At 31.8% G+C, this 72089-nt stretch overlaps 2 protein-coding genes and 1 long non-coding RNA gene across 3 annotated transcripts; all 3 read left to right on the top strand.

The window, feature by feature from the left end:
• The first annotated feature begins 18609 nt into the window (after positions 1-18609).
• Positions 18610-19554, top strand: LOC129290938 (ruBisCO-associated protein-like). Its single transcript, XM_054928000.1, has one exon. The coding sequence runs from the start codon at positions 18610-18612 to the stop codon at positions 19552-19554; it is 945 nt and encodes a 314-aa protein (XP_054783975.1).
• An 8454-nt stretch (positions 19555-28008) lies between these two features.
• On the top strand, positions 28009-31304 carry LOC129290198 (uncharacterized). The gene is made up of 4 exons (XR_008588281.1): positions 28009-28095; positions 30493-30601; positions 30801-30856; positions 31168-31304. It is a non-coding gene; the product is annotated as an uncharacterized LOC129290198 (long non-coding RNA).
• A 17599-nt stretch (positions 31305-48903) lies between these two features.
• On the top strand, positions 48904-49704 carry LOC129290937 (ruBisCO-associated protein-like). The gene has a single exon (XM_054927999.1). The coding sequence runs from the start codon at positions 48904-48906 to the stop codon at positions 49702-49704; it is 801 nt and encodes a 266-aa protein (XP_054783974.1).
• Positions 49705-72089: the final 22385 nt, after the last annotated feature.

Genomic DNA, 72089 nt, shown 5'->3' with positions numbered 1-72089 from the left:
CAAAATCATTAATAATTTTAATTTTATTGAGTTTTATTTTTAGTCATTTAGGTTCCTAAAATTTTATAAGACTGAAAACAGTCCTTATCAATGTCTGAAAATATTAAAAAATAATAATAATTAAAAGTGAAATTGATAAAACTATAAAAACTAATGACTGTTATTTTCCTAACAAAAATATGCCTTTTTTTAAGGGGGTTTAAGTTGTGAAAGATACAATCCTACTGAGATAAAAAAAAAAAAAGAAGTCATAAATCCAGTAGGATTAGCTGCGTAAATTGAGTTAGTATCGATTACATGTTTTAAAAAATTACATATTGGAAACAAACAGGCCATATTTTCCATCTAAGATTATAAATAATCAAATTACCTAACTTTTTAGTTTAATAAAAAAGGAGAGCAAAATGTTCGATAGAATACAATAACATTATGAAATTCATAAAGTCAGCCTCAAGGTAAAATTAAATAAGGCTTGTTATTGTTGGTTTACCTTAAAAAAACCAAAAGGCATGTTATTGTTGTGTAATAAAAGAAAGTAAAATATAAAATGATAAAAAAAATCTTTTAACTACTTGTAATTTACGAACATCTTTGGCTTTTGAGATAAAAACACGAGAATATATTTTCTGATTAACCCATCTCCATACAAGAGACTCACGTTATATAGGATATATGATTTTTTTTTTTTTTTTGGGTAATCAAAGGAGGCTCAAGAGGCATAAAGAAAGAAACCAAAGCAGGAAGATAAAAGTAAAAAAAAAAAAAAAATCACTTCCTCAATTCCCCCTACAAAGCAAATCCCCATCTCATCAGCAGTTTATTTTTAAAAAATAAAGAAAGAAGGGAGAAATATAATTGTTGGTCTTATTATTTTTAGGATTTGGATTCAATGATTATAGTTATTGAAATTTATTTACTATCTAAACCATTAAAATTTATATCAACAATTCAAATAAATTTACTCATTTATTAATTTAAAGTGAATTATAAATTTAGAACCATTAATCTAGATTTTGATGGTGTAAATAATACAGGCACTTAGTGCCTTATTAAGTACAATCATTCAATCCAAATCTTTATTTTTAACATGTTTTAGTACAAGTTCCTATAATTTGTCACTGTTCCAAATTCGTTAAGTTTCATTAGTTTGCAATATTAGTCCTCATCATTACTCGCAAAATTAAATATCTAATTTGTACATAACTTTATTAATCTATTGCTAATTAAGTTAGTAAAATTATGAATTTGTGTTTAATAACTGTACTTAGCACAGGTACTCAACTAAACTGTTGAATTTAAATTAATGGTTTAAATTCATACTCTATTTGAGATTAATGAATGAGTGAATTTATCTGAATTGTTGATATAAATTTCAACGACTCAAATACTATAAGCATTCAGTACCTACAGTCACTAAATTTAAATTCTAAAGTTATAATGAGTTGGATATTGTAATAGCAAAATAACCATTAATCTTTCTATTTGTTTGTACTAGCTGACATGTCTTCTTCTTTTGAAACTCCATCCACTACATGTTTAAAAATTTTGATTTTATATAATATTTTTTGTCAAGTACTTAGCATAATTTTAATAAGTTAACACAATAAGTAATAGTGTTTATTTATGTTAGCGACTATTAAATTTTGATGATCATATTTAAAAATATAGAGACTAATTAACATTATAGACATATAAAATTTAAGAGATTGGAGTAAAGAAAAAACAATAAGAACTAATATTAAAATAAGCAAAAAAAAAATCAGGGGCTATAATAATTATATTTTTTTTCATAAAGATAAAAGATACCAGGTGATACCATCACGTAAGAGTTGAGCAGCCTCATCTCCGGAGCATGTTCTAAAGTCCAGAGCTTGATTATGGGAAAGCTTAGCAAATATGTTTGCAACTCCGTCATACACTGTCCCCAGCTCTCTTTGCAACATGAGTTCACCTCACAGACAAAGTCACGATCCTCATGCAGCTTGCTGATATCTGACTTTATCAGTTATATAGCTTCAACCGACTCATAAAAGCGTTTGATTTTTTGTTTTTTTGCTTGTTTTGAGTCCGATCCCATGTTCCAAGCCCGCTGAAGACACATGAGGCAACCCCAAAGCTCAACACTAAGGTGATCCCCATGGCCTGTGTGACTCGAAATAATGATTCCATCGCATCGACTTCCTCTAAAGAAGATAGAGAAAGCACCATCAACGCAAGCAATGTCAGCATCTATCACAATGCTAGCGCCAAGTGCCAACCTATAGTTTAACACTTCATCTTACATCTTAGTCCCATTTCAAATAAAACAGGATTTTTATAAAAATATAATTCATATTATAGAATCAAATAAAACAAACATTTTGACATTTACTGTCAGTAATATATTTTACATATCAATGATAAGTCTCTTTTATTTAAATTTTTAATGATAAACTTTTTGTATATTAATATAAATCGGCCATATTTATAAATTTTTAAAAATTTAATTTATATTTTCTGGATATAAGATTTTTTTTTTGCTTAGAGAGCCAATTTATCAGATAAAATATGTCGTGAAAATATAAATAAGATAAAAAATTGATATTCTCTACTATTCTATTATCATCTTCCACTGTCCATTGGAACACTTGACATGTGGGAGGGTTGTTACTCCCAACTAGAATATTGACTGTAAAAAGTTGATATATTTTCAATACATTGTTATTTGGATGACATATTGATGATTTGAACAAATTAAAGATTTGCAAACTGTATGAAAAATCAATATATATAAGATGTAAATTTTTAAATTTAATATAATTATATATAGTTTATTCTCTAATAATTTGTAAGTTATAAAATTATCTCAAAAAATTAATTGTTATGAAAAATTGAAAAAAAAAACCCCTTAAATTTGCGCGAATGAGTTGGGAAGCCAGATACATATAAGGAAGATGACTGAGTCACCAGAGTCGCAGCAAAAGCCAAATCTAAAATCACAAAATATGGACAACCGTGTTAGCCTCTATATCGTGGTCACGCCACCAACTAAACCTCCATTGAAAATCTCCAATCTGTGAAGCTCTAAATGCTATCACTCCCACCAAGATCGATAATTTGAAGCGAATGTCGGCTTCCGCGGTCAAGTTCTTCCTCAGCATCGGAGGCCGTGACAGTCGATATGCCTTTTCCGTCAAGTCCTCTGATCTGGACGCCTGGATCTCCAATGCTATGGAATCCCTGAAAAAGATCATCCTCGACTACAAGCTTGATGGCCTTGACGTACGTTTATTACCAGCACATCGATCGTGTGGAGGAATTTAAGGAATTTAAGGATGCGATAGGGCAGGTCATAGAGAACCTCAAGAATGAAATGCCGGCCGACTCTTTGCTTTCTGTGATAATTGTTACTCGCCCTTGCACAAGGACCATGACAAGGAGTGTATTGACACTGGTTTAATTTACCAGACCCACACTTGGACTGTTTTCATTAAAACTTCTCAATCCCTCAAGGACGACGTACGTCATTAACAAAGTACCTTATCCCAAAGAAAAGCTCTTCGCGGGCACAGCACCCTGCCCCGGGATTGGACCGCCGTCCCCAAGCCCATCTTCCTTGATCGGCGCTGTTCCTCACATCCTCGGCGACATAAACTCGGCCACTTCCGGGATTTCCAACTGGACCGTGACCGGTGATGATAAGTTGATAAACCTGAGAAGTGAGAAGCCCAGGGGTTCCATGGATGCATGTGTAACCCCCTGGGGTTGCCGCCGCGCTAGCTCTTGGTGTTTTATGTTTCTGAATGCTGTGTCCGTTGGTCTGCCTAGCATGTATGCTTGCCATGTTGTACTTTTTTGCTTCCCGCTTGGTTGCTTGTGTCTGCGTGAGCCACTAGCTTGTTTAACAAATGTTGCTTTTGAATATTGTTAATCACTAGGTGGTATCCCCTATTTTTTATCGCACCTGGTATCTTAGGCCTGCTTGACTCAAGGTGGAGTGACTTAACGGGGCCAGATTAATCCAGATTGAGTGCTTGTATAACCCTTTCAGGTGGCAAGATCTCCCGGCCCATCAAATATTTAACGCAACTACATTTTCAAGACTTAAACTTAAGATTTCTAGTTAAGTTGGTGCAACTTCCTTGCCCATTGAATAAAGCATTTGGTGGTGTTATATCCCCTTTCTGGTCCTTCTTTTCGCTCTCTTGAATGCCCTGCTCCTACCATGTCTCGTTTTACTTTAACTCCTCCCTCTTTGGATTATGTTCATTGTTCACAAGAAACTTGAACTCTTAAATTACGTGCATCCCATTTTGGAAAAACAGGCATTTCATTTTCCTCAATAAATCAAATCGTTTTTAATTATCATCATTCATCAAGTAAGAGCTGGCATCCAGTTAGTTGAAGCAAACGTACAGAAGGGGGGCTGATATACGGGTAGATAGTGGCTGGCTTTTTTAGATTTTAGTCTGGTTTCAAAATCAGTTTTAAACAGTTCAGATTTAAGGTCTGTTTGGATAACCCTCAAAAGTACATCCACACCACATTTGTAATGTGCTTTTGTTAAATCTAACGAATAGTTGAATTCCTCAAATGCACTTTTATCAAATGTAAATTGAAATTTAAATGGGTACTCAGAGTTTTAAAAATATCATTATGATTAGTATCAACAATTTCAATTTTTTTTAATGATAGTTAGAAGATTACTTTATTTTTTATTCTGCTATCATATCTTGTTAAAAAGATACAAAAGTAAAAAAACTAATAATCATCGGATTGTCTAACAAAGTAATTGATTAAAATGGTAATATTATATAGGGTAAGAAATGATAATTATTTTTTGGTATTTATTTTTAATTTAAAAAATTTAATTGATATTAATTTTTTTATATGCTACTTATTTATAATTTTCTAGAACTTTTTTTGGAAAAAATACAAAAAAATCTTTAAATTATGTAAGTGACAGATTGATTTTTCAAAATGGCATAATTTCCTTGGAGTCTCATAAAATTTTTTTGTCATTAGGAAATTAAAGAAAATAACTAAATTGCCCTCAAATAAAAAAAAATCCTTAAAGTTATGAATGATTATTGAATTATTAATATAGGAATAAAAGTTGTGAATGAAAAGTTATAAATTTTTAATACCTGATACATATCAAGACTTGTATATGCAGAGTTGCAAATGACTATTGAATTATTACAAATTTAGAAATAAAAGTTTTTAATATAGGAATTAAAGTTGTAAATGGAAAATTATCAATTTTCAACACCTAATATAAATATAAGAACCTACAAATGTGGAGTTATGAATGATTATTGAATTGTTGTAAATTTAAAAATAAAAGTTATTAATATAAGAACAAAAGTTGTGAATGAAAAGTTATGAATTTTCAACGCCTGATGCATATCAAAACTTGCAGATTAAGACTTGTGAATAGCTATTAAATTGTTGTGAATTTATTAATAAAAATTATTAATATATGAACAAAAGTTGTAAATGAAAAGTTGTAAATTTTTTTAATATGAATAAAGGTCAAAAGTGTCATTTGTTATAATTCTCTAATGACAAAAACATGCCTTGAGACTCCAAGGAAATTTTTTTCCTAAGACCAATATGTCACTTATATAATTTCAATGGATTTTTCTGTCATCTTCCTTATTTTTTAAATAATTTTCTGCATCTTTTCTTGTAATTTTTTACTTCAACTTGTTCACTTGTAAATCGATAAAGTTTACTTATTTTCTTAAACAATTATTTCTCCATGTCCTGTTTTAACCTCCATCTTTTGAGGGGGGAAAAAAAATCATTTCTTAAGCTATAGAGGACCAATTACCTGGCTTCTTGATTTGCTGGTGAGAAGCTTTATTTTGTTTAGTTTCCATGCTAAAAATTTTGTGGCCATCACTACTCCTTAGGTTATATAGCATTTCCAATCAAAAGTCGCAGTGCTTTTATATATATATATATATATATATGGGATTGAACTAACTTCAATTTGAACACTTGCTTTCATGGATCTTGAGATAGAAACTTACCGCTTTCTGATTGATATTTAGAACGAGAATGACGCTGTAGGATGCGAGTATATTCAATTTGATAACACACCCCGGAACGTACACAGACACAGACACACACACACACACTCTCTTACTGAAGAGAGTAATAATTGATGAAGAGTGCTGTACTCGCCTAGACCCTCGCAATAAGCGTGCGCAAGAGAGTAAAAATCTGTGAATCCAAGAAGCACGACTCATTAAACACAAATTGAGCCAAGTCTTGCTAATACAAAGCGAACAACAGTACACAAGCATTGACTCTATCGTAGGACAAGGCTGCTTTTCGCATATATATGAAAAGATCAGATAACTAACCTCATCATTTTCTTCCATATACCAGCTAGCTGAACCTAAGCTAGCATGCAGGACCCCAAAGTATTATTTAGAACGAGACCGACAAACAACACAGAAACGACAGACACAGACCAAGGCGTGGCATGTATAATCTATCATATTCACAACACACGCGCACACATGCATATAGTGAGATGTACTACGTAGTGATATCCTTAAAGCGCCAAGCTCAAAGAAGCAGTAATGGAGCTAGTGATGATATTGGGCACTCCTCCTTTCGCCGCCGGAGAATAATCATCACCCACAGTCCAAATGGAGGTCCCCAACTCGGTGCCCCGGAGCAGCATCAGAGCCGCGGCACCAAAGTAGAGGGGCACTGAAACCGCACCCCAGTCCCGAGGAAGAGTGCTATAACAAGCTAACAGCTTCTCTGCTGGGTAGAACTTTTCCACAATAATGCGTTGGAAGACGCTGATGAGCTCTGCAATTGTGGTTATGGGGCTCACCTCGGTGTGGCACTGGTAGACGACGGAGTGGATGAGGTCGTTTCAATTCTGGTACAAAGGGTAGTAGTGAGTAATGTTGAGAGGAGCCGTCGGTGCCATGGACGCCATGGTGATTACTCCGTCCTGCTTCAACATGGTTATAAGCTGAGCTATCACGTACACAAATTCATTGCTTTGGATGTGTTCGTAGTAAATGTCGATGCCGTCGAGGTGGTATTCTCTAATGATGCCTGCGAGGCTCTGGACGGCATTGGATATCCAGGTGGCTTTGTCGATGTCGGTGATGGAGAAGGGATATTTCTGATCACGATCTCCGATGCTGACCAAGAACTTGATTTGGAAAGGTGAGCTCTGGTTCTTGAACTTGGAGATCACTTGGGGAGTGACGCTTTGATGGTCCCAGTAGGGTCTGACACATGCCATTTGTGTGTTTTCCGTCCTGGTCGTAGTCTCTAGCAATGGCTTGAGCCACCTGGATTTCCTTCACCCAAAATGGCACATTGTTGAGCCTTGTGAACGAGTAATCATCGGCGTATTGCTGGACGATGTATTTCCTGTTGCTGAGGCCGAGGGACGAGGAGGATGACATCTTTGATATGATTTGCCTTTTGGAGTTTAAAGATTTTGATTTGAGTTTGGTGTGAAGAAATGAACCCCGTCCTGGCCGTTTATATACTTGAGTTTCATGCTGATGATGTCACTGCTTCCGTCTGGAAGTCACTCGAAACCCGTTCTGCTTTCAATTCATTTCTTCTGTGCAGGCCTGCGAGGTTTGACAGGGCATGCAAACGTACGTGAAACAAGGTGACGGCTTCACGTGGTGACTGGTGGCCAAGAACTTGACGGAATAGGTTTTTTTTTTCCTTGCAGAATTATTTTTTTTTTTTGCAAAAGTTTCTGATATTTTTAAATCAACAGATGCAGGTACCTATTAAATTTATAAAATAGAACCACATAAGGGTTATTTTAAAATATCCATGTTAATTAGCACTCTTTCCTTCAAATCGTCCTTCTCCTCGACGAATCTTGCCCCAATCTTTTCTTTACAATCTTCTTCCGTTGCGTCCACCATCTCCTCTTCGAAATTGTAACGGAACCAATTGAATGCTTCTACGTCGAGCACGGCCACCACCGCCTCTATCCCCAATGTTCACTGGAGAGGGAGAAAACAGAGACGCCACCTATACGCAGAACCGAAGCTCCCACTATGGGGACAGTCGGAGCTCCCACGCCATCGTGGGGAGAGTCTTCTTTATGTGTTGTAATGGTGATTGGGTTGTGCAATAAATCAAATACTTGTTTAGTTAACAAGTGTGCAACTCATATATGAAGATATAGATTCAAGGCGGGTTTGTTTAAGTTGTTTTCATGGAAAAATTATTTTATAAATTATTTTAATATTTATTTAAACTTTAAAAAATAACTAAAAGATATAAAAGATATTTTTTCTTATTTTAAAAAGCTACTTTAAATATTTTTTAAGAATAATTTAATATGATAGATGAAAGTTAAAGGCATTAAAATACATAAAGATATAATAAAATTTTAAAATAGTTAAAATGTATGTTGTTTGTTGCTCTTGTTCATTGTTTGTTCTCAGCCCACGTTTCATTAACAACAAAACATGACATTTAATTTTTTTAATTATTTTCATATTAAGTTTAATTTTTTAAAATAACAATAACTGACACAAGATCATCATCCAAGACCAACTATATTAGGATTGAAGAATTGAAAAAACTACTTTATAAAATTAAAAGATTAAACTAAAACTTTATATAAAGTTAGGGAATCAAATGTATGCTTTCATAAGAAATTTTTTTATTACACCCTTCGCAAGAATTTTATTCATAGGTAATTTATAAATAATAGGAATGATTTGTAACTACTTTTATTAACATTAATATTTATTAAGATAGTCATAATGCCCAGCTATCTCAATCTGGATAAGCTTTTTTTCGAGAAAATAATACAGCCCTCCTAAATTTGTTTAAGAAAAAGAGGATTAGAGAGTATCTGGAGTGATGTCCAAATTGAAATTAATAACAGCATCCAACCCCATTAATGACTGATATATAGCACATCAGTAATGGGGCACTTGCATTGTTATTCTTGTCAAGAGTCCAGATCTACACGGCTCGTGACCCACCATCAATCACATGGCTAGCTATTTCACCCGTGATCTCTTTTATATTTCATGAATATGAACACCGTTACCATACCCAGCTTTTGTTCGTATAAGTGGTAACGATTATATATAACAAGAAAGACTAATTCCTCACAACACCTCTGCTATTTGTGAAAAATAAGAGAATTAAATGGATTAAAGAAACAAAGATAATAAAAAAGATGTGGATGGAAGAGAAGTCAATCATATTTATGAAATAAATAAAAAGAGTAATTTAATTCATAAAGTTAGGAGTCATGATTTATGAAAATTATGAAGAGTGATAATATTAATTTTTATCATACTTACCATGAGGGGAAAGATTAGTTCATTTTTATTCTTATTGCTTAAGAGAAAAATAACAAATAGGTCCTTATAAAAAATTTATTTAAAAATAATTCTTATGTATTTGCGAAAATACATTTAAGTCTCATTAGACTTTATTGTAATTAATTTATCATGTAAAATAATACAAACACTCTTGGACTTTCACTCCTTTAATTGGTGTGGACTGATCACTAGTGGCCATTGACTAGTCAAAAATCTTTTTCAATTATTCATATTTTAATATTTACAAACTTGCAAGAAATTATTGATATTGCAAGAAATTGGCTTGTAAATGTAAGAATTTTTACTTGTGAATTTTAAATATTTACTTGTTACAATGTGATGTTTGACTTGTAAACATTAAAGTTTAAACATTTTTAATAAAAGTATTTTTTAAAAAAACTATTTTGACAAGTTAACTATTGTCGGTAGTCGGTCAATGCTAGTCAAAGAAATGAGAGTATAAAAGCATTTGTATCATTTTGTGTAGTAAATTAACTATAACCAAGCAATTTTTTCATTATTTCTAGCAATCAAATGGTTCTCTAATACTCAATCGTGTCTAGAACAAAATTACTTCCAGTGGAATAGTAACTGTAGACAATTAAAAAATTTCTTCCCTTTTTTTCCTCTTGGGGAAGCTGATAGATGACGACCACAGCATGGCATACGTTCAAAGCTAAGTAACACGATAAAATACCGTTCAGAGTCCTTGCTTAGTAGCGTTATTTTATTATTATTATTATTATTGGTTATTGATGTTCAAACCCCACTCCCTCTTTACAGCTTGTATATATTTCTTTTCATATGTAGGCTATATATGCTCTAAAGAAATAAAAAATCTAATTAGCATGGCTATAATTTAAACTACATAAAATTTTTCAATTAGAAAACTAGCTAGTTTATTCACGTTCTGCCGTGAGTGAAAGAAAATTCCATGGTTGGAATTGGGAAAAGGGCAGTCATGTGAAGTGTTATTTTATTGGTTATTGATAATTTTATTCATATTCTTTGATTTTATTTCATTTTAGGAAATGAAAACTTTAAATTTCTGTGTTAAATTCAGGACGTATTAATTATTGGTTTTAAGGTGGTTACAATTGCATTCCTTGATTCCAGGCGTGTTTGTGACAAAAGAAATTATAGAGGAGAGGTAGTGTACGTAAGAACAATTTTTCTCATGGTGCTGGTAAGTGACGAAAAGATCATTAGAGGGTGCAATTTAGTTTTAAAATAAATAAATTAAAAATAATTGTTTAGTAATTTCAGAAAATAGTTTTATTTTTTATTTTTTGTGAGCACAATGAGGAGGCTTCGCCAATACTAGAGATTAACTCTTCGAGGTATTGAGGATAACGGATACATATCTCCCAACAAAATTGATATATACACACAATGGTTAAGATTTAAACTTTTAATCACTTATTTAAATTATGAGAGGTATCCCTACAATTTATGTCAAGTTTAGTTGGTTAAAAAAAAAACAGTTTTATATCTTGTGTTTCATGTTTTGACATAGTTGTACGATGAAACTTCACAATTTCAATGGAAGTTTTTACGACAGAAGTAGAGAACAAATTGGCTTGTCTTAATGGAAGCAGCATAACTTTTATTCAAAACAAAATGAACACAAAAATTAAATACAAGAATAAGCCGATACATGTCAATAAAAAAAGGAGAAAAAACAGTGAGAGCTGAACAGAAGGTTAATTCTAACAAGAGAAAAAATTACGCATAGGTATCGTGGAGTAAATTTATTTATCAATAAATTTTACAAAATTTAAAAATCATAATCAGGTCCCTTAGAATCTGAGTGTAATTTAAAATTTTTAATAACCCTATTAAAAATACATTACATTAATCAAGTAATTTATAATTATTTCATTAATAATTTAAAACTATCACTTTAACTTTTTAGAACTATAACTCCATATATCCAATAGTTAAACTAATTATGCATTACAAGTTAAACATTAATTGTTTACAACCATCTCATCAGTAAATTACAACTGTCACTTCACTATTTAACAATCATAACTTTACATATTTAATAGTTAAATCTAATAAATAAGGGCAGTATTGCAGTATTGTTTTTGCACTCTAATTTCAAGTTACATTTGAGTCTCAAGTAATCTAACTATGGTTTCTAAATTTTGCAGAATTTATTTATAAATAAATTTACTTTATGGAACCTATTCATGATAATTTTCCTTAAAAAAAAGCCTATATATCCGTCATCATTCACTACCTCAATTAAAACAAAAGGTGAAGTATTATCAAAGATAAATAGTTCATTTTGAAGTATATGATCTTTCCCTGCTTGCATGTTAGTAATACAACTAACTTCCCTGTAAATGAAATTTATACTCACATTCCAGTCTCTGTTAAAAAAAATTTAGTTGCATAAAGGATGATATCTTGATATTCCCCCCGGGGGGGCATTCATCCGCACTGGCAAGCCATATACATTTCGATCATTGAGGACACTAATCATGCAGAAATTATTATTATATGTTTCAATTTCCTTGGATCGTTGGATTTGATGACAAATGATCTAGATTAATTTTGCAGCTTGTTGCCATTTGAGGTTTGATTCACGAGATTTAATTTTGATCATGATGATGATGATAGTGGATCTTCATCTATTGATAATTCATCTAATGATAATTTTCATTTAAAACTATTTTTTATTATCTTGTATTCAAACTAGACTACAGAGAAATTTGCAATTACTTAATTGAATGTTGGTTTAATTTATTTGCTTTAATTTGTGTCAACTTTTTATTTGCTGGGTTAACGATATCTACAAGCATATACTCCCTCCGTTAAAAAATATAAGATATTTTTTAAGGAGTTGTATGTTAAAAAATGTAAGGTATTTTTAGTCTTTTAAGATGTAATTATTATCTTTTTTTTTTTCAAAAGTGCCCTTATTGATAGTGAATTTATATTTATTATAGGGTATTTAATAGGGATAAATATAGAAAGATAAGGTTAGTTTGAAAGTAGGTAACCATTTCATTGAGAAATGAGATTCGATTAAAAATACCTTATATTTTTTAACAAAGCGAGTAGAACTTTTAAAGTTGTTCATACACACAACTATTTATTAATCATAAATTAGAAGCAGCTAGGGGAAAATACGATAAAGGCCATGGAAATGCTCTTCAGATTCCATGTAATATATAGATCTCATGGGTTTAATAGCATAATAAATATCCCTTCTCAACTCAGAACTTTAATGCCCGATTTTATGATTCCTTCCGCTCTAGAAATGCCTCACATGACATATACAAATGAAAACACGAGATAAATAATGGAAGGATAAACAAGTACACTATAAATATGACGATAATGATTGCCACCAGCAATATTCAAGTTGAAAAATGCACGCCGCTATAGATATACAAAGGTTGCAAAATGCATGATAAGTGGCGAAAAATTTATATGGAGAGGGAAACACGACGTAATATGGAAGAAGTCGATCGAGTGACGTCAAGATTACACACACGAGAAGCAAGTGCGGTGTATATAAGGGCGAGAAGGAAGTTGAGCGAGACAGCGGAGAAGCAAAAGCCAAATCTAAAATCATAGAACATGGCCAACCCGTTGTTAGCCTATCGTGTTTATGCCAGCAGTTACACCTCAATTGAAAATCTGCAGCCTGTGAAGCTTATGAACGGAATCCAGGTCGCTCTGGCCTTTGCCAGATATTACGATCAATCTGGGAATCCAACAAGTCGGCTTCCAAAGTCAAGTCCTTCCTCAGCATCGGAGGCCGTGACAAGAAATATGCCTTTTCCATCACCTCCTTCGATCAGGACACCTGGATCTCCAATGCCACCAAATCCCTGAAAAAGATCATCGACGACTACAAGCTTGATGGCCTCCATACTACGAACATATCGAACCGGTTGGGGAAGGTCAGTTTAAGAATGCAATCGGCAAGGTGATAGAGACCCTGAAAAATGACCTCCTCGACGACTTTCTGGTTTCCATCACCGTGTCTGCTCCTCTCTCTGATAATTACTGGCCCTTGTACAGAGACTTCCAAAATTCCATTGACTTTGTGGTTTGCCAGACCCACACTTCGCCTACTGTGACTATAACTCCGTCCCTCAAGGACGTTATCGACAAATTACCTTATCCCAAGGAAAAGCTCTTCGCTGGGTACAGTAACTCCCACCAGAACTCTCGGATTGGACCAAAGTCTCGGTGGCCATCTTCCTCGGCGCTGTTCCTCACCCCCTCGACAAAAACCCTGCCGCTTCTGGGATTTCCAAATGGATTGTGACCGCTGATGATAACCCTGAGAAGCCGTGATCCTGATCCATCTCCATCATGTATCGGCTTAAATAAAGCATCAGCATCGGCCCTCTGGTGTTTATGCATGCTAGCTCTTACTGTTTTATGTTCATGAGTGCTGTGTCTATGAGCTAATTTCCTTTAAGTACCGTTGGTCTAGCCTTTTTATTTGTTTGCTTTGTACTTGGTGGGGGTGTTTAGCCTAGACCCGTCCCGATTGGCCCGGTATTGTCCCGATCATATCGGGACGGGTCTTGTCCCGGCTCGAAAATAATCGGGACGGGACTTTACGGGACGGGACAGAAAAGGGGTTCGGGACGGGACGGGACACGGGATTACCATCGGGACGTCCCGTCCCGTCCCGAATATTATATATATATATATATTTTTTTATTTTAAATATATTAATTATATTAATATAATTTATACTTATATTAATTATATCAATTATAATTTTAATACTTATAATTCTTATTTAAAACTAAAGTTTTTTATATTGATAATTTTAATGACATGGAGTAAATATGGCGATATCTTTCTTTATAATATATTAATTATATTAATATAATTTATTCTTATATCTATCTATTTAATAAATTTTATTTATAACATATTTCTTGCTTATTTTTAGAAAAGTAATTAGCTTAGTACACCTTCACTAAAATAGAAGAATAATGATTTGATATTGTATTTGACTTGCCTGTTGCTAATCTTATAGCATAAAAATCACTTGTATTTGTTATTATAATATGTAGTTACGATTAATATAATTCAATAATTGATTTTAAATTATTGTTATTTATGTGCTTGTGTTGTTTTGATTTTAAACTTAATAAATTATATGATTTAAAATTTTAATGAACGTTATTATTCAGATCTTTTTTTGATGTTATTCCATTTATCGGGACGGCGGGACGTCCTGATCTTGTCCCGGTCCCGTCCCGACTCTTAACGGGACGGGACGACTTTCGGGACGGGACGGGACACAGGACCAAAATTCAATCCCGATCTTTTTTTCGGGACGGGACATGGGACGGGAGTGTCCCAGTCCCGTCCCGTCCCGTGAACACCCCTAGTACTTGGTTAATTGGTTGCTGTATTACCTGCATGAGCCAACTTGTTTAATAAATGTTGCTTTGATTGTTAATCAATTTGGTACGTGCATGGTTTCCCCTTTCTCATCATTTTTCTCGCCCTCTTGCATGCCCTAACTCCTCACTCGCAGCTCTTGCTCTCAGACTCCCTCTTGTGCGCTGTACATGATTTCCCAGGGGATCGTCTTCCGTCGTCATGCTTGTCACTTCTGATAAAATTTAGGTGGTTTAGATTTAATCTAGATTCTCCGGATTTAAAGCTTTTACCTTGTAATTTTTAAAAACAAAAAGTATTATGTTATTAAATCATTTTTTTTAATGGAAGCTGAAATACATCACAAGCAACAGTAGTAGAGCCCAAAGACAAGATAAAACTGTCCTCTTTCATCATTCTCCACCCCTAAAATAGAAGATGGATGATAATTAAAGGGGAAACATTTATCATCCATAGCATGGGAGAATCTACCTAGCAGTAGCTTCCCTATTACAAACCCTATTAATGTGATTAAAAACAATATGGCCCTCTCTATAGAGGAAAGATCTTGGCTCACAGTGCTTGTTCACAAGAAAAAATAAGAAGAGAAAATGAAAAGAAAAAAGTAGAGAGAAGAGAAAAGTAAAGGGATGGAATTTTCTCTCCCCATGCTTGTTGGGCAAGAAAAATCTGAGGAATAAAAAATTGCTAATTTCATATGGACAATAATAATCTTATTTTGTAAAAAATATTTATACTGTTTTCATGTTAACCCCTACCACTTTATGGTAAAAATGGACAACACATTATTTCCAAAGATCCTTAATCAAAATAGAAAGATTCTTCCTGAAGCTCAACTCTTTTGGTCAAAAGATTGGTTTTCCCTCTAAATTTATAGTTCGATACATAAAAGGAAATCATAATACAATTGCAAATTATTGGAATCCTGCTTCGAGGTCAAACTTTGAGAATACTTTAGCCCATTTCAGATGGACTAAGTGTTAATCTTAGGCAAAGGAAACTTATTAACTTGAAGAAAAGCATTAAGAGGCTTATAGTCAATCACCAACCTCTTCTTTCCTTTTTGTTTTTAAGATATTTTCTCAACATAAAAGGCTTGTTGGTTGAATAAAATATAATTATAAATTATTTATCCAATGCTGGTGAAGAAATACATTTTCCATTTTTAAATTTTATTTCTTAGATTATTACATGTATAATAATATAAATTTTAAAGTGGAGGAAAAATTAAGATGAAAACGGAGTGATGCAATTGGTGGAAAATGAAAAGAATCATAGGTAAATATGAAAATTGAGTTTTCTCTCCAAAATATCCTCACATTTTGAGAAAAAACGTTGGAGAAAAAACATGGGGTCTCATATGCCATTTTTCTTTGAATTCCCTCTCCCCCTCATTTTTCTCTCGTAGCCAAGCAAGAGAAGTTGTCATTTTTCCTCTACTTTTGTCTTTCCCTACTTTTCTCTCATGCCAAGAACATCATGAAAGCATGTGATCAAATTACATAAGTAGAATTTTCAAAATATTGACAAATATCTTATTTTATATATATCTTTCATGTGAAATAAGAACCTATTATGCATATACATATATATATATATATATATTTACATTGATATAATTAAGATAGTTAAATTAGTAATTTCATGTTAATTATGCTAATCATGATTAAGGGTCACAAATGGGCTTAATTGGACCCTTAGGCAATGTTGGATTAGGTCTAGTGGGGTAATTAGGTTAATTAGATTGTGCCCAACAATGTCACACAAGCTCAATTTGAGCTTGTTCTATCACCAGTGTAGTGGATTGACCATGAGCCACAGCAAATGGTTGATTTCGTGAATTAAATTTGTCGCATGACATATTGAAAAGCAGAAGAAGAGAGGGTTCATGAGGGTGTTTGTGGCTCTGCTAGGGCTTTGTTGGGACAACATTTGGAGAAGATTGAGGGCTCAAAATCATCAAGGTAACCTCTCTCTAACTCATTCTCCTCCCTCTCTATCTAAATTTTAACTTGGTTTTTGGGTTTGAGTTAGTTTTTTTTCCTTTTAAAATGGGGGAGCTTGAACTTATTGAGTTTAATGGGACTCTTAGGATTCTGTCTAAGCTCCTAAATCCATGGTTAAGGTTTTGAAACCTTTATATAGGAGGTTGGGGTTATGGTTTTTTAGCAAACCCTAATGTTTGAAATTAATGATCCATAGACTATAAGGGTTTGTAATAAGTTTACTTAGCTTATGCTCTGGGAAGTCTAAGGAAGTTAATGAGGCTAATGAATAACTAAGTTAGCTAATGAAAGGGGTTTTGAGAATTGTGAGTGGTAATGGGTAGTTATGAGATTGAGTTCATGGCTGGTTAATTGATGTTTAATGGTAATATCAATTGAAGATTAACTATCATACTTACTTAAGCACATTTAGAAGCTCAGGTTGAGGAATGTCTAAGTCTCCTTTTGATTTGACTCAAAGGGTGGAGGTAATTAATCAAAAGCCTAAATTCCTTCATATGTTTGCTTAAGCATTTATTGTAATTGTGAAAATGAAAATATGCTTGGATGTTAGAAAAGGCTATGTTATGTTTTGGAAAATTTGTGTAAGCAGTTTATGAGAATGCATGTATAAAGGTATGCATGAGATTATGAAAGAAATGAGGGTAAAGGTGCATTTTCATCTCTAAAATATTTTTCAAGGAGCACCTATCATTCTAAACAATTGATTGGAGCAATTTTGCCCTTAAAATAATTAAAACAGAGCATTTTTGCTTTTGCCATCAAATTTTCAACGTTGACTGTTAGAAATATTAATTGGGATTCCAAAGTTGATTATTAAGGAATTTAATGAAAAGGATAAAAATGCCTTGTTTTAATTACTTTAAGGACAAAATTGCTTCAACAAATAGTTTAGGGTGTTAGGTACTTCTTAAATAATATTTCAAAAGCAAAAATATACGTTTATCCAAGAAATGATATTTTGGTAAGCATGATTTGATCATAAGCATGATTGTGAGTATGTATACTATTGTTATATGCATGTATTGAGCATCAAATGTGTAATATCATCTTACTTAAACAAAGACATAACCACAATTATTAAACTCTACCATAGTAATTAGAAGGTAATTAATTCCCCATACCAACCAAAGTAGGAAAAACTCAAATGCAATTGAAAATAGCTAACCAAAATAGAAAAGGAAAAAATTTAATTTAAAAGTTTACTATGGTTAATAAGATTTAACTTATAATATTGAAATCTATAAATAACCCTCTACAATAATAAAATAGCTTGAAATTAAACCAAAGTTAATAAACTTTACTACTTCCTCCAGATCATAATATAAAACATCTTCTAAAAACCTTACCTGGTCCAAAATATGGAGCATTGAATAATTTTTATATTTATTTTTTCAACTATACTCCTACTTCATTTATTACTTCTTGGAAAAATTATGCATTGAAATTTTAATTACTATTATTAAGGCTTTTATATGAGGTATTGAATGAGAATATAAATGAAAAGATGTGGATATTTTTAAGAATTTAAGGTTTTAACTAACATTGTTTGTAAACCATAAAATTAATTAACCATGACTTATATTATGATCTGGAAGGAGTATGTTATGTTCATGGTCTTGATAATAATTCTTCACACGAAACTAATAATTAAATGAACACGATGGTGGTGTAAGTATTAACGCATCACGTTCGTGACATTTATAGATGAAAACACGCTATATATAAATAAATGCAAGTAACGGTCATATTTTAATGAGTCCACTAAAAATATGGCGACAATTACCAATCACCAGCAATACTCAAATTGAAAAATGTATCGGGGTCTCAAAATCTCAATACTAATATTGCGAAATAAACGGTCTCATGATACGAATATGAATTCAGTGCGGTGTATATATATCTATATGAGGGCGAGAAGGAATGAAATTGAGGAACACACAGAGACACAGTCGAAGCAAAAGCCAAATCTAGAGTCAAGGAGACGTATTAGTCATAACTATATGTGTTTCAACATGTCCCCCAACCCTTTGTTAGCCTATCGGGTTTACGCCAGCAGCTACGCCTCGATCGAAAATCTAGAGTCTGTGAAGCTCAGGAACGGAATCCATGTCGCTCTGGCCTTCGCCAGAGATTACGATGAAGATGGGAATCCCACCAAAGGAGACTTCAAGTGCTATTTCAAAAAAGACGAGCTCACTCCCACCAAGGTCAAAACTTTCAAGCAAAATTCGGCTTCCAAAGTCAAGTTCTTCCTTAGCATCGGTGGCCGTGACGAGAAATATCCCTTTTCCGTCACCTCTTCCGAAAAAGAAACCTGGATCTCGAGTGCCACCCAATCCCTGAAAAGGATCATCCACCACTACAACCTTGATGGCCTCGACATTTACTACCAATACATCGATCCTGTCGGGGAGGCTCAGTTTAAGGATGCGATAGGGGAGGTTATAGAGAACCTGAAGAACGACCTGCCGGACGACTTTCTGGTTTCCATCACCGTGTCTGCTCGTCTCTGTTGTAATTTTTACTCGCCCTTGTACAACGACCACCACAGAGTTATTGACCACGTTGTTTACCAGACCCACACTTGGCCTAATGTCATTAAATCTTCTCAGTTCCTCACGAACGTCCTCGACACCTTACCTTATCCCAAAGAAAAGCTCTTCGCTGGTCACAGTTCCTCCCACCAGCACTCGGACTGGATCAAAGTTCCGGTGCCCATCTTCCTCGGCGCTGTTCCTCACCTCCTCGACAATAACGCGGCCGCTTCCGGGATTTCCAAATGGATTGTGACCAGCGATGATAACCCAGAGAAGCCGTGACACCTGCTGATCAGCACGCTGCCGTACGTGCTTGCTTGCTCTCACTGTTTGTGTTCATGAGTTAATTTTTCCTTTCAAATAAGTCTGTCACCGTTGGTATAGCCATAGTTTTGTACTTGCATGTATTGGTTGCTGTATCTGCATGAGCCGACTTGTTTAATGAATGTTGCTTTGTTGTATCTGCGTACAGTTACAACAGAAAGCTAACTTACTAACGGACATGTAACTATACTTTAACCAATCAATCATGTTTAATTCTAGCGGCTCTGACAAGTTAGCAATAATCTAGCTCCTAAATCTAATCAAATCTAACAGATAATTATAATAAAATGAGAATCCTATAATTGTCTTGGGATAAAATGAAAGTTTTTCAGCAGAGAACAACAGCAAAGGGACTTTTTGGAGGCTTTAAAAGTAAAGAGGCATTTGGGAGACTTTGCTGGGAAGATTAGTTAGATTCAATGGGAGATTGAAGCTTCAAGCCAAAGTCACACGACGACTAACTAAACTGCTCTCTTTTCTCGTTAGTTTGATGGTTTTAATGTTGTACTTAATTAGCTTTGTATTTTGTCTTTTATAGTTAGTTTCCTCTTGATTAATTAGAGCTACAATGAATCTACTGTGTGGATTGGAGCTTGTATACGCCGTTGTGTTTAATTATATGTAGTTTTAATTACTTAGCTTGATCTTGCCTATTTAATTTGCATTTTAGTTACTTCATCTGTTGTTAAAAATATTTAATATACTCCCCCTATTCTTAATATAAATCAAACTTGGAAAGTTTTTTAGTCCTTAACAGAAGGCAAAGTTAGGGTGATTTTTTTTTCTCCCAATTTTATACCCCTTATTTATTATGGTTTGAATTTCGATAAAGTAATTTACTATGGATATTAAATGCAAAGAAGGATGAAATTGGAATGTAACATATTTTTAAATAACTTTTAAGATATAACTACCATTTCTTAATAAATGCAAAATTGATTAAATTTAACTTATACATATTAAGGACCGGAGTACCTCCAATAAACAAATCTAAATGATTTAGTTAGTTGTGGAAGTTGGAATAAGCACATCTGAGAGAATTTCCCTGCAATCTAAAATCTTTTTCCCCACATTTTTACTTTCCTCCTTTTTGTGTAGTTTATGAGTAGTTATTTATATGTATTGATATCATTTAGTTACCGGTCACATATATATTAGTTTTCTTTTTACCAGAGTCACATATTAGTTTATCACTGAGTATCTATTGAAAATTTAGCACGGTCGGTATGATCTGTTTTGAGACAAAAACACAAATAGAACAAAAATATTAAGAAATACCATTGTTTTCTCTTGTTGCTTGAGAAGTCATTTTATTAATTAATAAGAAATTATAATCTTGCGCTGGCTTAAAAGTAATAAAAAAATCAGGTAACAGTATAACCTAGCAGGCTAGAACCCCAAAGTCTTATTTTAGAATGAAACACACAAACAACACACGCATAAACGATCGGCAGACCATTCATAAAGTTTAAAGTGATTGAAACCATGATGTGGACATGTATCATACTCAACATAAAAATTTTAAAAGGGAGAGTTACATTCAAGAATCTGAAAAAAAACTTATCTACATATAATGACTAATAACAAGTCTCATTTGAGAAGAATAAGTTCATGTTTCCATTTTAGTAATAGTCTATTACGTATTTGTCCTTATTTGAGAATAAGTTTCTCACCAGGTCCTTAGATAATATTCTATCATTTTAAAATAGGGCAACTTATTTTTGATATTTTTTATTTTTTTATTAATATTAGTTTTTTATTTTTCTTTGAACCAGGTCCTACCGCTTCTATAAACTGATTTCTACACGATATATACTTAACTCACTTAGTAAAAAAAATGAGTTTAACAAGTTTAATCAATCTGCATCTAGTCCAAGTTTGTGAGCAGATTGATATGATTTTGTTAATTAGAAATATAAAAATGATAAATTCAAAGAGTTAATTTGCAAGTTTAACTAATTTTATATCAAGTATAAGTTTATGAGTGAGTTAATATAATTTTATAAGTTAAAAATATAAAAATAGTATTAAGAGTCAGTTCAAGAGTTTAATAACAATGATTACATGCATACATAATGAATATTATCTTGATGAGCATAAAAAATTCTTTTCTCACCACTTGCAATTATGTTTAATGAAAACAGCAGACAATGTTGAAATTGAAAACACGATATGAATAATGCAAGTATGATGGTCTTAGTTTAATAAGTCCAATATAAAAATGACGATAATTGCAAATAATCAATAATATTGAAATTGATTGGCCAAAAAAATAATAATATTGAAATTGAAGAATCCCCACCATGTAACATCACCAAACTATTGTATTTTAATAAGCCCATAGCAAATGGTATCTCAACTCTCAAGGACATTTTTATTTATTTGTTCATTTAAATTTATTTCAATTATTGATATGATTTTTATAATTTGATTAAGAGATAACACTGTTAAAATTAGATGACATGACATTTAAATAAAAATACACAAAAGAACATTGGATCTGTGATGACAAATCATCTAGATTAGTTTAAGTTTGTTTCCTTTTGCGGTTTGATGATTGATTCAAAAGGTTTTGATAATAACTGGCGTTCATCAAATGATAACTTCCATTTCAAAAAAGAAATTATATTGTATTCAAAATAGAATCATTTAATTGATTTGGTTTAATTTACTTTAATTTGTCTCAACTTTTTATTTATGTTTGGGCTAACATATGAAACATCGCTTAAATAAATTACAAGGTTATTTGGGCTGAGTAACCGAGGAGTCAAGCCCAATCTAAACAAAGGAGCTAGCCTTGAGCTCAATAGAAGGCTACAATGGAATAAACATGCTGAAATCTCACCAGTTACAAGTATTGGACCGTTGACACATGAAGACACAATTCCAAATGATTCCAGAATCTATGGACATTGTGCCTAAGTATCTTGGTGAGATGGATTGATTACCAAAAATGGAGGACACAGAATAAAGACCATGCTATAAATTTCACGAGATCTTTGATTCTTTCGCAAAACGTTCTAGGTTTTAAGGGAGAGGTTACCACCACTCTAATACTAAAATAGAAGATGAAGATACAAAAAAAGACAGTCAACACTCAATCAAAGACTCGTATTCTGCACCTTTAACTTTTAGTTTTATCAGTTAATTTTTATTTTCAATCTAGACTTGTAACTTTTTTACATTTTAATAAAAATCAAAATATTTGTTCTACCAAAGTCTTGTGTATCTTTTACATCCGAATGAACTGTGATAAGAGAGCTCAGGACCATTTTGTTATTAATTGAGACTTAGTGTTTCTGTCACGTCTGGTATTTGTTATTCACTACGAACAATTTGGCTCAGTTTTCTACGTGCATATAGATCATTTCTAATTTCTAAAGTTGTTCGCACACACAAGTATTCATTAGTTATAAATTAATTAGAAGCGACTACGGGTAAGAATAATCAATTAATTAGTTGTTAATATGAAGAGTATTTCTCTCTCGTACGGATTAGGACATGGTAATGGTCTTCGGATATTTCATTCAAAGTTACTTCACACGCAACGTTAACTAACATGTTAATGGAAATGCACGAGAAAAACTTTTATCCCTTTACAATATAAATATATTTATCCCTCGAGCTACAATGGCACTGCCATATTATCATATATAGTCAACATTTTTGACATATTTTGTCAAGATTATCTAAATATTTTTAGTTACATGTATCGTGAAGTTTGAAAGTTGCGTTGATGTTCACACGCAACTTGATGATATTAAAATTGACACGTTGCACCACGGTCGGCTGCTTTAATAGTATTAAATCACAAGAATTCATAATATTACGCTACGCGCAAGGGCACATGACGTAGAGGGAGTGACGTCTGATAACACGAACGAGAAGCGAAGTGAGGTCTACTCTATCTGATTTTATTTATAAGGAAGAGAGATAATATTTTTTTTAATTTTATTTATAATTTATGTTATTAAATTTTTATTATAAATTTTTTTACTCTCTATTAAATGTTGAAGAGAGAAAATATATTACTGAAATATGTATATTTAATAAAGATAAAGTTAAAAATTTATTAAATTTTAAAACTGAATTAATGAATTTTAAAATTTTATTTAATATTGATAAAATATATTAAAAATAATTTATAAATAGAATTAGAAAAGTATATAAAAGGAGGGAAGGAAGTTGAGTGATCCAGATTTCCGGGAAAAGCTAATATCTAGAATTTTCCAATATGACCAACCCTTCGTAAGCTTACCGGGTTTATGCTGGCAACTTCGCGTCAATTGAAAATCTTGTATCTGTGAAGCTCAAGCACGATATCCAGGTAGCTCTGGCCTTCCCCAGAGATTATGATGACACGTGGAAACCCACCATAGGAGACTTCCAATGCTACTTCAATAAAGGTGAGCCCATCACTTCCACCAAAATCGAAACTTTTAATTTATTCAACCCAAAGTCGGCTTCCAAGGTCAAGTTCTTCTTGAGCATCTGAGGCCGCGACGGCAATTATCCCTTTTCCATCAACTCTTCCAATAAACACTCAAATCTTCAATATATTTAATTATTTTCTTTTTCTTGTTCTTCTCATCACTCGATCTCGGGTGGCACCAAATCCCTGAAAGATATCGTCATCAAACTACAAGCTCGATGGCCTCATATTTACTCGTACCGTGGCTACGAAAAAGTTGTTTACACTGTGGTTTACCAGATCCGCACTTGGACCCCTGTCATTGGATCTTCTCAATCCCTCATCAAGGACGTCCTCCAGCCACTACCTTACCCCAGAGCCAACCTTTTGTCTGGTCACAGCATGCAGCTCCCAGCCCTTGGATTGGAACACTGTCCCATTGCCCATCTTTCTTGGTGCCGTTCCTCACTTCCTCGACTAAAAGCCGGCCGCTTCTGGGATTTCCAAATTGATTGTGACCAGTGATGATTACCCTAGAAGCCATGACACAACCAGGGCTGTACTCATTATGTATCATATTCAGCTTTCAACTTGAACAAAGCATGGGCATCGATCCCTCTAGCGTTGCTGCCATGCTATTTCTTATTGTTTTATGTTTACGAGTGTTGTGCTCGTTGGTGTTGCTAGTATGCTTGCCATTGTACTTGTTTGCTGTATTTGCTTAAGCCAACTTATTTAATTAGGTGGCTTTCCTTTTTTTTTTTTAATCTTTTTTTTATTGCTTACTTGCTTGCCCTACTCTTCCCTTCGCTTATCCATTTCAAATGCTTCTTCCTTGTTGACTCCAAATTTTGTGAAGGATGTGGGATAGAGAGAGTGACTTAAAAGGGACTCATCATTAATGTACAACACGCTACACATATGTACATAGGCGTACCACGCACGACGGCCAATTACAACGGAAAGCTAACTTTTACTAACTGAGATGTGACAATATTTTAACTAACCACGTTTAATTTTAACAGACTCTATAGCAAGCTGCCTCTCCAATAATATTTGTGAAGATGCAGGAGGCCACACGGCTCTTATCACTATTAAAAAAAAATGAAATTTAGCAAATTTTTCATTAAATATTATTTTTTATAACTAAATTACATCTTAGCGAGAGATTTTGTCCCTCACTAAATTCATAACTAGAAAATGGCTCACTAAATTTAGCGAGAAATTGTATTTTCCTCGCTAATTAGCGAGGGATTCAGCCTCTCACTAAAATTAGTTAGAGATTGAGTCCCTTGCTAATCCCTCTCTAATATTATTCAAAATTCAATAACTTTAACGTGAAATTAGTCCCTCATTAAATATGTTTATATTTAAAAATAATTATGTCACATCACCTGCCATGTGTGATATCAATTTGTAACATGTCATCAATAACCTCATGTCTTGTCAATCACCATGTCATCTACCATCTTGTGCCCTATCACTTACCGAATGTGTGACAATTCATGATACGTTATTGTCCACTTTGTATCATGCCACTTATTCCTTACCGTATCATATATGTTTATGCCAAAGTTAAGGCTTGAACCTTTAACCTCATATCTTCCAAGTCTTATACTCTCATTCTTTACTGATTGAACTGAAAAGCACTTGCAATAATTTAAAAAATTAAATATGTATATATATTATTTAACTCCATAAATATATAAAATAATATATTATAAAAATACACACACATACATATTATATTTTTCTTTCAATTATTAATATGTTAAAAATATTTATATTTTATTTAAATTATTCTTTTTATTAATGAAAATGAACTTAAAATAAATAAAATATTAAATAATTTTATTATGAATATTTTAATTAATTTTTAAATTTAATTATTATTTTTAAATGAAAATAATTAAATATATAATTAAAAGTCATTATCAAAAGTTAATTTTTTTTTGCGGTAATTAGCTAGAGATAGGATCCCTTGTTAATTTTCTTATTTTAGAGAGAGATTGCCAACTTTTATTATTTTTCTCGCTAATTCTCTTATTTTAGAGAGGGATTGACAGTCCCTCGTTATTTTCCTTACTAATTGTTTCATTTTAGAAAGGAATTGATAGTTCTTAACTGTTTTCCTCACTAATTCTCTTATTTTAGAGAAGCATTGACAGTCCATTGTTAATTTTCTTGCTAATTTTAATTCAAGCTATGAAATCAACATTTTTCACTGATTTTCTCGCTAATTTAGTATTTTAGAGAGGAATAGACGATTCTTTACTAAATTTATTTGCTAATTTACATTTTTTAATAGTATATTCTGATCACTATTACAAAAATATATTTATGAGAACACCGATTTTAAAGCACTTATGTAAAAAGTACTTCAAAAAAAATAATGTGAAACGTTTTGGAGCACTTCAATAAAAAATAAAAAACATTAATAAGTTTACCAGAGCGTTTAATAATAAACGCTCCGATAGGCTGAAAGAAAAATTTTAAAGAATAATAATGATAAGTTTTAGAAAGCACTTTTCTATAAAGTGCTCTTGTTGAATTTAAAAATAATAAGAAAATTTCAATTTTAAATATTAAAACAAAGCCTACAAAATGCTTATTTTGAAAGCGCTCCGGAAGGACTGATTCATCGGAGTTCTGATATGTAATGGTTTTTTTAAAAAAATATTAATCAAAACCCCTATCAGATATCCATTCTATTAGATAGAATTCCAAAATTTCGCAACTCCCTCTCTATTTGAAGTCCACGCTGCCTGTGCCACGACCCACGCCGTTGCAAAAGCTTAAGGATCTCACCAGAGCACCATATCGCGGTCGACGTCGCCCCAACTGAGCTCACTCCTTTGCCGAAGGATCCACATCTTCAAATCTCCATCGCCAAGCGTCGAATCTTTGCTAGATCCACGCAGTTTTGGTCTCAACTCGCTGGAATATTTAGTACTAAACCCCAATGATCATCGCCCTAAACTTCGACCTTGAACAGCTTGCCACCACCGAACTCGACACCGTCAGCCTCAAGTTCTGCATCATCGAACAGCTGTCTAGTCCAGAAATTGAATGGCGTGCTTGATTTGACATTCAGATCTGTGTTTTTTGACGCTTCTTAGTCCCTTAGTGGTTTTCTTGGCTGCTACTCTTGGTGGTTTGAAGGCATTAATCTTCCTTCGTTTTGGCTTAGGTGGTGAACTATATTTATGCTTATATTCAGTAATCTGATTTTAACTGTTGAGAGTATATGTTACAGTATTTTGTTCTGAAACATGCCTAATATTTACTATTCTTGATGCTATGTATGATTAGTTATTTACTTGCAGAAAATTATTGATCTGATCTTTCTCTACTTTCTCTTGTTAATCCCTAAATAATTGGCTTGTTTTGTTGCTGTTTGATTTTTGTTTAGTTCTTTAAGTTTTTTCTTTCATTTATTCTTTCTTAATATTGGAGGAAGAGTGGACTTTGTTTGGGAGGAAAGGAATATATTGGTTGGTATTTCAAGGAATGGGATTATTGAATCTCAGAGCCATATTGTATATGGTTAGAACTCATTGGTTGGTATTTTTTTTTTAATATTCATATTGTTTTGTGGAGAAGAATTGCATTTACTTATTACTTGAAGGGATTAGATATGGTCAATATTGATTAGATTTTCCCATCTATTTTCAAGTGCAGTGACTGAGGATTTGTCCATTTGGTTGATGCAATGCAGTGACTGAGGACTTTTCTTGTCCATTTTGTTGATGCAATGTGCACTCATTAAGTTATATAGGGTACACCATGTGAGGTGTAAATTCTTGTATTACTTGTTTATTTATTTGCTTTATTGGATAAATTTTGGTCATGGGGCTCATATATAAATCTGTTTCTCTTATGTGATTTTTATCATAAACAAGATTTGTTGTCTCTTTCATTTTTTTGTAACATTAATCTATTCACAACCCAGTCCCCTGTATTCATTTTTTCCCTATTTTTGGGGTTATAAATGATTGTGCAGGGGGATGTTGAAACTTTGAAGAATTATTGTAGCCCATAGCTAATTGAACGTTTTAAACCAGAGTGCCCAGCTTACCAAAGTCAAGGTATTTTCTTTGATAACAAGATGAGATTGCATTTGCTGATCTCTCTCATTGTTGCCATTAAGTTTGTTTCATTATCTGAGGACTAAGATAAATACTACCCAAGGGAATTTAGTTTCACCCATTAATTATATTGGTTAATGCAGGACACCAAACTAAATATTAATTAAGAAGAAAGAGATTATATTTTTCATGGTATTAATTTACCTCAGATTGGATAGGTAGCAAGTTTCACAGTTAATGCTTTAGTCATTTAGAATTTAATTCTTGATTTCATTTGCTAAGATCTAATCCTCCCCTTGAATCTTAATCTCATATTTTGTTTGTGATATTTGCGTATTTTGTATGGCCTGGATTTAAAGGGTTCTATGCTTAACAAACTCACTACTAGAAAAATGCAAATTAGCGAGGAAATTTAGCGAGGGATTATCTATTCCTCTCTAAAATACTAAGTTAGCGAGGAAATTAGCGAGAGATATTAATTTCATAGCTTGACTTAAAATTAGCGAGGAATTGTCAATTCTTCTCTAAAATAAGAGAATTAGCGAGAAAAATAATGAGAGACTGTCAATCCCTCTCTAAAATAAGAGAATTAAAAAGGGATTTAACGAGGAACTGTCAATCCCTCTCTAAAATAAGAGAATTAGCGAGGGATTTAGCGAGGGACTATCAATCCCTCTTTAAAATAAGAGAATTAGTGAGGGATTTAGTTAGGGACTGTCAATCCCTCTCTAAAATAAAATAATTAGTGAGGGATTTAGTGAGAGATTCTATCCCTAGCTAATTACTAAAAAAAATTACCTTTTGACAATGAATTTTAATTATACATTTAATTATTTTCATTTAAAAATAATAGTTAAATTTAAAAAATTAACTAAAATATTTATAATAAAATTATTTAATATTTTATTTATTTTAAGTTGATTTTCATTAATAAAATAATTTTTTATTAAAAATATAATATAAATAATAATTTAAATAAAATATAAATATTTTTAACATATTAATAATTGAAAATAAAATTTAATATGTATATGTGTGTATTTTTATAATATATTATTTAATATATTTTTGTAGTTAAATAATATATATATATATATATATTTAATTTATCATATAATGCTTAAAGGTGCCTTTCAGTTCAACTGACAAAGAAGGAGAGCATAAAGCTTGAAAGGTATGAGGTCAAGGGTTCAAACCTTGACTTTGGCATAAACATGATGAATATATGATATGGTAAGGAGTAAGTGATATGGTGCAAGGTGGACAATGATGTGTTATAAGTTGACCCACATGTAGTGGGTGATAGGGCACGAGATAGTAGGTGGCATGGTGGTTGACAAAGCATGTTGATGACATGTCACAAGTTGACATCACACATGGCCGGTGATGTGGCATAATTATTTTTAAATATAAGCATATTTAGCAAGGGTAGGAATTCAGTCCCTAGCTAATTTTAGCGAGGGATTCATCCCTTGCTAATTAACGAGGAAAAATACAATTCCTTGCTAAATTTAGCGAGCTTTTTTTTAGTTACGAATTTAGCAAAGGACAAAATTCGTAGCTAAAATGCAATTTAGCTACGAAAAATGGCATTTATTCAATTTTTCTAGTAGTGACTATTCTATGTCCAAAATGTCACTTCAATTACTATTTGTCCTTTAATCTCAACCACTGACAACCCTGCCTTAGCATCTGATTATCATGCACCTCTCCATATATATATATATATATTGTTTCTAATTATTTTTCTCTCATTGTTTATATATAATTCCATGCATGCATACATACATGCATGCAACTTTTTAAGGTTGTGTAATGATACAAGGTTGCCTCAAGTTTTTTCACTAGATTAATGGGATGAAGTGATCCACTTTCTTGGGTGATTTTTAATAATTTCAGTTTGATTCGATTTAAATCTTATGATTTTACAATCATTTCAATGATGCTTAATTATATTGGTTATGTTCTGATTGCCATAGATAGGTAAATACGTGTATTGAAAAAAAGAGAAACTAACAACCTTGGTATTTTCTTTGGATAAAGAAGAAACCTGTGGCACAGCTGGGTGTGTGTCAATTTGACATTTATTTTTGGCATGTATAATCACAGGTTCATGGGATTTCTATTTTCCTATGAAGACTTTCAACAATTCTTAGTGTGATTTCAAACTTCAAAGAGACATATATATCTATAGCTAGTGAGTGCGTGCATCTAGTACGTGTTAATTAATTCATACAATAGTTGCAGAATGGTTGCTAATTTATTTTTCTGCTGTGACGAAATTCGCTAGCTTCATCTATTCTTTTGTCTCTTTAGCTACGGGTTTAACTCATGTACAAGGGCTGGATAAGTATGTCATAAGAAAGTTATTTATCTGTGTATTTGCTTCACTTACAGATTATGTAAACCTTGATGAGCATCTTTCTAAAAAGACTGCTTTGATTCAACAGTTCATTCAACTGGAACATTTGAATGTCAAGCCAAACTTTCAGAATGAAACATCAAGGTTGGTGAGTTAGTAATTGCAAATTCAAAGTGGGTACATTTAAAACTCTTATCCTCAAATTTTGACATTATTCTTTGACTCTCTTTTCGTATGTGCTCTTTGCCTTTGTTAGTGAAGTTCTCTAAGTTTTGCTTTGTTAGACACATAAACTCTATATAAAGCTTTATGTTATTAATTTTCTTTACTTTTGTATTATCAGGTAGCTTGGCAAGATTACTTTGGAAGACCTATATTTCAGTTTCACATTGGGTTGAGGTGAGTCAACATATCAATAAACTTGTTTATTGTTTTGTTATGCAGCCCGCCTTTTTTCCATTAAAATTTGTGCATTTAATTACTTTAATATTTTAGGACAAACTTACTTGGATGGAAGATTTAAATATTACATGATATAAAAAATTGAGGAATCAAAAAAAAAAAATAGAATTTAAATATTACATGTATATTGGTAGTTCAAGCAAGCTGAAGAAACAACAAAGAAGAGCTTGATTTAGATGGGTCTTGTAATAATTGATTTAAATAGAATTTAAAATATATATTACATGATATCTTTTATTTTTTTGCAGGTTTGACATTATTGTTGGAGGCACTTTTTTTTCATTGTAAATAATTTTTTTCTTGTTAGGTAATGTTTAGATGATTAGATTATATTACAAATCTTTTTATTAATTTTGTTGCTAGAGTAGTTGATTGAGATTGTGACTACCAAAGAACATTGTATTTTTTAAATTTTCAATGGAAATATATTTTTTATATTTTTCACCTTGTTGTGGAGTTTACCTTTTGTACATATTGTGTATGAATTTTTGAAGTAGGTAACATTGTAAAGCAAAATGAGTGTTTTATTGTAAAAACATAGATGAGACTTGAGCGCTCTTGTATGATGATAAAGCGCTCCTGTAGAGGTATTATATGGGAGCGCAAACGCTTTTTTGCGTTCCTATAATTTTTACAGAATTAAAACTTTACGATGCTTACGGAAACACTTTTAAGGGAAGTGCTTCTATAGAACAGCTATATGGGAACACTTTAAAAGCGCTCCTGTATATTTAGGAGCACTAGCCACAGAAACACTTCAAAGTGCTCTCGTAAGTTAAAATTAAACTGCTCTGAAAAGTATTATTTTGTAGTAGTGGGTATTTCACTTACACTTATGAAGCCAATTTGCTGTTGGGGCCGGGATTACCTTCAGATTGGCATTGGGCTTTGACTAATTGCTCTTCTCAAGCTCATAGCGTTGATTTTCCAAACACTTTGTTTTTCAGTTACTTTCAACCAATTTTCATAAATTAATGAAGCATAGTTACAGCATCAATTTTAGCATGCAGATCCATATATTTTTAGTTAATGGAATATTAAGAAAAAAGTATATATATGAAAGTATAGAAATCATGACCAACTATGTTATGAACATTGCAGACTCATAATATGACAGCAGAGCAAACTCTTTCACTGAAAATTATTTAGAGTTATAGACTCTTCCTGGATAGGATTGATCATGTAATTTGTTGATTAAAAACATAGCATTAATATAGTACAAATTTGAAATTAATTGAAAAATTAATCATAAAGATGTCTTAACTAAACCTTAATTTTCACACTAATTATAATATTTGTTATAGGTTCATTTTTCTATGCAATATGTAGATTTAATTTAGTCACACAACCAAGAATCTCCTGTCTCAGTGGCATCCCACACTGCCTTGAAAAAGGGAGGTCGTAGGTTTTATATATCTCATGTGATTAAGAGGTGGGTGCATGCAAGTGTGGCATGCATGCATACATAATTAAGATTATCTTGATGAGCATAAAAAATTCTTTGCTCACAACTTGCAAATATATTTACTGAATCTAGAATGAGACAATATTAAAACTGAAATAAAGAAGAATCAACAATGCAATTATAATAGTCTTATTTTAATAAGTCCAATATAGAAATGATGATACTTACAAATCATCAGTAATATTGAAATTGAAGAATCTCCACCAATCTTGTAACATCTTCAAGCTTATGTTTTATTAAGTCTAGTATAAATGGTCCCTCAATCATATTTTTGCATCCATTTTGTCCTTTAAATTTGTTTCAATTATCTATTTGATCTTTATTATGAAATTGAAATAAATATATCAATAATGCAAGTATAACAGTCTTATTTTAATAAGTCCAATATAAAAATTGTGATAATTATCAATCATTAATAATATTGAAATTGAAGAATCCCCACCTAGCATGTAACATCTCCAAGCTTATATTTTATTAAGTCCAGTATAAATCCCTCAGGCATATTTTTGTATCCATTTAATCCCTTAAATTTGTCTCAATTATCTATTTGACCATAAGAGATAACACGATTAACACCAGAGGACATGAAAAATGGAATATTGAGTTTACAGTAATGTAGTTAATGAAGAGAAGTACGTAGGCAAAATAGAAAACAAACACAAGAACATTGGATCGGTGATGACAAATCATCTTTTCAGTCTGTTTCCATTTGAGGTTTGATTCACAAGATTTTGACAATAACTGGCCTTCATCTAATGATGATTTCCAATTGAAAAAAAAAATAATTATATTGTTTTCAAAATGGAATCCAGAGAGTTTTCAATTATATAATTGAACGTTGGTAAAATCTAGTTGCCTCGGTTTAATTGAGCATATAGAACTTTTAAAGTTGTTTGTACACGCAAGTATTTATTATTTATTAATATTAGTAGTTATAAATTAGAGGCAACTAGGAAAAAAATAACCATCAATTAATTAGTTATTACATGAAGACTATTCCTCTCACGTACGAATTAGGATATGGTAATGGTCTTTGGATGTTGTATTCAAAATTACTTCAAACGCAACTATCAAGTGAATGAGAAATGCACGAGAAAACATTTTACCTCTTTATTATATACATATATTTATCCCTCGAGCTACAATGGCATTGCCATATATAGCTAACATTTTTTACATATTTTTTCAATATTATCTAAATGTTTTTAGTTACACGAGATTATCTTCAAGTTTGAAAGTTACGTTGATTTTCACACTCAAATTGATGATATTAAAATCGACACGTCACACTTGGCCCCTTTAATAATTATATTAAATCACAAGAATTCATCATCTTAAACAATTTAAGGGTACATGACGAAGAGGAAATGACGTCAAAATAACACATGGGAGAAGCTAAGTTAGGTGTATTTAAGGGGACGCAAGGAAGATAAGTGACTCAGAGTCCCAGCAAAATCCAATATCTAGAATTTTCCAATATGGCCAATCCTTTGTTAGCCTATCGAGTTTATGCCAGCAACTACGCCTCAATTGAAAATCTCATATCCGGGAAGCTCGAGCATGACATCCACGTCGCTCTGGCCTTTGCCAGGGATTATGATGACATGGGGAAACCTACCATAGGAGATTTCCAATGCTACTTCAATAAAGGTGACCTCACTCCCACCAAGATAAACTTTCAGGCAAAAGTCGGCTTCTAAAGTCAAGTTCTTCTTGAGTATCGGAGGCCGTGATAACAAATATCCATTTTCCGTCACCTCTGCCGATAAAGACTCCTGGATCTTGAATGCCACCAAATCCTTGAAAGATATCATTCTTAACTACAAGCTCGATGGCCTCGACATTTACTACCCAACGTATCGATCGTGGTGGGGAAGATCAGTTTAAGGATGCAATTGGCAAGGTCATTGAGAACCTTAAGAAAGAGCTACCTTATGGCAACTTTCTGGTTTCCATCACTGTATCTGCTCCTCTCTCCGATAATGTTTACTTGCCCTTGTACCGCGAGTATGAAAAAGTTATTGACACTCTGGTTTACCAGACACACACTTGGACTGCTGTCATTGAATCTTCACAATCCCTTATCATTGGACATGTTAAAGCCACTACCGTATCCCAAAGCCGAGCTCTTGGCTGGGCACAGCAGCTCCCAGCCCTTAGATTGGACCCCAGTCCCATTACCCATCTTCCTTGGTGCCGTTCCTCATTTCCTCGACCAAAAGCCGATCGTTTCTGGGATTTCCAAATGGATTGTGACTAGTGATCATGACCCTGAGAATTTGGCCAACCCTTTGTTGGCCTATCGGGTTTACACCAGCAACTACACGTCAATTGAAAACCTCATATCTGTGAAGCTCAAGCACAATATTCATATCACGCTGGCCTTCGCCAGAGATTATGATAGCTCTGGGAAATCCACCATAGGAGCCTTTCAATGCTACTTCAATAAAGGTGAGCTCACTCCAACCAAGATCAAAACTTTCAAGCAAACGTCAGCTTCCAAAGTCAAGTTCTTCTTGAGCATTGGAGGCCGTGACGATAAGTATCCCTTTTCCGTGACCTCTTCCGATAAAGACTCCTGGATCTTGAATGCCACCAAATCCCTGAAAGATATCATCATCAACTACAAGCTCGATGGCCTTGATATTTACTACCAACACATCCATCATGCCGGGGAAGGTCAGTTTAAGGATACAATAGGCAAAGTCATTGAGAACCTTAAGAACGAGTTGCCTGGCAAGTTTCTGGTTTCCATTACTGTATCTGCTCCTCTCTGATAATTTTTACTTACCCTTGTACGAGGCCTACAACAAGTTTATTGACACTGTGGTTTACCAGACCCACACTTGGCCTACTGTCATTGAAACTTCACAGTCCCTTAAGGACGTCCTCGACAATTTACCTTATACTAAAGAGAAGCTCATCGTCGAGCACAGCAGCTCCCACCCCTTGGACTGGACCACTGTCCCATTACCCATCTTCCTTGGTGCTGTTCCTCACCTGCTAGGCCAAAAGTCGGGGACCGCTTCTGGGATTTCCAGCTGGATTGTGACCGGTGATGATAACCCTGCGAACTGAGAAGCCATCACGGCCCTTATTATGTATCAGCTTCGTTAAATAAAGCATTGGTATCCCTCTATTGTTGATGCATGCTGCTGTCGTATGTTTTTGAGTGCTGTGTCTGTCGTTGGTTAATTTCCTTTCCAATAAGTCTTCAATCACCGTTGGTGCAGGCATTTGTACTTGTTTGCTGGATTTGCACCTAATTAGCTGTTGTGTTATCTATGTGAGCCAACTTGTTTAACAAATGTTGCTTTGATTGTTAATTAATTTGCTATGTGCATGGTTTTCCTTGCTCATCCTTTCTCTTCACTTGCAACTAGTAGGAGTGAGCATAGGTTTCTTCGTTTTGGTTCGAATATATTTTGAGGAAATCGACAGGCTAAAAAACAGTAATAATTTAAACCGAACTAAATAGAAGTTTGTAGAGAAAATGAACCAAAATTTAATGGTTTGGTTATTTATTTTGGTTATTGGGCCGTTTGTCCTTCAGTTTCCTTAGCACCAACAATTTTACCATGAATAGACATCTGAAGCAAAAGAGGTAGAGATCAAAATAAACAAACATAGAAGATGGACACGAAAATATAGAAAGAAGAAAATGGAGAAGAGGATGTTATGAGTCCCACATTAGGGAACCTCACAAGTAATGTGAGATTTATTGTGAAGAGTCTCACATCAGAGAACCTCACAAGTAATATAGAGTTTATAAGTTCAAAAGGTTTTCTCACGCAATAGGCTAATATTTTAGGATGTGCTTTCTTTTTGTGCTTGTCCTCATCACAGATTGGTGCTTATTGAGAGGTTGGTATCACGAAAAGGGCTACTCATGGAGGGTTTTAATCGGTAGAAGACTGAGTGAAGTTGTCATGCTCCAAAAATAGAGTGACTAGCATGGGGTGTGAACCACATCATACATTCCCGCAAGCCTCAAAATGAAGATTTATTCTGTTTCAAAAAGGTAATCACATTATATTGAAAGTTTAACACTTTTGATACTAATTATCATAGCAAAACTTCACCATTTTTATAAAAATTTCGGTAAAACTTTCATTGTAATTAGAATCTATCAAAAATTTTACAATACAAATTTTTTTACAAAATATCATATCAATCAGGAGCTTAGCTCCTTTCAACCAACAAATAAAATTATATCAAAATAAAACCCTAACTATAGCCTATGTGGAGCAACTAATTTTACTTCTAAATTAAAATATATGAGTCTTAAATGTTTACATTAAAATGTAAGAATGCCTGCCACACCCAAAAAAAAAAAAACTAGGTGAGATTGGCATGGGATATGGGTACAAAAGTCATATCCCTTAAGTTGTGGCCAAAGAAACTCTAAAATTAATACATTAAACACACTAATAGGGTAATTAAAAATGATTGCATTATAAATCATATATTAAATTTTAAAAGAAATATAAGGATCCTACCTGTAGTCTATGTGGAGCACTTAAGGCCAGGTTCTAACGTAAATATAAAGTTTAAATTTTTGTCAAATTAGGATTTGACTAAAATGATTTTTTTTTTGCTTCCATTTAGCAATAAAACTCCTCAGTGGATGTCTCGAGTTGCAAGTTTCGTTATACCATTTGAGACCCAAATATATTTTTTCAATGAATAACGTCCCAACAACAAATAATTGGACATGAATAAAAGGAAAGTTTGAAACAATCATGCAATTTAAAGAGGCAACAATCTTTATAAAAATTTAATAAACTTCAAAAGTAAAAGGATTCTATAAAGTTTTAAATAAAATCTTTAGCTATTAAAATATCATATGAAATATTATTGTCACTTGATTGAAAAGAAGCAAATAAATAATTATAAATAATTTACTACTTAAAGCAAATGGGATGTAAAATCATCAAATTGATATTACAGGGACTTATCAGAATAATTAACAAATGTGAACACAGTCCATGAAGGTAAATAATCAAACACAGCTCTTGCCACGAAGACAAACATGGACACACAATCCACGAGAGTCAGTAACCAAACGCAGCCAAAGCCACGAAACAAATGTGGATACACAGTCCACGAGGGTAAGTAACCAAACACGGCTAAAGCCATGAAACAAATGTGAGTACGATGCTCACAAATAACCATCTCTGTGATCCACGTGTGTTGGCTATCGCACGGGACTAGCACCTCCTATAAACACCCTGTTAGCTAGATGTACCATGGCACGCCAAGGGCTAATGGAACTACCATTAGCAATCAGTGTTTTATATAAAGTCCCTTTTTAAAACCATTTTCAAATATGCGAGAAAATCATCACTTTCAAGATACAGTTCATGCTTGCATGAATACTTTTAAGCATTAAAACTTGTTAGAATAAAATTTCATATCCAATGCTCATGCTTGCATTTATTGAATAAAAAAAATTTTCAACATTGAACTCACATGAATCATTCTCTATATCAATCCAATATTTGATAAAATAAAAATCTCATAATCAAAGGTCAAATTTGATTTAATTAATCAAATAATATTTCAAATTTGGTAAAGTTAATTTCTCAAAATAAAGTAATGTTAATCAACAAATATCCAATTATCACATTAATACTATTAAAATGATTTTCAAAAAAATGTAATATTTTAGTAAAAGAAATTTTGATTGAAAAAAATCAGTTGGGATACTATCCACTTATCTGACATGTTCTCAAATGTAAAACTTACTCCTACTTGGCACTCTTACGTCAATGCTTGATTTCTAAGTTCCTAATATCTAATTAATATCATTATCATTTTCTTATACATGCTTCATCATTCAAAATCTTCAATCCAAAAATGATTAAAAATAAAAGATAAAACCTTCAACTTTAAACTTTCTCAGACATCACACTAAATACTTCACAATATTCCAAAGATGAATATATATAAATAATTTGGTCTTGAGTTACTAACAAAGTCTCTTTTCCTAAAATCTCTAATTTCAAATCTTCCATTGTAGAAAATAAGTGTCTTCCATATTTATAACTTTTTATTAAAACACCAAATGCACATAAATTCCAAATCCCTCCATAAGGCTTTTCAACATTCAAATGTTTTGTCTGACAATTTCTTAACAATCATATCTACATTATATTTGTGAGCAAATTTCTATAGAATACCAAACTCAATTCACAAGTCAATAGCATCCAACCCACTTAGGCCTCTCAAGGAATTCAATGAAATTTTATAAAATACACAATCAAGTAAATCCATCTCACTAGCATTTTATCAAGCATCTTATGGGCACCATTCTACATGCTTCAAGTCTAAGTTCTTTTATCCAAATCTCATCTTAACCAATTTTTCAATATCAACCAATCCAAACAAATTAATTTAACTCACAAATTTTAACCTATACTTATCATAATCTTGCTCTCAGCACATAAGTTTCAGCTTAAACTCTTCTCTCTCTCTTCTTTTTTTTCTCTCAACAGTCACGAACAGCAGCAGCCAAAATTCAAGAGAAAATTGGCAACTTCAATTCTATCACATCTTACACTTACACGCACAGATTTTTCAACAAAAATAGGAAATCATAGTTCCTCACCTTAATAGAAACAACAGGACAGAGCAGCAAAAAAAGGAGAGGGATGTTTGAATCCATGCTAAAACACAATAGAAAAGAGAGATGACGCATCAGAATTGGAAGGAGACAAGGAAAAACCTGGAGCTCAACCTGTCATAGCAGCTCGAACAGAGGAAGGAGAGGAGACGAGTTCACCATAAAAAAATAGGGAAGGAAGAAGCCCAATGGAAATGCACACCACAGCACTGTCAAAGGAAGGGGGTTTCAGTGTTTTTCTCCAGTCACCAGCAGCGGACGGCAAGAAGGAAGAAGAGTCTTAAATGCTAACAGAGGAAGAGCTTTGACAGAGCTTCCACGTTCTTCAGCAGCGACGAATGGTAAGGAAAATGAAAGGGAAGAGAGACCTGAACATTCACATCATCACTCTCACAGAGGAAGGAGAAGGATGTTGATGATCTGACAAGTAGTGATGGATGAAGCTCTGGCACACTCTCACCTGATGACGCCGAAGACGGAAGAAGATGGAGAAGTAAAGAAAATAAAAAAAACTCCCTGTCTCTCTGTGATGTTGACCGAGAAAGGGAAGACGATTTTTAAGTCATGAAAAGTAAAATTACAATAACCCCCTTATGTTGAGTTGCCATAGGGACAAGAGTACATGTGTAATTTCTCACCCTTTCATTACTTTCCAGCTTTCCAATGGCAGTGGAGGAAGAAAAATCTGACATTAATAAATAATTAAAAACATTACAAAAAAGGGCACAATGAAAATTATAAGAAAAAACATAAGATTTCTCTATAATTTAAAACAAAATAAAATTAAACTTTTATCAAATAAAATTCAAACTTTAAAGCTTCAAGGAAGTGACTAACATAAATTTCATTAAATTATCTTTCTCCACTTACTATAAAACTAATTTAAATAAAATATTATTTAAAAAAATTATTAATTTATATATTTATTTTTTTATTTTAAATTTAGGGTCATTACAATGCCAAACAAAATTTTCACCCAATATAACTGTATGCCCTTTAGAGTTTAGCGATAGGATCAACATCAACTAATGAATCTGAGTCTAAAATAAATTTTTTAGTGAATAGCATTATCAAAATAAAATTCAAAAGAGTGAAATTAAACAATTATGTAAAATAACTGACAAGTTGACAATTCTATATAAAAGCTTTTTAAAACTTGTAAATCTTAATTTTAACCATAGAATGAGAATTAATTGAAAATACCTTATTCTTTCATGCTTAAAGAAAACAAATTATTCATACATGAATCGAAATATTACACTTGCTACTAAAACCATTGAAAATTTATAATACACAAGTTAATCAAAATTTAAAATTTTGAAGACTTAACAGAACAAGTAACAAATGTGGATATATAGTCCACGAGAGTAAATAATCAAATACATCATGAGTTATAAAAATAAATATGGACACATAGTCTAATAGAGTAAGTAATCAAATACAGCTTGAAGCCATGAAAATCAAATGTAAACATGAGACTTATAAATGACAAATATGAGGACAAAACTCACGAAACAAATTAGCTAGTTATGAACATGGCGCTAAGGGCGAAAAATAATTATTACTGATATAAAGTTTTCATCCTTGAAGCCAAATTCGCATGACTTATTGTAAGCATCAATTCAATAATTGTCAAAGTAAATTTTATAATTTATGTGCATTATTACGTTCAACGGATAACCAAAATTCTCCAAAGCTAATCAAAATGATTTCATAAAATGAAGTTTCCTTTCTCTCTCTCTTGATGGATTGATCAGATCAGAGCTTCCTTTCTCTCTCTTGAGGTTTCAGGGGAAAAAATGAAGATGATGAAGATGATTTTTTATCAGATGATAAGGAGGGAAATTTGATAATTTCAAAAAGTAAAAACAAAATAAAACTCTCCATGATCTCAGCCAGATTTGAACTTGAAACCTATTGGAAAAATACTTGCATAGCTACCACTAGATCTTCTTTCCTTTTTGTCATACTTGTTCCAAGAATTAATATAATTACCATTAAAACATAATAATATATATTAAATTCTTAAAATTTTTGGGTTATTATAGAAGTATCGTGGAGTGAAGCCACTGGGGACGTTGACTCTTGACGGGGTGGCTTTGTCACAAGTTTCGCATCGGGGAGTTTGACAAATGGTGTGAAATTTGTGAGTTCAAAGAGCCCTGTCACTCAACAGACTAATCTTTTAAAATAGGCTCTCTCTTTAGGTTTGTGCTCGTCACAAAGGAAGAAGAAAATAGAGAACAGGAAGACAGTGAAATAGAGAACAAAGTTACAAAAAGAACAAAGAGCAAAGCTACATGAACAAACATAACTTGCTGAGCTGCATCATTGAAGGCACGAATAGGAAGAAGAAAACAGAGAAGGAGAAGTCGTTGTCTCGAGTTGAAGGAACGAAAACAGTGAACCAGAGGGAGCTGAATGCACTGTAGGCAATGGAGAAGAGGGATGTAACATCCTCCCTCCCGGAAAAAATTCCTTAAAATTATTTTTAGATCTAAGATTAGGATAGAATCGCGTCCAGAATAGGATATAGGCTTTTAAAAGAACTTCGATTAATAGTAAATAAATTATGCTGAATGATTTAAAAAATAATATATATATATATATAATGTGAAAATAAAAAGAGAGAAAAAATAAGATAAAATGAGAAAAAAGAAAAGGAAAAAATAAATTAAAATTAAAAAATAAAAATAAAAGGAAAAGAAAGAAAAAAAGTTAAAAAAATTAACAAAAAAAGAATAAAATAGTAACCAACGGTGGGGACGTGGCCCACCATTGGTTTGGTGATACCAGGGTATAGTATATGGGTGAGGATTCTCTTCTCTTCCCCTTCCCATCCTCTATCCATTCTTTTCATTTTCTAATCATTATATCAAAATTTGAAGGGTTTAGACTTGATCTCTTGCAAAATTATTATTATAAAACTTCAAATTACGAAAAAATAGATAATCAAATTCAAAACTGTTAAAATTTAATTTGAAAAGTTTAAAAGCATAGTAAATACAAATTAAAAAAGAAATATTTTAAAAAAGATCAAATCTCAACCGTCCAGGATCTCTTCCCTTAATTTATATGCCCTTGTCCGCCAGTTGCGTCCCAAAATTTCTCGTGCGGTAGCGACTGTGAGAGAGAAGTAGAGAGGCACCAAGCGAGAAGGCTAATAAAAATCTTAGAGAATCCATATCAAATATTTCAAGAGTGGGTTGGGATTTTCTAAGATCGAGTAAGGATCTTATAAATTTTGTTTCATCTAAGATTACCAGATTTAGGTGAATTTAAAATTGGAGGGAGATCCTAGGGACTGAATAAAGTTGTAAAGTTGTTGAATAGTGACTTTAAAATTGTTTTGAGATGATAGAAAATAGCTTTAGGGAACTCTAAATAACTTTGTAACCCTAAGAGCTGTTGAAATTATTTTAGAATTTTTTAAAATTAATTCTATTTCATTATTAATTATTTCATTTTGGATGTAATATTATTTAACCTGACTTATTTTAAATATTTATGGATAAATATATTTTATTAAATTTCTTTTTTGTTATAAATTATCAACTAAAATAAATGAATTTGGGGTATTGAGTTGGAAAAACCTGAAAAAGAAGAAAATTGTTAGTAAATATTTTATATAGTTGAAAAGAAATTAGATGAAATAAAGAAATAAATAAATTAAATATTATTAATAAAATAAAGAAATAAACTAAATAAAAAAAATAAGATAAAAAAAATTGCCAAGCCATATGCTAGCAGACCCAACACTATGGAAGAGCTGATGAGTGCAGAGAAGAGGGATGAAACAAAGGAAATGATCAAATGGAAAAGGGAGCTGTGAGTTTTATAGGCTCTAAAAGCTGTAGTGATTCGGATAGCAGTTATTGTAGCAGTTCCCTCTAAAATGTTAGGATTAAATGATAATTTAGACTCTAAACTATAATCTTAGAGACTATTTGAAACCCAAACTTATTTTTGTTATATTTTGAACCCTAAACAATTATAATTAGGACAATCTAGTTGTTAACACCTAAAATTTCATATTATTTAAATACGTTTTCCTTATATTTTAATATATTTTGGCACAATTATACATATTTTGAATACTCAAGTTAGACAAATGTCCATATTATTTTAGAAATTCAAACCATAGCTTTATCACATTAATTGGGAGAAGTGTACAAAATAGAGTAAAGTAATGACTAAAGTTGCAAGCTTTCACAACTTTAGACGCTACAGCAAAATGAAGCATTTTATTTAGTTGATATAGTTAGGATTTTGGAACATATATGACCCATTCTAAACTTTGGCTACCATTCTGGACTTTTTGGAGTATTTGGGAGTTTTGGGTGTGCTAAGGCAAGGATTTTAGTGGAGATTGAGCTTGAATTTAAAGATTGGAAGAGATTTTGGCTTCATATCTTAGTTCTTCTTCTCCGTTCTCCTTCCTTTCCTTTATTCAATGTTTGTGCTGATACATTTGTATTTTTTCATGAGTTTTATAAATATTTGTAGCTAAACCCTTAATTTTAAGATTATTTTTAACCCTTTATATGGATTAAATACTCATTTTCCCTTTATATTTCATGAGTTATTAACTATAGTAAACCATGAGCTAACAGAACTATCATTAGTGGCAGTGTTCAGAGTCCTCTTAAAAATCTCGTTTCAAACATACGAGAGAAATAATTATTTTTTTAAAATAAAATTTTTATTTTCAATATCAAACTCGCATGAATTGTTTCAAATATATAAAACTTGCCAAATTGATACATCATAGCAATTGTACAAACTTGCATTAATTGTGTAATTAAAAAATTTTAAAATTCAATAAACAAAGGTGCTTTCATCAATATTAGAAATATATTTCTTGAGAAAAATTAAATGCATATATTATAATGTAATTGTCCTTCATCATTGTTCCAAAATTTCTAAAACTAGCATAATTCATAAAAATAAAATATTTTAATAAAAAATTATTAATAAATAATTAAATGGGATGCTATTCACTTACTCATTGAAATTGTAAATTCTCAAAATATTCTTCTTTCAATTTTTATTAGGATTCTCTTCTTCCACATACCCTATAAAGACATGAGTAAATAAAATTTAATAAATTTCATTTAATTTATAAAGACTTCCTTCTATTCCTAATACAATTCCAATCAACCATTATCATTTAAAATTTTAAAACCAAAATTCATACTTTAAAGTTAATCCAAGTATTATCATTCATATCACTAGTTTTCTCCAATTTGCTTTTGTCAAAACAATCCACTTACTTGGGACAAAATTTTCTCTTAAGCTTTGCACCAAACACCTTAGGTGCCTTATTTCTACCCATTCAATTCAAAACATCCAACAATTTACCAATGACCTTACAATTGCTAAAAATTTTAATGGTTACATATAAATTCATAATTAAATTCTTTTGCAATCTATAAGTTAATTCATAGATTCATAATTTCCATGCTCGCATACTTCTCACAAAGACCAATTAAATTTCAAAAATGCAAAATCAAGTTGACTCTCTTACTAGACATTTTATCAAATACTGGATGGACATAGACTATCAAGCTAATATTAGCATTTTTCTCCTAAATTTTAGCTTCCCTAAAATCTTACAATATCACTAATCAATCATTTTCAATTACAAGCTCAATTCCATATTGTCAGCACCTTCCTTATGTAACCACAAATTTCAACTTAAAATCAAACTTCCTCTTCCTATACATCCATATATTTTTTCGAACAGCAGCAACAACACACACGAGCTGACAAATTAGTGGTGGATGAAGCTATGGCAGACGCTATGAACGGAGAGGAAGAGGCAAAGGTGTAGAGGAGGAATGATGGATTGATTAGATCTGAGCTTTTCTCTCCCTCTCTCTCGATTTTTATGGAGAAAAATGAATGAAGAGGACGAAGATTTTCTTTTTAATTATCGGATGATGAGGAGGGCAATTTCATAACTTTAGGAAGTAAAAAAAAATGAAACTCTCCTTGGTCTCAGCTAGACTCAAACTTGGAACCCATTAGAAGAGTGCTTGCATAGCTACCACTAGATCATCTTCTCCTCTTGTTATATTTGTCTAAAAATTAACATATGTACAATTAAAATGCCAACTTATATATTAATTTTTTTTGGGCTATTACAGTAACATTTTCTACAGTCAATGTCAAATTTTTTAAATATTTTTCCATTCCATGCCTATCCATATTTTTTATGTAACATAATTAAGATTATCTTGATGATGAGCATGTGAAATATTTTGCTCTCAACTAGTAATTTAATGAAACCAGTATGAGACAATAGTGAAATTGAAAACATGATATAAATAATGCAACTAAATGATCTTATTTTAACAAGACCCATATAATTATATGGCGATAATTACATCTCGTCAACAACATGGAAATTGAAGAATCTCCTCCTTGTAAAATCACCAAACATATCGGATTATTTTTACAAGTCCGGTATAAATGGTCCCCTATCAAGGTTATGGTATAAGATGCTATCCAGAAGGTTAAAACTAAAAAAAATTGTAAGTATGGACAGTCCAAATATATCAACGTATACTTATAGAGACACACACATTCAAACATATATGTGTAATGATATCATCATGAGACAATATTAAGATTGAAAACACGATATAAATAATGCAAGTATGATGGTCTTATTTTAATAAGTCCAATATAAAAATTGCTATAATTACATACCACCAATAACATTGAAATTGAAGAATCCCCACCTTGTGACAGCTCCGAACTTATACTTTAGTCAGTCCCAGTTAACTTGATAATCTTGAGCCCAGTGAGGTTGTGGGAGGCACTGGTGACAAGAGTGAAACAAAAAATCTTGAGATTTATAGAGAAGGATAGAGGAAGATCAATGAGAACAGTGATGAAAGTTGCTAAACGGAACTTCTTAGTTAAAAATATTTTTCAAAGCTTGGTTAGAATGATTAGAAAATCATGGGTACATAATACTATAAATTAGAGTTCCTATGGCTATTTAAAATCATCCAATCTTCACCCCTCCATTGGGTTAAGTTCCCGTGATGGCCAATACTCAATTTTGGAAGACTTGTTAGTCTTCTGAGAGCAATCTAAAGCAGATAGCAAGATTCATCCTTTCATCTTTATTCTTACGTGTTAATAAACTCCCAGTTAGGGATAGGATGTAGCCTAGCTGGTATTGAGGTTTTTTTTTTTTTTACCTGAGGACTCTTTGTTTTATTTGAACTTCATGAATGCTTATTTTAAATTACATCTATTTCTCTTGTTCTCTTCATGTTAATTTTATAACTAGCCATCATTTAATTAACTCTTGTTCCCCCCCCACAAGGACAAGATGGAGAACAGGAGGGAAGAGAAAAGAGAATCTTTCTCCCATACATTTATCCCTCTCAACATTCAAGATACAGTAACATTCAATGTCAACTTTTTTAAACATTTTAGCGATGAGAACACTAATAAAAGTTGTTAAATGAAACTTCTTAGTTAAAAATATTTCTAAAAGCTTGATTAACAATAAAGCAAAATACTAGTAAAGAACTGAAAAGAAAAGTCAAGAACACATTAATTGATATGAAATGTATCATATCGGATGTGTTTGCTCATCGTTTACTCTTTATTTTGCAATACGTAAGTAAATAGTTGCTAATTCTAAAAGAAGTTTGTCAAAATTAAAACTGCTTATTATTTAAGAGCAACCATGTTATAAAGTACATCAAATGGATTAGTGCTCAATGGCAGAGCTACATTGTAGTGAAGGTGGGCAAATGCACCCCCTCGCTTTGAAAAAAATTATAAATAAGATATGTAAATTTTGCAATTTTGTGCCTCATACTATTGATATTTTGCACCTTCTAAACTAAATAAAAAATATTCAAACTCAAAAGAGATCAGATACGAATGTCATATTCACATAAAAGATCACATCATCAATAAGTTAAATGTAATTTCAAAAAAAAAAAATTAGATAAATCTACTTATACTATTACAATTTTAGTCCTAGTGTAATTATTATTTTTTTTAAATTATTAATTTTTAAATTAAATTTTCTTTCACTTCCTGACTTCAGGTCCTAGTTCCGCCACTGAATCATCTATATTATTTATTGAAACTAAAATATTAGAATTACTTAATTATTAAAATTAATTATATAATTTTGCAGGTGAAAAAGCTAGAAAAGGAATATAAAGATAGATAAATTACAATATATAAGGCCTCTAAAATAATTTTGTCTTTGGCCACAAAATTTCTTCATATGGTCTTGTATATGCCATTAATGGAATGAAAATTTGTAAGCTAAAACATGAGAAAATATCATTTGGGGATAATTTAATGAATCTGTGACTAAGAAGACAAGAGACAAGGGGCACTTGAGAACTGTATTTGTGCGAACATTTGGGAGTAGGTTGGCTCTTGTTCCCCCTCCACCAAACGGTAGGATGGAGAATAGGAGGGAGGATCAGGAGAGAATCATGCTCCCATTCATTTATCCCTCTCAAGACCCAAACTACAATGACATTTGCCACAATCAATGTCAACTTTTTCACAGATTGTCCATGACTATCCATATTTTTTTATGTAACACATAATTAAGATTATCTTGATGATGAAAACGAGACATTTTTTTTTCTCTCAACTAGTAATTTAATGAAACCAGCATGAGGCAATATTGAACTTGAAAACACGATATAGATAATGCAACTAAACGGTCTTATTTTAACAAGTCTAATATAATTATATGGTGATAATTACAGCTCATTAACAACATTGAAATTGAAGAATCCCCTCCTTGTGAGATCACCAAACATATCGGAGTATTTTAACAAGTCCAGTATAAATGGTCCTTGATCAAGCTTATAGCATAAGATGCTATCCAGATAGTTAAAACTAAAAATGTAAATTTGGACGGTCCAAATATATCAATACACTCTCTCTCTCAAACATATATTTGTGTGTGTTAGGAATGAAGATATAACTATTTGAAAATGGGGAGAGAACAAATGGACGAAGACCAATAATTGTTATGATTGTCCAAATGTGAGCGAAACTAATTAAGTTGATGCGTGAAAAGTCCCGCTTCAATAAAATTGAGGTTAATAAATAATATATAATAGAATAAAAGGATATGGCGATAATTGCCAATTACAAAAAGGAAAAATGCCTATCAGGACTCTGAAATCGCAGATCTTAAGAGTGAAATATTAAACTTGTTTTACTATACATAAAATGTTGACAGCTGTTTTGCATATGGAACTCAAAATTAAACATTGAAAAATGATATTAAGATTGAATAGATTTAACCAATAATTTAATGAATCTTGCATGGGATCTCAAAAAAACATAAGGTACGTATTGTGGTATTAATACTTAGCTCGCATTATGTACAGTGTAATGCGTGTGTGAATAGATTATTTAGGTACCGTAGTTAGCTTGTTTCGACGGTTAGAGGATGGCACGTAGTAGCTTCATTGGTTTGACAGTAATTCTTCACACGCAACTAGTAGTTAAATGAACATTGATGGTGTCGTTTGTATAAACGCCTCACATACCCTTTAAATAATGCAAGTAAACGGTCTTATTTTAATAAGTCCGCTATAAATAAGGCTATACTTAGCAATGTGTTGGAATATTGAAATTGAAAAATGCCTGTCCAGACTCTCAAACCCCAGTTAACGTTCTCAAATACTTTATACGGAGAGGGAAACACAGTAACGTAAGGGTATATGACGGAGAGAGAGTGACGTCAAAATGACTCGTACGAGAAGCAAGTGTGGTGTGTGCGGGCGTGTATATATAAGGGCGAGAAGGAAGTTGAGTGAAATACGGACACAGATCCAGAATCAGAGAGAGAGAGGCCTAAGTCATACATAACTATATTCCAATATGTCCAATCCTTTGTTAGCCTATCGGGTTTATGCCAGCAGCTATACCTTGATAAAAAATCTGGAGTCTGTGAAGCTCAAGAACGGAATCCATGTCGCCCTGGCCTTCACCAGAGATTACGATGAAGATAGGAATCCCACCAAAGGAGACTTCAAGTGCTATTTCAAAAAAGACGAGCTCACTCCCACCAAGATCAAAACTTTCAAGCAGAAGTCGGCTTCCAAAGTCAAGTTCTTCCTCAGCATCGGTGGCCGTGACGAGAAATATCCCTTTTCCGTCACCTCTTCTGATAAAAAAACTTGGATCTTGAGTGCCACCGAATCCCTAAAAAAGATCATCCAGCAGTACAACCTTGATGGGCTCGACGTTTCCTACCAACACATCGATCCCGCCGGGCAAGGTCAGTTCAAGGATGCAATAGGCGAGGTGATACAGACCCTGAAAAATGAGATAGCGGGCGACTTCCTCATTTCCATCACCGTGTCTGCTCCTCTCAGTGATACTTATTACTGGCCCTTGCACGAGGCCTGCGACAAGTTTATTGACACTGTGGTTTACCAGACCCACACTTGTTCTACCATCATTAGAACTTCGCAGTCCCTCAAGGAAGTCCTCGACAACCTACCTTATGCCAAAGAGAAGCTCATCGCCGGGCACAGTAGCTCCCAGCCCTCGGACTGGACCACCGTCCCACTGCCCATCTTTCTTGGTGCCGTTCCTCACCTGCTCGACCAAAAGCCAGCGACCGCTTCTGGGATTTCCAACTGGATTGTGACCGGTGATGATAACCCTGAGAACTGAGAAGCCATCATGGCCCTTATTATGTATCAGCTTCATTAAATAAGGCATCGGCGTCCCTCTGGTGTTGATGCGTGCTGCTGTTTCATGTTTTTGAGTGCTGTGTCTGTCGTCAGTTAATTTCCTTTCCAATAAGTCTCTAGTCACCATTGGTGGAGGCATTTGTACTTGTTTGCTTGATTTGCGCTCAATTGGCAGTTGTGTTATTTGCGTGCGCCAACTTGTTTGATAAATGTTGCTTTGATTGTTAATCAATTTGGTACGTGCATGGTTTTCCTTTCTCATCTTTTTCGCCACTCGCAACTCTTGCCCGGTCTCCCTCTTGCTCGTTGTGCATGATTTCCCAGGGGATACTCTTCGGTCATGCTTGTCACCTTTCATGAGATGAGATCTGCGCCATAATTTTTAATTTTTAAAAATAAAGATAGTATATTATTAACCCTGAAAGCACATAACAAATTTCTCATTTTATATATCTTTTATGTGTAATTTATAAGAACATATATTATATATTTTATTTTTTACATTCATATATTCAAATAAATCAATTAAACTCATAAATTCATATTAATTTCTTTGAGAAAATAAGAATAATCAAACTATACTCTTTGCTTTTAATCTACTTTGTTTATAACAAAGACAGTAATAAGCATTTATAATAAATGAATTAGAATAAATGGATAGTCACAATTAAGGACTTCATAGGAAAATTAATATCGTCATAATTTAATTTCCCAAATTCACTACTCATCATCTTCTTATGTTTAAGGACTCAAAATTTTTAAAAATCTTTATTTGATATTAAGTTATCAATTTTTCAGAAAAATCTTCTTATGTACCACTTGTATTTAATTTATCAAATTATCATCAATTTTCGTGGGAGCAATTATCGCCATCTTTAATATGGACTTTTTAAAATAAGGGGCCTAACTGTTGTAAATGTATGTCAGCACAATAATGACCGTTAAGTCTTAAATAAAATAAAGAATTAATGATAATTAGTTCTCCAATAAATTTGTCAGCTGTGAAAAGATGAGTTACAAATATTTGTCCAAATAATTACAAATTCAAATTTTCTCATAAATACTTAATGAAGAATTGTTATAGCATAACTTTTGGAATTCAGGTCCCGAATTTAGTCATGGGAGAGTATGAGATAAAAAATTCGCGCGCGCGCACACACACAACTTGTTTTTCTTTTTGGAAGATGAGTAATTACGACAAACTATTATGAGCATTCCACTATGTGTGTGTGTGTATAATATGACAACAGAGCAAAATTTAATTATTGGGTTAAAGGGTAATTTTATTCATTTTTTCTATGCAATTCATGGATTTAAGGGAAAATATCGCTCAAGAACTGTTGAGGGTATTTAATATCAAACAAGAACTAACAAATTCTGAAATATCATTGCAGGACCAAAGGATTGATTTGAAAATAATTTTAGATGCGAAAACACTATAATACCATTGTTTTTTTAGTTGACAAGTAGACTTTCATTAATTAACAAATACCCATTCACATTTAACAAGAAGGCATTCACTAATTGATAAGTTCAATAAGTTAAAACAGATATGTTATAGGAAAATGACAAGTGTAGATCAAATTTCAATAAATAGTCATTCTTTAATTAACAAATACTCATTCACATTTAACAATAAGTAACTCACAAATTGACAAGTTAAAAAATCTAATAGTATAATATCCTTAAAATTTAAACCCAATTAACAAAGCTTAATGAGGGTAATTAAGTGAATTAATGTGGTGTGTGGCCAGAGAAGTTTAAGTTGTGTAAATGATTGTGATTGAAACCCTAAATGCAGGTTCAAAATGAAGTTGGGCCACCTGAGCATTAAAAGTGAGAAAAAAGCGAAGAAGGGTTCTCTGTGCCATATACCGCAACATGAGGAGTATCCACTGCGGTGCACAGAAGCAAAACCATGAGGAAGAGCCTCTTTGTGCCATGTGTCATGGCAAGAGGCTGTGTGTACTGTGGAGTAAGGCTAAAATTTTAGCTAAATCAGTTCGTGTATGTGTAAAAAATTGGAAGAGAAGAGAAGGAGAAAACAAAAGACACATACATTGGTCTGCTAGGGCACGAGTTTGAGACCCATTGATGATATTGTGAAGCTTCCCAATGAACAAAGTAAGTACATTATGCTTCTCCCTCCCCTTTCCTTCCATTTTCATATGGCTATAGTTAGGGTTTGAGTTGAGAGAGTGATTTTTGGTTCATATGAGTGATGGGTCTAAACCTATTGACTAAAATGGATATCATGGGAGTTGTTTAGAGTATTTAAACCCTACATTAATTATTAATAGGAGAAAGTTTTTTAACTAATTTTATAAGGTCTAAAGAAGGTATGAAAGATGAATGATTGTTGCCAAAAGTTGTCAATAGCCCACAAAGATCTAACAAATATTTTATCCCCCCATATTTAAATTTCACATTGTCCTTGATGTTTGAGGAAAAAGATAAAAGAAGTGAGATTCTTTTAGTTTAATTTGCTTTGATGTGATTTTAGAATATGTGAATAAGCTCCCTTTTAAGGACTACCATCCTACAATTTTTATCTACTTATAATCTAATAATCTATGAATGGGATCTGTTGAAAGTAAAATAAATGAGAAATTGATCGAAATGAAAATAAATTAACTAAAAACAAAAAAAAAAGAATAGACAAAAAGAAATGCAATTAATGGACTAGTAAATCTAAAAACCTCCCCAACAACAACGTCAAAAATTGATTGCTCCCACAAGTATACAGGATTAAAATATTAAATTACCCAAATTCCGGGAGTCAAACCCACAAGGAGAAGGTGGCGGAGTTTTACTAACCCAATTAAATTTAGTTCGCACACAAGACGATAATTGGATAGAAATAACAATTTTTAAAACCAAGAATAAAATAAACAAATGCTGATGCAACCAAGAGAGTTTTAGGAATAGAATTTCACCTACTAGGATTATTAAAATTCACTTTTTGAGTTGATTATTTGCAATTATAGTAACAACTATTCTTAAAGTATCATAATATTTTCCCAAATTATTAGTTTTTTTTAATTAGTGTTGGATTCATTCCTATAATATCCAAATAACTAATTAAATCATGAAGCTACAATATTAAGTACTGCAAGTTTCTATAATTATCTCTACCTAGTTATTTGTAAATATTTTTCTAAATCTAGGTTCTCTTTTCACCTTTCAATTCATTAAGATTACCCATACATTTAATTAAATGATGGCCAATCATAAAATTAACATGAAGAACAAGAGAAATAGATATAATTTAAAATAAATATAAAATTAAATAAATATTCATGAAATTCAAATAAAACAAAGAGTGCTCAGAAAAATTAAAAAAATCAACACCAGATAGGCTACATCCTATCCCTAGTTGGGAGTTTATCAACACATAGGAATAAAAATGAAACGAGAATAAAAATCTCAAATTATAAAGAAGACTCACAAGACTTCCAAAATTAAGTATTGGCCGCCACGGGACCTTAATCCGATGGTGGGTTGAAGATTGGATGATTTTAAATAGTCATAGGAACTCTAATTTATAGTATTATGTAACCGTGATTTTCTAATCATTCTAAAATATCGTAATATTATTTTTCTCCGGATTAGATTTGATCACATTTGAATTTTGCGTTAAATTTTATATTCTCTCCTGCGGGCGTCATTGTGATCACCTCTTGCTTCCGTTATTTTCTTCAATTCCTCCATGCGTCTATCCTCTCTAGCATGTGCGTGCGTGTATATTATAAAACTAAAACATATTCTCTTTTCTTTGCAATATATATGTGTGTGTGTGTACATATATATGTATATATTGAATTCTCTATCTTTTGATTTTCTCCTTTTCTTCCCTCCTTTAATTTATTTTTTATTTTTCCATCACAATATTAAAAAGAAGGATGAGTAGATGTTGCATAAAAAATTCTTCTTTATCCTATAACTAAGTGTTGAGAGGAAAATATATAAAAATTAATTCAATAGGTATAAATTATTAATAAATATAATTTAATATAATTCAAAATCTATACCTGTTTATTTATAAAATATGCCCTTATCAATACTCTAGTCATATTTTGTTTTTTTATACCGTGAAGAAAAAAATCAGAAAATAAATTAAAGGAGGGAGGAAAAGAAGAGAATTAAATGGAGCTTTTAATATATATATATATATATATTGAAAAGAATTGAAGAGGAAAGAAAAAGGAAGAGAAATGATGGAAGTTTATTACACACACACATGGAACCTAAAGCTATAGGCGTAGATGATGACCAAGAGCAGTTAGGTTAGGCGTAGGATGTAATATAATCTATCTTAACAAAAAGGATAGATGCTCAAGTTAATGCATCCTGATCCCCTTAATCAATCACCCTTAAATATCTTAATCATCCTCCTGTCAAGTGTGAAAAGACTAAAAAGGCACTGCATTTTAACTCAAAGCTTAAGTTTGAGTCATTCTTTGTTATTGTATATTAATTATCCTAACTTTATCTGAAATACGACTACTCATATCAACTTAAGTCCACTTACACTTAAACATTTTAATATGTTTGAAAGCAAAGAAATGCTTTATATTTTGAAATCATGGAGTATATGATAAAGCTGTTTACAATTTTGAAAATAGAGGATTGTCTATAACTCTTTTGAGAGGTTTGGTTACTTGAAATGATAGTAATGATAGAATAGATTATACAAATAAGAATAAAAATAAATTAAATTACAAAAATGAACTCATTAATTGATCTGAAGTGGATCATATCAGATGGGTTTGCTCCTTTTATCTTACAATACCAATAAACAATTACTATTATTGAAAGAAATTTTTTCAAATTAAAATTGCTTATTATTTAAGATCAATAATTTTGTGAAGAGTAAATGGATTAACTATATTATTTATTCAAACTAAAATATTAGAATTACTTAATTACAAAATTTATTATATAATTTTGCAATTCAAAAGGCTAGAAAATTGATACGAAGCCTCTCAAAAGCTTAGGAGGCATGCTATGGAGTCAGGAAGAGTCTTCTAAGTTCAGAGTTTTCTCTCTTTACCTCTCGTTTAGTTTTTTTTTTTTAAATGTCTTTTATCTTGATATTGTAGTTTTGACTTTATGAGTTCTTGCTAAACTCTCAATCAAGGTAGGAGTAGCTTTACTAGGATGGATTTTGTTCTTTATTTAGTTTTGATTATTTTTCCTATTGAAAATTGATTTTTGTCCGTGAAATTTTTTATTTGCTTTCATATTTATTTCTCTTATATTAACCACTTTTTATATCTGTGGCTAGTATATAATCCGTTCATGGGTGGTCTGATGAATTAGAAGGTGAAGAATTTACCTTAACCTAGAGAGATAGAGACAAATAACTAAATTAAGAATAATTTAAGAGTTTCTGATGGCTTAGATCTTAACTTCACAATTTAGTTAGAGAGTATAATTTAGTAGGAGTTAAATTTAACTCTAATTAAATACATCCTAATTTATAGGAAGGATTGGAACACCTTAGAAAAAATTGTCACTATAAAAGAATGGAAAAGAATTAATGAATTAAAATAATCCATCTTGATAGGTGAATCGTGATCCGTAACATTCGTTTTGATTGGTTGGTCAATTGTTTTCTTTGTTTATTCACTTTTCTCATTTATTTGCTGCATTTAATTATTAAATATTTTCAAAAAATCCTCATCTATTTTCTTAAACAACAAAGATTACTATCTTCCTTTAAGTTGACCCGAAATACTCCAAATTTATTACAATGTCGATCCTATGCATTTGTGGGAGCGATCATCCACCTCCATCCTGCTCTTGTGAGGGTAGGATGGAGGAGCTGGCAAGAATCTTGCTCCCATATATTTATCCCTCGCAAGACTCAAGGTATAGTAACATTTGCTACAGTCAACGTCGACTTTTTTTCACATATTTTTTCATGATTATCCAGATTTTTTTATGTAACATAATTATGATTATCTTGACGACGAGCATGAGAAATTTTTTGCTCTCAACTGGTAATTTAATGAAACCAGCATGAGACAATATTGAAATTGAAAACACGACGTAAATAATGCAAACTAAATGGACTTATTTTAACAAGTCCTATACAGTTATATGGCGATAATTACAACTCATCATCATCAACACATTGAAATTGAAGAATCCCCTCCTTAACATCACCAAACATATTGGAGTATTTTAACAAGTCCAGTATAAATGGTTCCTGATCAAGCTTATAATATAAGATGCTGTCCGGAAGGCTAAAACTAACATTGTAGATATGGATAGTCCACATATATCAAAACACACACACACACAGACACACACACACTCAAACATATAGGTGTAATAAAATCAGCATGACACAACATTGAAATTGAAAACACTTATAAATAATGCAAGTATAATGATCTTATTTTAATAAGTCCAATATAAAAATTGTGATAATTACAGACCATCATAACATTGAAATTGAAGAATGCCCACTTGTGACAACTCCAAACTTATATTTTAGTTAGTCAAGTATAAACTTGATAATCTTGAGCCCGGTAAGGTTGTGGGAGGCGTCAGAGAGGAGAGTGAAACGAAAAATGTTGAACCCTATAAAGAGAAGTAGAGGAAGACTAAAGAAAATGCTGATGAAATTTGTTAAACAATACCTCTTAGTTAAGATATTCTCAAAAAGTTAGTAAATGATAGAGCACAATAGTATTGTGCAATATATATATATCCAACCCTACCTAGTGGAAAAAAATATTTCTTTGTTGATCTTACTCAAGTATGTTATATCATGGCATTTTGCTGAATTGCTTCTTGCTACCCTTTGCCATGGCTAAATCCTTTTTGGGAAAATTTCATTTAAGATCCCTTGACCATGCTTAATGAAAAAGAAGGCCTCTTGAAAATTCACTTAAGACCAAGGGTATTGAAGTGAACTTAAAATGCAAAGTAAAATTATCTCATTGTTCCTCACCCCCTTTGATTCTCTACTAAAGTTTTTCATTTCCCTACATGAAATTGTTCATTGACCTAAAGTAATTGTTTGCATCATTACTAAATTTTGATTTTATTTCATGTTATAATCATGGAAAATGAGTTGTTCATTGACCCACAAGAGTAGTTGGTGCTGTTACTGAATCTTGATTTTATTTCGTGTTGTAATCATGGTAAGGCAAGTTGTTTATTTCATCTACATGAAGTTGTTTATTAACCTACAGGAGTTGTTTGTGCCATTACTGAATCTTGATTTTATTCAAGGTAATATAATCATGATAAAATAAGTTGTTCATAACTCATACTGAAATTGTTCATTTCTCTACTTGAAGTTGTTCATTAATTTACAGAAATTGTTCGATATCATAGACTAAATTAGATTTGAAAAGGGGTTAATTTTCTCATTTCTTTCAACATTTTAATTTTACTTCAATACCTCTGGTTTAATTTGAAATGAAGTTTCAAAATTTAAGAGGCTTTTTTTTTCAATTAAGTATAGGCAAGAAGTCTTAAATGAAAATTTCCCATCGTTTTATTTGCTTGCCCTCTTTTTTTTTTTTTTTTTGTTGCTTGCTATCTAACTAGAAAGAAAAGTAAAGAACAGATTAGCTGATCTGACATTTATCATATAATATTACATGCCTTTTACTCTTTATTTTATGATACAGTAAATAGTTGCTATTGTTGAAAGAAGGTTTTTCAAAATTAAAATTGCTTATTATTTAAGATTAACCATGTTATAAAGTAGATTAAATGAATTAACTATGTCATTTATTCAAACCAAAATATTAGAATTACTTAATTGCAAAGCTTTAGCATAAAATTTTACAGTTCAAAAAGCTAGAAAAGTGAAAAAAGATAAATTACAATATATTAGACCTCTAAATTAATTTTGTCTTATGCCTCAAAATTTCTTCATACGGTCCTGTATATGCCATTAATTGAATGAAGATTCATAAAGCTAAAACAAGAGAAAATATCATTTGAGGACAATTTAATAAATTAAACGCAAGATTTATGACTGAGAGGACAAAAAACAAGGGGCACTTGAGAATTCGGTAATGACCAAAAAAAAATGATGACAGTATTAATGATAGTATTAATAATAATAAAAATCTGGTGGGGTATTATTTCAAAAATTTTCTCCAACAAGTTTTGGGTTTTATTTGATAATTTTCCCAAGGAGCTTATTATATCATTCTCTCCCCTCTTCTTGGCGGTGGAAAATGCGGAAACAGAGTGGCTAAGAGAGCGAGCGAGCGATCGTCTGATTTTGTTCTTCCCTTCCTCTTCTCCATCGAGCTCCTCCTCTGGTCCTCACAATCGGCTGTGCTCCTTGCTCCACCGCCGTATTTCTACTGTTAAAAGTGCTGAAGCCGTGAGATTCTCTTCCTCCACGTCTTCCTCTGTTTCTTCTTTGCTTCATCATCGTCAGCTAGAGCGTGGGTGTGCATGGTCTTCGTCTGTTCTTCATTCTCAGCTGCTAGACGTTACACGTGTGTGGATGATAAGCTCACTCCTCTCCTTTTTGCTGGCTGATGATTTCTATCCTCCTCCTATCGCCACTGTCGTGATTTTTGGGGGGAGAATATTTGATTGGGATTGCTGTTCGATTAAGGCTACATATTAATTCATTATGATGCCAAGCTGAATCTTGATTGTAGTGTTACATGTTTGAGGTGTCAAGATGTTGGTTCATGACTGAGTGAATGATCAATGCTCTCAAAGTGTTTGAAAAATTGCTTGAAAGAAGGATTTGTTGGAAATAAGGTTGTTTAATTTTATATTAGGGTTTGGAAGAATTATGGGATAACACTTGAAAATCTGTGTAATTACATATAGAAGTAATAAGTTGGAAATATTGGTTAGGATCTTGGGGCATCTAAAATGGATCATATGAAATTAAATATTGGTTTGTGGTGCTTCATTAGCATTAAGAAGGCATTAATGAATAGGATGGTTTTTTTCTTGCTCTTGTTGGATTATGATTAATTTCTATATAGAAGTTTAGTGAGGTATATATATGATTATTTGCATTTATAGGTAACTGTAGTAGTGCTAAGCTTGAGATGTTTGAGAGAAGAATTTGACGGAATGTAAATTGTTCAATTTCCATGTTATTAGTTTTGAAGGGACATGCATAAATAGTGATTTGAGTCATTAAATTGAAATCCTAAAGTACTTAAGGTAAATTATGTTAAAGTCAATGATGGTTGTGGTATTTCATTAAGTTTTAAGAATGTGCAAAAAGAGGTAGAAATATTTTCTCTTGTTTTAGTTGGATTATTAATAAATTAGTTAATTGATAATGAATTTATTGATTGTATATTTTAGATTGTGATGTTGTTTAGAAATTTACTTTGAATGTTTACTAAATGTCAAAAATTACTTGATAAATGATTTTAGAATTATGATTTATTTGTCAAGAAATTAAGAACATCACTAGAATTAAAGAGAAAAGTTAAGAAATGCAAGCTTTAGAATTTTGAAAAACCTTTAGATGAGTGAGTATTGTCCCAAATAATTTCTTACAAAGTATTTATAATATTTCTTTATTTAAATGTTTACATTATTCCTTTATAAATTTTATAAATATTCTTGTCAATTTTAATTTTATGATTCATACAATTTTTTTTTACTTACCTAACTTTTATTTTAGCTAGTTATTATGGAATCTGCTTTATATTTATTAAGAATTATGTTATTGTTAAAGAATATTTGGATCAAGTACATTATTAACAGAATATTAATTCTACACATTTTTGTTGTTTAAATTTTATGATTTATATTACAGATATATAAAAAATGTTGATTCGTGCATGGAGAAAATTGAAAAAAATATGATAGTTGAATATTATATTTCGAAAAGAATGGTTTTCAATGAATGTTTTAACTTTATGCACGTTCGATTTGAATTAGGGGGACTGAGTTCAGAAAGCTAGATGTTAACGACAGTTCCATTAGCCCTTAGCGCATTACGATCCACTTAGCTAATAGTGTGTTTATAGGAGGTGCTAGCCTTGTGTGCAGGCCCACGCACATGGAACTTAGGGAATGATGTTCATGAGCATTATACTCACGCTTGTTTTATGGATTTTGTGCCTGTGCTTATTTCATGGCTTCTAGTCACACTTGATTATTTCGTGGCTTTAAACCGCGCTTATTGGTTACTTACCCTCGTGGATCATATATCCACGTTTGTTGGTTATTTACCCTCATAGATCATGTGTCCACGCTTATTAATCATTCTGATAAAGTCCAACTAAAAGTGAATTTTTAGAAACTTATTATTTTTAAAGTTATTCTATTAAACAAACTATTGTTTGATCATATATGATTTGATATGATAAATTCCCTCCTAGCTTGGTTTTTAAAAATTTATTGTTTTATATTAGTTATTCACAAACATTTTTTTATCATTATTTGAATTCCTTTTATATATTTTTATGAGTTGTATAATTCTTGATAACCTATAAAACTCTAAATTTATTGGTTTAGTTCATGGTTATACTGTTGAGCAATTTTGTCATTTATTATTAGTAAATATGGGTTTTAATATACCATTGAATTGTTGTAAACTAAGTTTTATCAATTATTGCTTTTACATATTTTATCTATAATTTTTGTTAGGATGTTACTCACCAAAAAATTTCTTTGGTCTCAAACCTTGCACCTCTTGCTAATCATTAAGGAACTGTATTATTTTTTGAAAAGTGAAAGCATGCTTCAATCATTTATTTGATGTAAATATTTATAATATTATACAATAATAATTAGTGCTTCACGTATACTGTAGTTAGGTTTTGGTCCTATGTTGTTGTCATGTAATTTGTTAGTGTGGAGCTAAGCTCTTTTTCTAGATTGGTTGATAGATTTATTGATTATAGAAATTTTGGATGTCCCAATTACAAAGAAGGCTTTGCCGAAATTTTTATCAAATGTTTAAGATTTTATAAACTTTATAATTATATATATATATATATTATATGATTTATCAATCATTATAATTCATATATCGCTGTTATGGCTTAATATTTGAATAATTAAGACTTATAAAATAAGAATTTATCTTATATTTCGTGCCGATTATACTATTAGGACTAGGATGTGACAAACTGTATATATGCATTCGGAGGAGGTTGGCTCTTGTTCCCCCTCCACGTCCATCTTGCTCTTGCTAGGGCAGGATGGAGAATAGGAGGGAGGGGTAGGAGAAAATCCTGCTCCCAAACATTTATCCCTTTCAAGACTCAAAGTACAATAACATTTGCCACAGTCAACGTCAACATTTTTTTTTTCATATTTTCCCATGACTATCCAGATTTCTTTATGTAACATAATTGAGATTATCTTGATGATAAGCATGAGAAATTTTTTGCTCAGCTAGTAATTTAATCAAACCAGCATAAGACGAAATTGAAATTGAAAACACAATATAAATAATGCAACCATGGTCTTATTTTATGAGAAAATGAAAAATGATATTAAGATTAACTAACCCGCTCCAGCATCATTCGTGAAAATGAAGGAGGCCGCACGACTCTTTTGTTTAGTCTGGACGAAAGGAAAAGTGACAGAAAAATAGAAGGAAGAAAATATTAGGAGGGAATAAAAGTTGAAAAAAAAAAGTATTTTTCCACTATTTTGGTCATTTTCCCTTTTTAGCATTATGTATTATGTCTTGCCCTTTTTTTTCTCCCCGTCTAAACCAAAAATAGAGTTGTTTTCGAGGCTGCACAAGGAAAAAAAAGCAGGACGCTTGGGAGGAGTTATATTCATTGGAAGATTGAAACTCCAAGTCAAGATCATACCGATCAATTTGTTCTGCTCTCTTATTTCTCTTTGGCAACACATAAGAATAAAAATGAAAACAGAACTAAAACCCCAAATCATAAAGAAAAAGATGAAAGAATGAATCTTGCTCATCTGCTGCAGATTACTCTCATAAGACTCCTAAGGCTCCTAAAATTGAGCATTGACCACCGCAGGGCCTTATATTTGACACGATGGAGTATACGATAAAGCCGTTTACAATTTTAAAATAGAGGATTATCTATAACTCTTTGGAGCAGTTTGATTACTTGAAATGATAGTAATGGAATAGATTAAAAAAATAAGAAAAAAAAATGAACTAAATTACCCAATCCCTTATAATAAGCATAATAAAACTCAATAACATATACTACAAATATAGAAATCACCACAATTATCACAAATATCATCAATTGTGATTTCTAATCCTATAAATTAAATTATCTGTCCTCCCTAATAAACATGATTGACTTATCTCTTGTCCATATCTTGATCATTCTATTTTTATGTTTATTTGTTTAATCCATTCCTTTCCTTTCCAGCAAGTGGTGGTTGTTTTTTAATTAACTTTAACCAATTGTCATAAATTAATGAAGCATAGATATAGCATAACTTTTGGAATTCGGGTTCATATATTTTTAGTCATTTGAATATCATAATAAATATATATATATATATATATATTCATTTTTCTATGCAATATATAGATTTAATTTTACCTTGCACATATATTGTTACGTTGAAACTTGTCATGAACCCAATTTTTTTGATCAAATTTATGGAAACTTGACGTGATCAATGCAGATGGTGGCCATAGGGTGAGGTATATGCCATTAATTGAATGTAAATTAGTAAAGCTAAAACAAGAGCAAATTACATTTGACGATAATTTAATGAATTAAACACAAGATCTATGATGGAGAGGACAAGGAACAAGCGATACTTGAGGAGTGTATGCTTACATGCATATACATACATGCATACATAATTAAGATTATCTTGACGAGCATAAAAAATTGTTTGCTCACAACTTGCAATTAAATTTAATGAAATCAGCATGAGACAATATTGAAATTGAAAACACGATATAAATACTGCAAGTATAATAGTCGTATTTTAATATTGTGATAATTACAAATAATCAATAATAATATTGAAATTGAAGAATCCCCACCTTGTGATAACTCCAAACATATATTTTAGCAAGTAATCCCCACCTTGTGATAACTCCGGACATAAATTTTAGCAAGTCCAGTATAAACTTGATAATCTTAAGCTAGGCAAGGTTGTGGAAGACACTAGTGAAAAGAGTGGAATGAAAAATATTGAGCCTTTGTAAAGAGTAGTAAAGAAATATAAAAAAAAAAACACTAACAAAAGTTGTTGAACGGAATTTCTTAATTAAAAATATTTCTAAAAGTTGGATTAATGATAGAGCAAAATGATATCATGCAATTTATGTAGCAAACCCCACATAGTGAAATAAGGCTTATTGTTGCTATATAAATGGTCTCTCAAGCATATTTTCTTTTTATTGATTTAGTCCTTTAAATTTATCTTAGCTATCCATTTGATTCTTATTGTTTGAATAAGAGATAACACTTTTAAAATTGGACGGCATGAAAAACGAAATATCAAGTTTATATCAATATTGATCAATGAAAAAGAAGTACACAAGCAAACAAGAAAACAAACTATGAATAAAAAAAAAAAGACACACACACACACACACACACACAAGAACATTGGATCGCCGACGACAAATTATCTAGATTAATTTCAGTTTCTTTCCATAATTTGAGGTTTAATTCACAAGATTTTTATAACAACTGGCCTTCATCTAAAGGTGATTTCAAATTTAAAAAAAGGGTGAGATGTATGCCGAGAGTCGTGCTTATTACCTTAGGCCACGAAATATATTTGCTTGTATATCCTGTATAACCGATCATTCATTATTTATAATCAATTATTAATTTTTCCATTAAATATTAATGTTAATTACATCTTTCCGTTAAAAATTTCTTGTTCCACATTGCACTGCATCCACCACTCCCATTCTCCAATGTCAATTAACCATTCTTTAATCAGAGAGTTAACAATCATACATACTGCCAATCTGCCACAATATATAAGAAGGAGGGGACCACTTCGTTACAATCTAACACTTCTCATCCCTCTCAAGTGAATCATTTTCTGCTGTTGACGTCATTTTCTTATTGGCTGTTTGTTGATTTGCTTCTTGCTAGTTGCTACCGTCTGCCACTGCTAAATCCTTTTATTTACTTACCGGAGTTTTTTTGCTTGCTATCTAACAGGAAAGAAAATAAAGAACACATTAACTGATATGCGTTCACTCCTCTAGTACTCTTTATTTTACAATACTAGTAAATAGTTGCTATTGCTGAAAGAAGTTTTTTAAAATTAAAATTGCTTATTATTGATAAATATTAGAAGAAGAAAATAGAGAGGAAAGTTGGAGAATGATTCGGTGCTTTTTTCATTCTCTGAACGTAGCCTTAAATAGACAGATTACATCATGAATTACATAAAATAAAATACTTAAAAGATTTCCATAACTTGCAACAACCTAATCATGGAGATAATGCAATGGTAAATTGATAAACGTGCAACAACTAAAAACCAATTCAAAAAAGCAGTTACCGAAATCATGCCACAATATCTAATAAATGAAATTACTTGGATAACGGCAACCATAAAGGAATTCAAGAGTGAAATGGACACCAAGTAAAGGGCACGTGGTTCCAAAATAAAATCCCAACAATTATTTAAGATCAACCATGTAAAACAGATTAGCTATATTATTTATTAAAATTGAAATATTAGAATTACTTAATTATTAAAATTCAATAAGTAATTTTGCAGTTCAAAAAGCTAAAAAGTTGATATGAAGATAGATAAATTACAATATACTAGGCCTCTAAAATAATTTTGTCTTAGGCCTCAAAATTTCTTCACACGGTCCTGTATATTGGCATGTATCTCACCCTAAAATCATCACTTGCATTGTTCACACCAAATTGATCGGGAAAATTGGGTTCATGACAAGTTTCGACTTCAATATATGCAAGGTGAAATTGAATCTAGTAAAATATCATTCAAGGACTGCTAAGGCAATTTAATGTCAAACGAGGACAAAAAAAATTCTAAAATTAATCATTGGAGGACCAAGAGGCTAATTTGAAAATAGTTTTATATGGGAAAAGACTACAGTAACTCTAATTTTCTTTTTCTTTCTTTAAACTTGTTAATTAGTGAATGATGTCTTATTAAATGCAAATAGATACTTATTAATTAATTAATGATTACATGTTGAATCACAATCTACTATTGTCCCTTCCCACAACCAAGCTCTTTTTGTAATCTTCTTACTCTAATCATCATCAACTCCATAAACAATGTAATCAAAGGTCTAAACTCCATAAAAATTACTAAGTTTTCATAATTAAAATGATCTCATACACTTTCAATAATCACAAATTAGAGTTTAAAATGTTTGCAGAAGCATGGGAATCAAGAAAGAATCTAAACATTTGACTAAAATCTTAAAAATGTAAACTGTGCAGAAAATGGCACATGTGCTATAGCGTGTTACCTTTGTGCCATGTGCTGCAGTACATTACATGAGTTTGACATCATGCTATTAACAAATTGACAACACAGGGAATGAACTTTTGATGTTTTCAAATCTCTGTCCGATGTCCTATTAAAATAGTTTTGGTGTATATAAAGAGCTTTCTCATAACTTTAGCTAATGGTATAAGTTTCACAACCAAACTCATTTTCTTTCAAAAGTTAGACAACCAAAATCAATTTCACTTCTTTTTCACAAAAACACACAACTAGGGTGTCTAAACTCTTACACGTGTGCCAAAAGCCTATACTAACCTGTAGATCACACTTAATGGATTATTTTGGACTTGTATAATATGCCACATCCATTCAAATACACATACCATAATTTCAACCCTCAATTTACAAAAACACATACAAGGGGAAGGAGAACTTTGCATAAATAATCAATATTCATTCTAAAATAATCAAAATATACTTTATCCTACTTGTACTAGTATTTTGGTCCTATACAAACTTTACAGCCACATCACACTAAAAATACACATGATTTTGACAATGATAATGCAAGTAGTTAAAAATAATGGAATGAATCCTAGTTGGCAAGTTAACAACTTAAATACACATCAAAATAAATCTAAAAGACCTACTAGTAGGATTTACTCAAAATCTTAAGCCGCTGGTCTTTTTTCAAACTGGATCTGATAAGCTAGGCTTTAAAAATATTGAAGAATAAGAGGTGAGTACAACCACTTAATAACCAAGGTCAACCTAACTTATATAGTTACATATCAATTAAAAATGGATGCAAATAGTAATAAACTCATATATCAAGCACATATGACAATTATAGCCTCGACCATAATAATAACAATTATGTGACCGGGCATACAACACATATCATCATATACATCAATTATGCACATCTTGGGGTCAAAAAACTAACAACCATGCGTCCTTAAAACACGCCAGACCACAATAATTAACAATCATGTGGTTAGAACTAAATGCATGATCAATGCTAACCTTATACCCTTCTATTACCTCCGACATAAAACTGGTGGCTATTAAATGGCTACATCCGTTGGACTAACCTAGCCTTTCACTTGTGAAGAGCTAATGGGCCTGTCATGCCCTGAAATATAGGAGTGATCAATAAGGGATGTACACTTAAACAACCATCCCTTAAAACCTCAATTAAGGAAAGTTCTAAATTAATATATTTGACTTATTATTTGCCTGATTGTATGCATCTAATTTTACTTTTCATATAATTAAAGTATCAACCTTTTTGTAAAAATTTTGACAACCATTCCCATATAGGTAGGATCTCTCAAAATCTTTACAACAGAAAATTTACAATTTATACCTAGCAATATGAAGCTCTACTCCTTAGCAATAGTTAGATAATATAACAAAGCAAATCAAGACCTTAACTATAGTCTTGTGGATCACCTGATTATATTTTTGTGACATAATTTATAAATTTATATTTACATCAATAGGAAATATTTACAGAATAAATCTCCATCAAGTGCAACAAAATTTCCCTCATTAGAAAGCAGGATATACAATGTCAGTTATACTATCTGAGACAAAAATAACTTTTCAATAAATAACATCTCAACCATAACATTTTTAAAATTAAAGTGAATAAAATATAATCATTGCATAAATTAAAGAGAAAGTAATTAAATGTGAATGAATTTGTAAGCGTAGAATGAAAGTTCTATATTACTTCAATATCAAGAACTTAAAATCTATAATGACAAAGTAGCTTTAATATTTAATCTTAACAAGTCAAAATAATTAAATAAATACATAAATGAAAATAAAAACATTTGCAAATTAAAAACCATTAGAGTGTGAAATCATCAATTAATTAAAAATTCATATTCTAGGGGATTTATCAGAATAATTCACAATTGTAGGCACACAGTCCATGAGGGTAAATAACCAAAATGCGGCGTATGTCACAAAAACAAATGTGGACACATAGTCCATGAGGGTAAGTAACCAAATGCAGCCGAAGTCATGAAATAAATGTGCATACAAGACCCACGAATAACAAACTTGAGAATAAAGCTCAGAAAAATTAAACTAGTTAATCATTGACTATAGCACACCAACGGCTAACCGAACTATCTTTAGTAACTAATGTTCTGTATAAAGTCTCTTTCAAAATCATTTTCAAACATGCGAGAAAATCAATATTGTGAAAACATAATTTCCATAGCATGAATAGTTTTAAGTTTCAAAACTTGCCAAAATAAAATTTCATAATTAATGTTCATACTACATCTATTGAGTAATCAAACATTGCCAAAGATAGTAAAAATGATTTTTATCAATCTTGAAAGCATAGATCACACTACAAAAAAACAACTAATTAGCGATGGAATTTTTTATTGCTAATCAGTGAAAATTCTATCACTAAACAGATTAGCAATGAAATATTTTCATTGATAAAAATGTCACCACTAATTCGTTAGAGACAAAATTTGCAATTTGTTGCTAATTAGTAATGGATTCCGTCGCTAATTAACAATGAAATAATAACGTAAATTTCCTATTACTAAATAAGAATAAGCTATTCTGACTTTGTGATGGAATGCATTTCATTGTTAATCTGTTGCTAATTTTCCAATAGGCTTATTTTCGTCACTAATCTTGTCACTAATTTATTAGGTGGACCAAAATATCATTGCCACATCACCCGGTAGACCATTGCCACCTCACCACCACCTAGTCACCTAGTGGACCAATGTCACCTCACCGCCGCGTCCTAGTCACCTAGTAAACTAGTGCCACCTCACCGCTATGTCATTGCCATGTCATTTGTCACTGCCATGTCAAATATTATCACCTTCAATTATGCCTTGGATAGATTCAAACTTGTAATCACATACTCTCTAGTGCCTTTGCATCCAACTTGTTGTTAATTGAGTTGAAAGAAATTTTCAGTCTTAATTAATAAATTAAATATATAATACTTAACTGCACACACATATATTAATAAATATATTATTTAAATTATTATTAAATATGGTATTTAAATTTACTTATTTTTTTAACATTATATTTATATGGAAAAACTAATTTATATATAATAATTATTTATATTTTACTTTATTTAAAAAATTATTTTTGATAATAAATTTAATATTAAACTAAAAAATATTTTATTACCACTATATATTATATTATAATTTGTATCTATATAATATATAATATTTTAAATTTTTATTTTTAATTATTTTATTTCATTTTTATTTTTAAATAAGAATAATTAAGTATACAATTTAAATTATTATTAATATACAAATAATTTAAAATAATAAATTATTTTAAATTATAATTTTTATAGCATAATAATAAATTATTAAATAAATTATATATAAATATATATTATAAATAATAAAATTAAATTAAAAATAATTAGCGATGAAATTATGACAAAAATGTGACAGAATTTCCCGTCGCAAATTTCGTCACTAAATTGAAATAAGATATCCTAACTATTAGAAATAAAAAATTTTGTTGGTAAATTCCGTAGGTCAATATTTTTGATGGATTAGCAATGGAATAATGATAAAATTTTGACGATGGAACATTCTGTTGCTAAATTAGTGACAAAAATTTATTCCATCACTAAATTCCATCGCTAATCCACTATTTTTCTGTAGTGTCATAAGGAATAAAATATTCATATACCACGATGTAAATGGTCTTCACCACCATCTTATAATCTTAAAAATGAAGTAATTTAATTAACTAAATATCCATTAATCAGCATAATTATTATTAAAATAATCCATATGAAAATATAAAATTTTAATAAAATAATTTTTTTTATTGATAAACTAGTTCGGATGCGATCCACTTACTTATAATTTTCTCAATGTACAATGTTCTCCTCTTACCACATTAATCCATTTCCCTTCCTTCCAAACTTTCTATCGAATATATTAGGATCTTAACAAATTTCTAACAATGCTAAAAAAAAAACCTCTCTTCCAACACTAATACATCCTATATATATAATGACAATAAGTTTAAAACTTTAGAACCAAGATTTAAACGAAAGTTTCTCCAAGAACATAACTAATTTCCCAATATCCACTCAAAAGAACATGTAACATTCAAACTTCTTATCGCATAATCTAACAACAACTATCATTTTCAAGAATTCACATTGCTATAAGCTAATTTTACAATTAAATTTTGTTTGCAACCTTCAAGTTAATTCATAGGTCAATAACACATACACTAACATACTTCACATAATAACCAAAGAAATTTCAAAAAAAATACAAATGAAATCAAGCAAAAATTTTCCAATAGGCATTAATCATTAAGCTAATACTAACTTTTCCTTTTAAATTTCACTTCCCTAAATTTTTTACAATATTAAATTTTAATCAATAATCCAATCAGTTTCCATTAAAACTCCCATAGCATCATTATCTTCTTTTCTTCATATTTTGTTTTTCCAAATTTCATTTGCAGACATCAATCAATCCAATTCAAGAAACGATAATATTCTTCTCCATCATACACAATTAGTATATTAATTAAAAGAAAGACAATTTCAAATTTTAGCAACCTAACCCCATTATACAAATAGAGACTAAATGATGGAAGGAAGAGAGGCAAGGTTCACTCATGGATAGAGCCGATGACGCTGGACCAAAGAGAAGAATAAGTCAATGTTAAGGAAGTAGCCCCAAACTCACAGCTCGCTTACACACAAAACCCAGTGGCATGCAAAAAAAGGGAGTTTAAATCTCCTCACCCTCAATCAGTAGCGACAAAAGCAAGACGAATCACACTAGCACGAAAACAAGGACAGAAGAGCGAGGAGTAGCCGAGGAAGAGACTATTAAGGAACGCTTCAATAACTCACAGAACAGGGGAAGGAGATTTCTGATATATCTAAGTTGCTACTCAAATAAAGGAGAAAGGGGAAGGTTGTGCGAGCTTGACACCGACGAGAATGATGGGAGAGCATAGTTACCAAAGGCTGCTAGCTGAATTAAGGAGGAAGGTGACACTGCAGAGAAAGAGGGAAAGGAAATCGGTGTAGATATGAGGAAGAGAAGTGCGACGTAAACTCCACGACAACATTAAACAGAACTCTAGCAGTTCCCCACCGGTGATGGACCAACAGTAGAGAAGAAATGAGGAGAAGACATAACGAAGGTTCTAGATCTAAGATATCTCTCCCTCTCTCACCTAATGGTCCTCGCCAGAATTCACTCGAATAAGGGAAGACATATATATTCTGATTGTTTTGAGGGAAAAATGGTAATTTCATAAAAATGAACACAAAAATAAAAATCTCTCTCTTTTTGCCCTAATAAGAATCAAACACATGACCTAATGCACATAACTTACGTGCAACTCCCACTAGACCAACAATGCTTCTTGATAAAATATTTTCAAAAATTAATTCAAATACAATTAAAAGACATTATTATATATTTTAAATTTTACTTAAAGCTCCTAGGTTATTACAAAGCCAAAGTTAACTTGCTCACTTGTGTATCACAGATTTTTCCAATACTAATGACCATAGGATGTTATACCCCTAATGTAACGGGCGTCCTAAATTAGGACTTAATCATCATACTAACCATGGTTAATCAAGGACTAACCCAAATGGATTATACAATACGAGATTAACCTAAATGAATTCTTAATATGTATTTATTTTTCACAAACTATTTAATATAAAGGAATCCCAAGTCTTTAAAATATTTTAAGGACTCATATCATTCAATTAAACATATGCGGAAGCATGATAATAACTATTTTTACTTGCACAAATATTTTGACCCATTAATATAATACAAGCATCAAAACATAACCTCAAGAGCCCAAAATGCCTTTCCATCCTACACAAAACCCATAGTGCCAATGGATCAAGAATATATTATCTTAATTGGCAATATCATAAACTAAATACACATATCAACATAAAAGTAGAGAGGCCTACAGAAGTGATTATTATCACTTGGCCTAATGCTCCTTTCCTCTGTTCTTCTCAGATGAGCTAGCTCCTGTAATATGTTAAAAGAGAGGGGTGAGTACAAGCACTCAGTAACCAAAGTATATCTAAGTTATACAAATGCATGATAATTAATCATGAATGCAAGTGACCAATATATTTATCAAGATGACCATTCAAACAATCATATTAATAACATGTTAATCACATTAACATTTAACTCATGTGAATAATTTCAAGAATAAAGTCAAGTATAAAATTTGCACAAATAGCCACATATACATTATTCGCATAATTACTACATGTTCTCATTTCTACAATTATAATCATATTCTCAACATAGCCATCAATCACTCAAATGGCATGATAATAATAATATGCATAATCAATCTCTTCCTTATATCCCCCCTTATTTCCTCTGACATGAAATCCGTGGGCCAACAACTGGAAGGGATCATCCATGTGGTGAGACTACCCAAAGCCTTAATTATATCATGAGGGGCTATCGGGCCAGGGTTACCTTACTCACTTATGAACACGGTTTCCCCCAAATCACACACTATAGTGTGTCATACCCAAAACTAGCTCTACCCAAAACTCCAGGTAGGCCAGTAGGGTCAAGTCCCTTAATAGGAACAATGCTACAGTACCTTACAAGGTAAGTAGTGGCTATAACCCCTAGGATTATTGGTTAATAGCCAAATACCATATGAATTTTGTGTAATCGCTAACTCCTTCACTAGGGCGAACTCCCGCCATATGATCATACTAAAAAAAATTCATTTTAAAAAAAACTCATATATATAATTCATAATTTATAGTCAAGATTGTGCACATCTTCATCAACATCAATCTCATTACTTATACCAAGTCACAATTAACTTGGTCACAAATCATAAGGTCTCAACAAAGCCACATGCATTACAAATAATTATTTCAAATTTAGATATATATATATATATATATAT

The sequence above is a fragment of the Prosopis cineraria genome, unplaced genomic scaffold, assembly GCF_029017545.1.
Source record: "Prosopis cineraria cultivar Desert tree isolate PC_DT_omini unplaced genomic scaffold, ASM2901754v1 PC13, whole genome shotgun sequence".
Taxonomy (NCBI): Eukaryota; Viridiplantae; Streptophyta; class Magnoliopsida; order Fabales; family Fabaceae; genus Prosopis; species Prosopis cineraria.
Note: the sequence above shows the minus strand (reverse complement) of the source record. Positions and strands in the feature narration are given on the sequence as shown.

Bases quoted from the DNA above. Each gene is read 5' to 3' on its own strand.
- LOC129290937 (XM_054927999.1), top strand. From the start codon at position 48,904: ATGTCCAATCCTTTGTTAGCCTATCGGGTTTATGCCAGCAGCTATACC.
- LOC129290938 (XM_054928000.1), top strand. From the start codon at position 18,610: ATGAATTCAGTGCGGTGTATATATATCTATATGAGGGCGAGAAGGAAT.